We start from the raw sequence: 69995 nt of genomic DNA, 5'->3' as shown, positions 1-69995 counted from the left end.
TGCTTGGACATGTCTGCAACGGGCCCTAGTATGTGTTATTTTAGTAGTATTTTGTTGGTTATGTCTGTTTTCGTTTTTGTTACAGTGCACTGAGATAAAAACATCTTAGAGGTGTGATCCACCGGTGGTGATATGTTGATATTTTGTGAGTTCATGATTTAACAATCAGCTCTTTAAACCAGGCCTGAAAGATTGAGATTTAAAGCGCTATAAAATATTATTACTGTAAACAGTTGCAAAGTGTGCTTCTCCATGATTGTAATTGGCTTGAGAGAAATTCACTTATATGGGACACTGATCACATGAGAAGTCCTGAGTCTAAAAGGATTGCAGCAAGTCAATCCAGAACAAAAGAACAAAGAATTGTTTCCTTTTAAAATGATGACGTCATCTTGCTGGTGATGGAGGCTCGAATAGGTCGCGCGTGAGACTCCATTATCAGCAACATCTGGTATGAATGTGTGTGAATGAATGCATGTGACTGGACTGGGATGGACTGACGACTAAAAGTTTTAACTGACTTGAGACTGAGACAAAGACTGCACCAACTTTAGGATTAGTAAATGCCGACAAACAATTCACCCAGCCGGCAAGAGAAGGGTGGATGTTTCGCTTTGTTTTGTTTTTGCAGGAGGATAAGAGAGACTGGAGGAGGAGACTGTAGCTTCACATGAGTGTTGGCAAGGCTGGAGCAACGCTCCGATGAATTGACACATGGGAGTGTGTCAAAAAGGGGGAAGTTGAGTCTGAACATCAAACAATGGTTTTATGAACATTTTATGACTTTATTTGTGTGTTTAATAATTTAGCTATGGTAAAACTTAAGCTTATAATGTGTTAGACTTAGAAATGGTTCATTAATTTTTGATTTCTTTCACACACACATAGATTATGATTAGAATAGGTCCTGAACATAATATTTTGAACCAAATTTGAATCATTAGAAGAACAATGGATAACAATATTAGATTATCAAGGCTAGGGAGAGAGGTGTTTTGGTTTTCTGCTTTGCAGAGAAAGGAACAGACACCAGACGAGGTCACGGAGAGATGAGGATCCTTCACAGCAGAGACAGATGTAGGGACTGCCGAGACAGCAACTGGGGTCAAGTGTCATGACGTTTGGGCTCCTTGAGAAGATGGATCCCATAAACACAGCAATAACCATGAAGGGGTTGGCGAAAACCAGGAACACCAGACCAACGAGGTTCGAGAGGCTCTTGGTAAAAAGGGGGACACGGCGGTGACCCCAAAATACACAGATCTTTGTTTGAAATTGGGGCAGAATAAACCCCTGATCTGTGCAACGATTAAAGGGTGGTCTAACCCCGGAGGTCGAAGAAAGAAGCTGAGAATCACCCAACTGGAAGACACTGGTAGCTGCAGCAATAAAAATAAAGGTTAAAAGCTCCTTAGACAGAGGTTCTAGTCTAAGTACATTTGAAAGGTATAAGGGGGCATCAAAATGGGGGTGGGAAACTGGAGCACCAAAATAAAGCTGTGGGAGAACTGGGGAGTGATGGAAGTGTCACCTGTACTTTGTTGTTGTAATCATAGTTTTTCTTGAATCTGAACTGCACAAACACAGAGGTCATCCCACATATGGTCCACCCGTTAAAGGGGGACGGAGGGCCTGAGGACCAAGGAGACGTGGACATTGCAACACTAGAGTGTATGTTGTAAGTGATCTCTTTGAGAAAAGAGATCAAAGGGGGAATTGTGAGATTATTCTGTTATCGTATGTTACCTTATATATGTAATCAAAGTAGTTGAATTATGATAACAGCTGTAGGACATATATTATCCTTTAGTTTAGATGGTGTGCTGTGTATGTAGCTTAGTTTCCATCATACTTTTGGGTTAAAAGAACATAATCATTTTTGTAGTTCATTAGATAAGTGTGCATCACTCTGTATCCTTGATCTGCTGTAAATGCGTTACACTGTTTTCTTGACATGCTTTATAGTTGAATCATAAAAAGAAGGTTGTAGGCAGGAGACTTGGTGTCTAGGGCAGAAGAGATAAACCACATTCCATACCCCCACCTTACAGAGAGCAGAGAAACAACTGCCGAGGTCATAACTTAGGCGCCGTAACAGAGAAAGAATGTGAATGTTTAGGCTTTTACGACTAGGTGGGGGCCGCTAGGAGCTATAAGAGGCTGTGTAACCCGTCACCATTTTGAGACTCGCTGTGACCCTCTTCAGGCAGGTCTCCCCATCATGATGGTTCTAATGCTCATAAGTGTTGAATTGTATGGAAATAAATGATTATTGATTGAGCATTTATACACCGAGTATTGTCCTTCCTTCAGCCCAAAGATTAAAAGAACTGGAAGATTTCAACACTTGTTAATGTTGGTTTATGTTGGTTTATAATGGAGCACTGTAACAAAAAATAATTTCCCCCAGGGATCAATAAAGTATTCTGATTCTGATTCTGATTCCACACTGTCATCCCCACTTTTCCCAGGGCAACCACTAAAGTCTGTCAGTTTGCGGTCTCGGTGGACATAGATTGCTGTTGGGACCTTTAAAGCTTGGGCCTGTTGATCGATAACTGCCTTTGCAAGGGAAAGAGCCTCCCTCTGCTCTTCCCGTGCCTGCTGTAAGGCACCTGCCTGCTCTGCAAGCCTAGCCTGTAGTTCATCAAAGCTCTTTTTCAAATCTTCTAGTTCAGACATCTTTACCTTAGCCTTCTTCAACTCTATTCTTTATCACAGTGTAACAATCCCAAGCCAATAAGTTGATCCTGTTCGTGACGCCACTTATGAGGGGCTACTAGCCCCGCTATGTAGGGGTGAAGAGGCGCACAAGTTGCCCTGAATGACTAAAGGGTGGTGGGATCTGAGTCCGTGACCCCCCCTAGTACAGTTGACCCTGATACTTACTTCTGTAAGAATGGTTTTTAGCTGTCTGGCTGCTACAGGCACAGAAGAGGGGCTCCAGGATTCAATCTTGAGAAACGATGCCTGCCTGGAGTATACTATACTATCAGACATAAACACAGCTTAGTCTACCTTCCCTCCGATTTTCTGTACCCCAACCAGATAGCTAGGGTGCCCCTACTCCAAGGCAACTTGGGTTAGACAAAAACATGAAACGGTCTCTTCTAAGCAATGTTAAACTTTAATTTGCTCAGATGGCCCTTTGAACTTTACCATCCATCAGTTATGATGGGCCCTGAAATCATGGATGGCAAGAAACAAAAATGCAAAAGAAATAAAAAGAAATCAGGTTCAACGAATGAAACAGGCAATTGTGACCCCACTGTTGTAAAACCCTGGGTTTACACTAGCCACAGACGGGGATAAAAAAAAATCACGAAACAAATAAAATAATGAAACAAAGAAATTCTCTTCTCCAGAATGATTAACACTGTATCACAAACATAACACAATTTACAATGTTCACAGGGTAATAGTCCCAGTTCCTACGAGTCAGTCCCAACAAAATGTCCTTTGAACATGCAACCATATACAGTCTTTTTTGAGGTGTAACTGTAGTGAACAGGAGCTGACTGCAGGGTCCCAGTCCGTTAAGCTGACCAAAGCTACAGCAGCCGGAGTGAGCAGTCCAGTCTCAAGTTCACGAAAGCAAGGAGAATAGAAACCATACCTTTGTCTCTCGGCGACAGTGCGTGGGAAAAGCACTGGGCTTCGAAAGGCGACACTTTCACATACAGCGTAACCAGGAGGATGAACAACCAGGACGTCGTCTGGATGGCAGGGTAACCTATTCCTCGGTGACCCACTTTGTCCTCGATGTCGGGTCCGTAGAATACATCCAACCTCAGGCTAGCAACGGGCAACATTAAGTGTCGTGGCTAAAGTCTTCCCATCGGCTCGTCAGCTCCCAGCGAGACGGCTAACTATGCTCCCTCGCTCCGAACGTTCACTTAACGGCCAAACCCAGACTAATCCAGCAGGAAACGGTGGAGGGTCTTAACCCTTTAAAACCGGTCAGAGCGGGCACGCTCCGTTTTGCGCAACTACTTTTAAATCCTTGTAGAACTGCAACCACGTAAGCTAGCGCAATAATTTTTTTTGCATATGAAACCGGAGAAGTTGTACTTACATCTTATGCCATCAGCTTGTCCTAGGTCACGGTTTCCTTCCACATATAGCTTTGCAAAAACTGCATAAAAAGCGCTTGCAGCAACAAAAACATAATATTCCAGAAACATGCTTTGCCGATCCGATCAGCTGTTCGTAACACTTCCTACATTAGAATAGACGTCAGCGTGAACTATCGCATGTCCGCCATTACCTGCCCGAAACTGGAAGTGACGTCATTTTCGCAGAAATGTAGTTTTTTACCATCAGGGCCTCATGAGCCTATACTGGAGTTTTTAAAAGTTATGTTTGACTTTATGACTTTCTGTGTCGTTTCTGGAATGCTTAGAACTCATATTGCACTGCTGGAAATATTTTATTTTGATGCATATGCTGCTTTTTTGCAAATTTGCACAATAATATTTATTTTCGTTTTTCCTGCAGTATATAAAAATTGGTGTATTTCAAAAATAAAACTATGAAGACACTCAAAATGAATTTCCTGTGGTGGGAAAGTATTTTGTGCAACTTTTTTGTATTTACAGTTTTGAGGGATAAGCCTCTTAAATTTCTCCAACTAGAAATATATGTTAAAAAAACAAAAACGATTTTCAATTTTTTTGGAGTTTATTGCACTTTCTTGCAATTTATGTAATTTCTATGCACTTAATGCATACATATTATTATAATTTGGGCTATAATGGTTGTATTGATGTATAGCAACTTGAAATGCTCCCAAAAATGGCACTACAGCATGTAAAAATATAATATAAGCTCTGGCGGACTTGGTTCTATGGTAGGTCTTAAAGGGTTAAAGAAAAGCACAGCTGGAGTTAGCTCTCGCTCCAACTCCCCAGTCCCAACGCTATCTACCTCGGCGGTGGCCTGCAGCAACACCAGTTGCGGCTCACGGCTACACAAGCCAAGCTTCGCACACAGAGCGAAACTCCGTCTAAGCTTGCTGCAGTCGCGACTTCTGCTTCACTGACCTCAGGGATACCCCTTTTGGGCTCAGTCGAACCGTGAGGCTTTCTTAATGTGGCTAGCCATGGCAACACGCGGGAGACGGCTACTTCTCCTCTCCTCGGCTCCACACATCCACACCAGAGCGCGTGCACGGGTTCTCTGACTTCTATTTGATTTGATTTCCTCTCGCCTTACCCAGACAGGCCACTTCAGGCACTAGATGGCAGCTACGACCATCTGCATGCATGTGCCCTTACATTTGCCACGTTGACTTTTTTTGAGAGCTACAAATGTGGAATTTTCAATATATCTTCTAAAAAGAGTTTTACATTGTTTCTAAAACCTTTTTTCATTATTAAAAATTAGAAATAAAAACACAAAACAAAAAAGACACCCTTTTTTCCATAAATGAGGTTAAAGTTCTACATCCAAGCTTCTACTGCAAAGTGAAAAGTCTTGTGCCTTTCACTTCTCTCTTTTTTTAATTCATGGCTGTCAGTACAAATTTTGCAAATATATTCCTTTAAGAAACATGTCTCTATGTCAAATGTTGCACGCCCTATTTGTATTACTTCCATTCCCACATACACATCCATGAATACTTTCCCTATTCAGGCAACACTAACTGGATAGGTCCCAACGTTGATTTGTTTAGTAGTTAAATATGAAGGCTCACGATCTAGGTTCAGGATTGTGGGAGATACTGAAAGGCACTACCCAACTCTCTTCTCATGAACAGTGAATTTTGCAAGTCAAAACATTCTTAGTAGACAAGGTTTTTAAGTCACAAGCTATGTGCCCTTGTATCTTCTCATTTGCATTGTGGCCATTACCACACAGGAAAAGGCCACAATAGACACTTTCTATAGCTTTCACTGAAAATGTGATAAACCTGCTTTAACATAAAGGTTAGTCATTTAACCTCCTGTGTTGATTAACAAGGAATTATCTAGAAAGGAACAGATCCCTCAGAGCAGACGAGTGGTTCTGGATGTCTGGACAGTCCATGGATTTCTTAAATTGGCCACAGGATTTTGTTCCTGACAGCTACTCCAGTACCTGTGGAGGCATGGCCAGCACAGAGAACTTGCTCTGGCAGGACTAGCCCTGTGAGGAGAACCTCAACTTCATCTGCCAATCAGGTTTTGCCTGCACTAAAATGATGCATGTGTGCATATGTTTTACAATACCTTAATCAGTTTACCGCATATTCCGTCAGCTGCTGAGGATGGTGTGCTGAGGGTGTATTTTTGTTCCCCCAAGCATGCCTCAAGTCCAAAGTTACTTTACTCTTTACACTTAAATGTTTATTTTTTTAGCTAAGCTCCTAGACAGCAGTGGGGAAATCTTTCATCATTATACATTTAGACTTCATGCTCACAGTAATAGTGGGTATACAAATATGTGAACTTGCAGTCCTTGATAATATATCTCATATTTTTTCAGATTCTTTAGAAGATGTATATATGACGTACATATTTAGTTATAAAGTTCTTTTTTTATTATTTTAAAGACCCCAGTGATGAATTGTTGATTAGGATTGGGACAATTCAGAACTGAACAAACAAAACAGTAATACAAAATAATATATACAAGGAGTGTTTTTGTTTTTGCAGGCATATTAACCTTCTCTTATTAGTGTTTGGTGAAATCCTCAAAATTATAAATATAGCCTAACAGTGTGAATAAGGCACAATTATTGCACAGTTTAACAGAGGAAGGAATTGCAAGTTTAGCACACAAGGGATCAAGTCTCAGTGTTACGTAGCATTGGGTATGGCAAAATCCTCTAGTTTCAGGGAAACTGAAGGCGCTGTGTTTGATTAGCAACTATTAACACACCCAAACGGTTAGGTGAGGCTCAGTGGCGATTCACCTGGTTGCACTTGTCCTTCTTGCCTGACGTGAGACTGTTGTTCAACATGGGTTTTAAAGTGACAAATTAAGAGGTTCATTGGAAGATGTGTATGGAGGATAAATGACAAGTAAAAGACATCTTGATAAGACAGTTCTATAAATACAATGAGAGCTATCTGAGATAATGAAAAGAGTGACACACAGGTGAAAAAAAATGACAGCTGAAGACAATAAGGGCAGAGCAGACAATCACAATGGAAACAAAGGAACAGAAAGTAAAACGAGTCATACACACCAAAAAAAAAGAGAAAATGAAAAGGAGACAAAACAACACTGAGTACTTCAGGACCAGAGGTAGGAAAAGTACAGTCTGTACTTAAGTAGAAGTACAGGTACTTGTTTTAAAATATACGATTGGTAAAAGTTGAAGTATTGAATCAACTTCTTTACTAAATTAAAAGTGAGAAAGTACAGGCTCTTAAATATATTTAAAGTTAAAAAAGTAGCTCTTGATGGCGTTTCTATCAGCTATTTTTTGCAAAAGTAACTGAAACTTGTGTTATATTAATGTAATACAATTATATTCATGAGAATATAAAATATTTTAAAAGTCTAGGTTGTAGTTGTAATGAATGAATTTACCTTGAATCAGTAAAATGAGAGAAAAAAGTGATTTTTCAGTTGTCTCAGTTGATTTCCATCCTCTACACTGACTGTATATGGGTCATATTATTGTTATACTAGACCGTATAATGCTGGCGTGAAGGTGGAATTCAGTGTATGAACCTAAACATCATTAGCTAAAAGTCATATTAATCTTTACTACTGTTAATATAACCTACCACTGACCATGAGCATCAAAACCATGACATCAGTCCAACACACCTTTCTTTATTTTAAATCCATCACAGTACAGAAAAGGGATTTGTTTATCCTGCACTAAACAGCGAGGTTTTTCATGCAAACGTTAAATAAGACAAAGTCACTATACCTTTGTTTGTTTTGCAGGATGTTTCAAAATATTTAAAAATAGCTTTGGGTTTCCAGTTTATCAAACACCACTGAGCAGTCCTTACGTTAAATAAAAACTCTAATCGCCCTCTCCTGGCCTGTTGACAGGGGAATTCTAAGAATCACCCCACAATTCTTCAGCTGAGACACCTGAGTTAGAAAACACAAACACTGCAGTTGTCTTTACTCGCGAGGACGGTCATAGAGCGCTCGAACTGCAGACTCGCGCTGTATCACTGTCTGCGTTCTTTATTTATACAAGCTTGTGTCTGTGTGTGTGTGTGTGTGTACAAAGATAACAGAGTTATTCTAAGAACTCAGAGCTGAGGTTCCCCTTTTCTAAGTCTGCATGTTCTTACAGAAAGAGGAAGCTGTTAGTTGTTTATCACACAAGAGTTCATCTCAAAAGTCACGTAGACATTTGCTTAGTGATCAATAAAAGAACACATTTCATGAAGCTGATCACACTATATACAATTTTCTTCTGACACCTGTCTTTCCTATCGTTCTCCCTCTCTGAGTGAAGTTGGCTTTCATTCTTTAATCTCCCTGTGAAATACAGCAGCTGTACAATTAACTAGCGACACACTGTGCAACAAAATGCACATACAGTAAAGTCTGCCGATATTTGTAGAGTTGTAAAAACATTGCACTTGAAATTACCTACCACTTTAAAAACGTTCATCCCCTTATCCTAATTGTCCTTTATGGGGTTCTGTATGGTAAAAGGTAGAGAACACTTCATCTGGCAGGACCAATTCTGTGGAAAGTACCTCAACATCATCTGCCGGTCTGGCTGGGCTTACAGTACATCATGTTAATGCATGTGTGCAAGTATTGTACAAACATTGCCTACCTAATTCCTTTACCTCTTTTTCCCTTCAGATGCTGTGGATGACGTGCAAAGAGTATACTTCTACAGCACCAAGAATGCATCAAGTAAATAGTAAAGGAGAATGACATACTAACAATGGAATGCTTAGTTTATTTAGAAGAACTTTTTTGCACTCCTATAATTATGTAAACTCTTCTGCACAAAAAACATGTTTGTCTGGTTCATAACTCTTGCTCATAGTAATTTTACTTGTACTAAATATGTGTGCTTATTACTAAGTTAAATATCCCTCCACAGCAAATGTAATACATTGCTATATTCAGCAATATATCACATTATTAACGGGTATCTCTTGTTGTGTTAGAGGCTTTAACATTAAAATGTAGATTACACTTGAGAAATGCAACAACACAAATGGATGTTTTTAAAAGGTAATAAAGTTTGCATTTAAACAGCAGCGGATATGGTTGTGTGTAGGGATGCACGATATTAGGAAAACCTGCAATGTGCGATTACTGTGATCAATATTGTGATAACAATATGACTTGCGATAAAATAAATAGCAAAAAAACAAACAAAAAAACAAACAAATATATAATTTCCGTTTTACTGCAACAGTTTTATTTAAAGAAAGCTGCTGTATTAGCAGTGTAACAACAAAGTACACTTTAGCATTGAAACATTGCCCCCATAAAAAATTTTCTGAGGCTTGGATTCTGAAAGACATACTTTCCAGTGTCTATAATTAGTTTTAAATAAACATAACTTAAATTATACTGCAAATTATCTCAATGTAGTTGTTCATCATTTTACCACTCACCAAGTAGTTATGATGTAAGTCAAAACTGGAGAGGAAACTTTACTAGATTAAACTATAGGTAAGAACTTGTTTGCTGTGGAAACACACCAAAGAACAATTGTCTACCTTTGTGGTAGTACTGGCCAAGACTAATATTATCAACAATTAAGAACAATGTAGGTAGTGTATGTTTGCACTTTTTTGAAAAAAAAAATGGTTTCTTTATCTTGCATTCATCCTTCCTGAGTGGATGTTTTTTTATGGCAAGTTCTTGGTAAGAAAAACCAACATGTTAACTTTCCAAGGTTTTAAACATGTGCGCTGACATGTTACTATGTTTCCTGATGTACTAAAAAAGTCTCTCTGAAGGTGAGCTACTTGCAGGTATGCAGAGATACTTCCTTGCAAGCTTGGTTAGCTGTGGGAATGTAATTTGGTGGAGTTTCCACCATGCCAAGAGGTCTTCCTTACTGTCTATGGCCGTTGATAGCAAGTGGCTGCTAAGCTCAGCTTCAACAGCTTGTGAAACATGCATAAAAGAGGAGGTAGGGATTGGAGATGCCTTGAAGAAACTGCCCAGTGACTTTTTTGCCTTCTTCAGGGGAGGATTGGGTGGATCATTTGTCTGGGCCTCAGGTTCAGCGGAGCTTCTCTCCTGGAACAGAGAGCAGAATACAGGAAAAGTAAACATTTTGGACTAAATATGAATTGAAAGGTTTTATATATAAGCATGCATGAATACCTTCTCTGCCACTGCTTCCATTTCTGACATCACTCTGGTCTTGATGTCTGAGAGTCGATCAGTGCTGATGTAGCTGACTTTAAATCTGGGATCCATGAAGCACGCCATGTCCAGAAGTTCCTGGGTTTCTGGATTTTCATATTTAGTAATCAGGTAGTCAAGGATTTTCTCTTAATTCATTTTGTCAAATCACTGTCTTCTTACTTCTCTGCAAGCACCGACGTCTTCATCAGATGAAGGACCGGTTTTACATATGAAACACTAACGTAACTCTCACCAGACAGGGCATCTGTAAAGTCTTGAAGGGGGTGTAATGCCTGGTTGACAGACTCCAGTACCTCAAGATCCTGCCAAGTAGGAATCAAGTGTCTTGATTTCTTGTCTGCTGAGATGACATCAGAAATGGCCCGCTGCTGCTCCAGGACTCTCTCGATCATCTTCTGCCTGGAACCCCACCTGGTTGCGAATTCTGTGATGAGTGTGTGCTCTGGCAGGTTAAGCTTCTGCTGTGCTTTTTTCAGAGCCATCTTTGCTTTCCAGCTGTGGCAAAAACTAACTAACGTTTTTCAAAGTCCAATGGCTCGGGCATTGCGGGCATCATCTTTGACAGAATTTTCTGGAGAAAGAAGAGGAAACAAAAAAAACAGTCCTGTTTAAAACCTGTTTGTAAAAACTAATTGAAATGTATAACTAAAGTTGTCTAAAAAAAAGTAACATTATCCTTATCAATATTGTCATTACATAAGTTGAAGCTAATAAAAATAATTTGATAGTAACGTACAGCAAATTTTTATAGTTAAAAAAAGTTTTGCCTTGAATAAAACTTACTGATTGCTAGGTGCAGCCTGTGTCCAAAACACTGAAGTCTGACTCAGTTGTTTAGCTCCGGGGCTCTCGCAACATTGGCACCGTTGTCTGTGGTGATGCACACTTGTCGGACTTCTTTAAGATCCCAGCTGGCTAGCACCTCACGTAATACATGGGCTATATTTTCACTAGTGTGAGAGTCTGGAAAATACACAGTGTCTAGACACCGTGTTTTCAGTTCAAAGTCTTCGGTGAGGAAGTGCACTGTGAAACTCATATATGGTTCCGTTGTACGACTTGACCATAGGTCTTAGTGCTTGCGTAGTTTTCAGCTTGGCTCAGTTCAAACATGACTTGCGACATGTTTCGCACATTTGTGGAATGGCGACATGGGAAAAGTAGTTTCGTGAGGGGATGCGTTATCTCCGGTCCACTTTATGTATCAGACTGGTGAGGCCCTCTCTGCTAACTGTATTTATAGGCATGATGTCTTTAGCCAAAAAATGTGTAATGGCCTCTGTTATTTCTTTGTACTACTTCGACGTTTTCTCATAAGGAGTTCCACTTGAAAAACTCTGATACAGAGACAGCTGTTGGACTGCTGTGCTCTTTGTCTTAACATTAGCAACCTTTGTTTGGCTAGCCCTGTCTTTCTGGAACTATTCAAACAGTTCTCTCTGGTTGTATTGAAGATGATGGTGGAGATTAGTCGTGTTTCCTCTGGTGGTTGCCACGAGTGTTTGGCAAGTTTTGCAGAGTACCTGTGTTTGGAGAAAGTTGTCTTTATCAAATTCAAAGTACCTCCAAATAAGCGAGGTACTATTTTTTTTAGACACAAGTTCATAGTCAGTAGTGTTCTCATCATGCGTCTCGCTCTCAGCCATTACAACTCTGACTCGTTGCTGCAGTGTTGTTCGCTCCCCACCTACGTTGGAGACGGGCCTCTAATCCATTTGATTGGTAAATTCTTTAAAGCACATGTGTAAACATTTTGAGGTACCCAATTATTGCAGTTTATGCCATCTTTTGCGATGGGCCCATCGCACAGGCTGATATCGCACTGACAATAGATTTTCGATTTATTATGCAGGCCTAGTTGTGTGTGAAATTAGTGGATTGACCTTGAAATTCTGTAGCCAGTCTAGCTAACCTTTGCAGAACAGAAGAAGCAGCAGATATCAATCTGGGTGTGTTTTGTTCATGCAAACTTTAGTGACTAAAATTTGCATTTTTTTTAATCTCAACAAATAAGGGTGTGATTATGAGAGCTTAGTAGAAAGCTACAGAGCCACTAAGTCAATCTAGCTACCAGCTGGAGTGTACTATTAATTAGTATATGTAATGTCAGAATTAATTTGACTTGGATACTTTCCATAACCATGAGGGGCAGTCATATATGGAGCTTCACTGGTAAGTTAAATTTTCTTAAACTGTCTATAAAAAAGGTAAAATGACAATAGATGGCATTTAATGCACACATCACTAAAACAATTCAAAATAATAATTCAGTTTTTTTAAATATTTTCAATCTCTATATGTTAACAGGCATTTCCATCATGTTAACATTAACATCTGGAGCACTGGCAGGTAACACTTTTTAGTAATTACAAACTTAGCATATGGTGGGAACTGGAAAAAAAAGAATATTAAAAAGCTGATTTCAATGACAACCAATGGATTGTACCAAGAGAATCAGAAATCAAATCAAAATACAACGCACAGCCAAGTGCTGGAGCAAGTTACTTTCAAACCAACATGAAACTGTCTCGGTGCATGGCAGTTGAGATCAATAAGATGAAGCTGAATGAAAATCCATATTTATTTATTTATTTTTAATAAAAGGGCAACTAAATCCTGATAAATGTGACAGCTCAGAACGAATGCATGGTTCTAGAAAAGGCCTACAAACCATTCCACTGTTGGAGTCAGACTGATATCAATGATGATACTTTGTTTGATCTTTTAGCCTGCTTCACTTTGTCAGACAGCTTCTTTTTAAGTGATTTCTTGATTCAGCAGGTCTGGCAGTGCTCAGGTCTGAGTGTGTCCACTGATACTGAACTCAAGTTTCTACAGTGTGTAGTTAATTAAAGTTAATTCATGACTGTCAAAGGAAGAGCCATTACTTTTCACACAGAGAGTGTTCTCTTAATACAGAGGTGTCAAACTCAATTGCACAAGGGGCCAAACCTCAAGGCACACTTTAGGTCGCAGGCCAGACAAGATAAACATTTGCTGAACACACTAAAACAATGTTTTTGTAAACATAAATATGAATACAGACAGGAATATAATTCCAGAATAAATAAACTTAAAAAAATAAACTTTAACTTTAAATATTTTGCTCTCCATAAAAAATATATCCTGTCAAAATTATGCAAGTTAGAAATATGAACATGCTGCCAAAAACCCCAGAAAAAAATAAATGAAAACATACACAAGGTTCGAGCCGGGGGCATTGCTTCAGGAATATAACTAATGAAGTCTGCGGGCCATTCAGTGTCATACTTTCCCTTGAGTGTCCCATTAGAATGCAGCTCAATCTGAATTTGCACAGGTACAGTTTCCACATCAACTGTAAATGGTTTGTAATGCAGCTCGAAATTCTCTTTTTTTTTTTGCTTCAAAGTCACCAAAGCGCCGCAAACTCAGTGCGCTCAGTTTATCAGCAAAGTGCGCATTTGGGAGCACTGTTGCACTGACTTGGTTCAACATTACTTGGCAACAGGGAAAGTGAGGCAAGTTGCACTGGTGCATTTGTGGCAGCTTCACTTGAAATGCCTTCACCACATCATACATGCCATGTCCATGAACTGACAGATTTCCTTGCTGAGCTCAAAAACTCGATTGAGAACGTTTCCCCAACTCAGCCAACAGACGTATGCATGTATGATAAGGAATGTCGGCAATCCTTTTTACACATACAAATCTTTTTTACGCACACACAAATTCTTTTTACACATACAAATCCTGATTTACAAGTACAAAATATTTATGACCACATTTTGAGCCCATATTCTTTTGATAGTGTTTTCAGTATAAATTGTGCAAAAATAAACCTCTTGAACTTTTAATAAGAGTGTGTTACATGTTAGGAAGACAAGAAGTACAAAAACATTTGTAAACAGCAGCAGTTGCAAAAATCTTTATGTTTTGAAAGTAAACATTTACTCAAGTACCTACTCTATGCTTCATCAAATATTATCAGTGATTTAGAATAGGTGGATCATTAAATAAAAAACATGTTATTTAAAGAAGGATTTTGTTTTACTTTCTAATTATGTGCCACAATACATATATTTGCTTAGTTAATTATTTATTCCCAAATATTAGGATTCGTCCCCTATGGATCGGTTGAACAATTGACAATATAAACATCCCTTCCTTGCATTTTCCTTATTCATTTTCACACATACCTTCATTTGTAGAACTCAATGACAATGATGACTGCTGCTCAGTCCACCTTTCCCTGACATTGCTCTCTGCTTCTGGTTGTATTTTAGCCTTCTTCAGTAAGAAATTCTCAATATTTTGAGATCTTTTCATTCTTCCTATTCTTTTATCTCTACTGGTTGGCCCTAAAGTAATAAAGCAAAAACTTGCAGAATCAGTTGACTCTGTCAAGACAATATTAAATGTTAACAGGTTGAAAACAATAGTCATAGAGAAAGTATATACAGGTTCTCAGAATAACTAGCCACGCACTTTATACACTTTTTCCCCACACACATGAACATTAGTCACAGTTCTCACAGTTCTCACAAGTTGATTCAAGTTGATTCTGTCACACACACTCACACACACACACACACACTCTGACTTCACTCACTGGCCTGCACCAGTTACCAGTCACTTTGTGGAGCGTTGGACTGCCAGTACCTCATAAGACTTTGTTGTCATACCATCTCTTACCGTATATTACTAATCTCCATTTGCACTATTTGCTTATTTGCACTACTCTGCCTGGTTTACACTCATGGTCATTTATCCTTACTTGAATATTGTATATTGTATATTGCATAGCTTTCTTGTTATATGTAAAATTGTATTGTATTTATTTAAATTTTTATTTTTAATTATTTTATTTGCATTTTTTAATCTAGGGTTTGAGAGTAACGAAATTTCTATTCTCTGTATGTCCTGTACATGTGGCAGAATTGACAAATAAAGTTGACTTGACTTGACTTGACTTGAAAGTGCAAACCTTTGTAGATTTTAAAACGTAAAAGTATTATTATGCAGCGTTTTGTCTTCGTCTGCCTGCCACTTTCATGCGCCTTTTTCCCTCCCGGTGCAGGTGTGTATTTCCGAATGAGGGTCATAGTTATGAGTGTTTTTGTGCTGTTTTTTCTATTGGACGTGATGGTTATCAAAACCAAACATGATAAATTTGGCAAGCACAGGAGCCACGACATGGAGGAGATTTGACAATCAGGCTGCAGAATGCAATGCTGTACTGTGCAAAAAAAAATCAGCGAAAAAGCGAGGCAGTGATGGATGAACAGCGGGACCACTGTGTGCTGTTTATTAATAAACAATAACATATATTCCTATATGACAACACAAAAGCAGAAAGGTATTTGTACATCAGTGGGAAAATAGCGGGACAGTAGGCGGGCTTGCTAGCTTTTGTGCGGCTTCCCCTGGTCAGTCAAAAATTTAAAAAGAGAAATGAATGAACTTACCAGGTTGCCCGATCTCTTCACATATCTTCCTCCAAGCTCGGTCCTTTTTATTCCTGTCTCGGTACAGAAAGCAGCTGGTGTCGTACAGCTCCGGGTGGTTTGCTACGGCGTTGATTAACCATTCCTCCATACTGAATGAAGAATGAAGGGCTTTGGCTGGACCTGCCCCTTTGACCTAGGTCAGGGCCACGTCACCAGGCTCCTGATTGGTTGTCGCGGCGCGGATTGACGCTGAAGTTCAGATTTTTCCAACTCGAGCAGTAGACGCGATACGCGTGAATGCACAAAATGCAACACAAAAACTGCCGCACGTATTTTTATTCGCGAGTCAAACGCGCCAGACGCGCTGCTTTGACGCGCTGCTTTGACGCGCGTTTGATGCGTTTTCGCGACGCAAATCTGCTTCTGAATTTTCGCGGGATCCGTAATCGCACATCATCGCGCTTCTACATTGACTTTCCATGTAAACCTGACGCTCTGGTCTCATCTATCGCGTTCGGTGTGAACACACCGTAATTAACGCTCCTAGAAGAAATGATCACAAACACACAGAGGTGTGGACTCAAGTCACATGACTTGGACTCGAGTCAGACTCGAGTCATTAATTTTATGACTTTAGACTTGACTTGAAAAAATGTTCTAAGACTTGTGACTTGACTTGGACTTTTACACCAATGACCTGGGACTTGAATTGGACTTTGTTGAGAGATTTTGAGTTTTGTGTTATGTTTATTTGTAGCTTCATTTAAAGGAAGAAGAGCTTGTGAATTGAACAATTGCAGGAAAAGGGAGTGAGACATTGTGTGCAGAAAAAAATGTGCTGTGACAGCCAAAAAGCTACCTCCTGTCTCAACAGATAAGATAACGGTCTCTCCTTTTAAGGAGATGTTATTGAGTTCTATACATACCAAGCTACCTCCTGTTTCAACAGATAAGCTAACGGTCTCTCCTTTTAAGGAGATGTTATTTGAGTTCTGTACATGCCACACCTATTGCTGTGAAAGCTTGTTTGAGTATAAATAAAGAACGTACTGGGAGCCCCGGCGCGATTCCTCTGTGACACACACACAGTGCACATGTTGGTGCAGTGTCGGGGCATCGCCCATGTACATGTAAAATCTTTGAGTCTGTGTTTCTTTGCCTCCTAATAGTTTTCTCCTCACAGACTTGAACCGGTTTACTTGAAAAGAATTGATATTTCACCCCAAATATAAAATTTAACATACATATTATATAGAAAGTGTGCACCATTAATTCAATTCATTGATTCATTTATTCAAACCACACTCCGTACTATGTGTGCGTGAGCTGTAGCACAGCCAATCAAATTAACCAGATTAAAAAAAAAAAAAAAAACGTTCAAAAATGCTGCAAGGAGTTATTTTTTTCAGGTACATGAACTATGAAGTAGTCAACAAAAAACCGAAATGCAATATGCAAAACATGCAAGAAGAGAATCACAGACAGAGATGGAACAACTTCCAACTTTGTCCGACAGTTGAAGTTCCATAAAGAACGGTAGGTTCTCTTTTGCTACGATGAGATAGCTGACTTCATCTAACTAGCAAATCTTGTCCAGGCTCCGTTGGTGATACAGTTTTTTTTAATGTGTATGATATTTTTGTCATGCGATTTTAAAGCCGGCCCTACAAGCGCATCCAAGAATAACATGCAGCTTATCTCAGAACTGTCGGTGAAAATTATTCTTGGAGCTAAGTTTAATTGAGCTGCATTTTATAGAGGTGCAATTTCACAATTTGTGTATATTTTCTAAGTTCATTATTTCATCATGTGTTGAGAAAAACACAGATTTTAAAATTACATGGTCTAATATTTACATTTAGCATATAACTGCAACATTCTTTTTTTGTGGTTTTTTTTTTTTAAAGACTCGAAAGGACTTGAAATTCAAAGTTTCAGACTTGTGACTTTACTCGGACTTTTACACCAGTGACTTGAGACTCGACTCTGACTTGCCTGACATTACTTGAGACTTGATTTGTGACTTGAGGTTAAAGACTTGAGACTTACTTGAGACTTGCAAAACAATGACTTGGTCCCACCTCTGCAAACACATCAGGTCAAACTACGAGCTGCTATTGTGACTGTACATTCAGTGCAATATGCAGTAAATTGCCTATTGCAAACCTCCACAAATACAAATATAAGAACTTCTAATTTGACACTCGACATGGATATATATTTTATTTTATGCTCAATTCCAGAAGAAAATAACAATAATGCCCTCTGTTTTGATTAATAGTTATTTTTTTCATTTAGGTCAACTTCTTTACAACCTGGCACTGAAAAAAACAGCTGTCCAATCTTCAACCGGTGGCCCCTTGGGTACTGCTGGTAGAGCAGTTGATGGAAACAGAGACGCAAGCTATCAAAGAGGGTCTTGCACACTTACCAGTGGACAATCTAATCCCTGGTGGAGAGTAGACCTGGTAAATGTGTATACAATTGGAGCTGTAATGATAATCAATAGAGATGAAATGGAAAACAGGCTGGATGGTGCTGAAATCTGGATTGGAAATTCAACATCAATCAGTAACTCTAAAAGCATCAGGTGAAAGAGCTTGATTTATAACCATAAGTCAGTAATCATCATATCAGTAGGGCTTTTTTATATTCATTCTTATACTTTTTCTATTTGACTGTTTCGTACACAGGTGTGCCGTCATCTCTCACATTCCCAAGGGACAAGCGTTTTACTTTCCATGTAACTCTGTGAAGGGACGCTACGTCACTGTGTTCCTACCAGGAAGTGCAAAGGTCCTAAATCTCTGCGAGGTTGAAGTGTACTACGGTAAACACCTTTAATTCTGATTAGTGGTGCAACGGATCACGGTTGATCCGAAATCCGAACTGATCCCACTCCACGGTTCGGTACGCACGTGATCCGAAGATTCGAAAAAGAAAAAAAAAGTATGTGTATGGTGCGCGTGGTGGGTCTGTCAAGCGGTAGTTATGGTCAGCGCTAGCGGTCCAAGTAGCGGAGTAGAGGAGTTTGCGGTATTTAAGCAGCCTTTTGCTGCCCAATCCGACCGGGCTAAAGCTATTACAAAAGCTACTGGGGTGTTTAGCTGCAGACGGGAGGCCGTATTCCGTTGTGCAAAACAAGGGGTTTAAACTGTGATGAATGTGCTTGAGCCACGCTATATATCGTCCACTTCAGTGTGACAAGATCGTTCCAAGCATGAATGAGCAGGAGAAGTTTAAAGTTATGGCTGAACTGTCCCAGGCATCTTCTGTTGCTCTAACTACAAATGGGTGGACCTCCAGGGCACCTCCAGGGCAACGGAAAGCCACGTGACCGTGACCGCTCGTTATATCACAGTGGAGTGGTAGATACAAAGCCCTGTACTGCCCTATAGATTACATTAGATTAGATGAAACTTTATTTATCCCTCGGGTGGGTTCCTCTGGGAAATTCAGTTTCCAGTTGCACAGCATACAGAAGTTGCAGAATGTGAGCAGTAATATACTGTGGCGAGCTCAGACAAGGAGGAGACAGAATTCCGTTCGGTCTTGCTCCCCCGCCCTCTTAGCCATGTGAGTGAAGTTGGCCCCCCCACCTTCTTCAAATCCAACAAAAGTGGTATCAAACGTTTGTGCTACGTTTGTGCTGGTTTGTGCTGCAAAAATTTTCGTTTGTGCTACTATCATTTTAAAGATATTCAAGAAAATTTGTAGAGGTCATCAGAGGTCAACCAGCCCCCCCACATTAATGGAATCAAACAAAACTGGTGTCAATCAACTGTGCTACGTTTATGCTGGTTTGTGCTGCTAAAATTGTCGTTTGTGCTGCCTCTGTTTTAAAGATATTAATGAAAATGTAAAGGTCAACCAGCCCCCCCACATTAATGGAATCGAACAAAATTGATGTCAAACGTTTGTGCTACGTTTGTGCTGGTTTGTGCTGCAAAAATTTTCGTTTGTGCTGCTATCATTTTAAAGATATTCAAGAAAATTTCTAGAGGTCATCAGAGGTCAACCAGCCCCCCCACATTAATGGAATCAAACAAAACTGGTGTCAATCGTTTGTGCCACGTTTGTGCTGGTTTGTGCTGCTAAAATTGTCGTTTGTGCTGCCTCTGTTTTAAAGATATTGATGAAAATGCAAACGTCAAAAGGTCAACCAGCCCCCCACATCACCCAAATCAAACAAAAGTTGATGTCACAGGTTTGTGCTATGTTTGTGCTGCTAAAATTGTCGTTTGTGCCGCTTTCATTTTAAAGATATTACCAAAAGTTTCTAAAGCTCAACCAGCCACTTTCTTTACTGTAAAGAAATTGAGAGATATTAACCAGCATTGGATATTTTTTTCTTCTGATCACACTCTTAAACCTAGTAATCAAACTGCTATAACTTATTTAGAAACTAGGTTAAATATAGCATTTAAAATAATTAATGCATTCGGTTGGAGAAAAAACTTTATTTGCTGGTAACAAAATACAAAACTACGAGAACAATGTAGTATATATGTTTCCTGTTAGAAAAGGTAAATACATGGAACTGTCTGAGCCTCACAAGTCTAATACAATAACTGAAAAATAACAGCTATTTCCATCATCTAACTCACAAACTAGAAAAGGACTTTCTTTCATGAGATCTTGCCATCATTCCTTTGTGTAGAGCACAGCGTGCGGACATACGCTGGTGTTTTCAGATGCTATGGTTACATCCTTTCTTAGGTCATCATTCATCTCCCAGATGTACGGGGTCCTGTTACAGAATGTCATATAATGCCCGAGTGTTTCTGGTGTTGGGCCCTCCTGAAATGTAATGACTGCTTTCAGTGTGAATTTCTCTCCTTGAAGTAGCAGAGTGGATGGGAATTCAGTAAGCAAAAACCTTTTTGGACTGTGAAAACTGTGCTCCAGAGTTTCTGTAGAGCATTTTCCAAGGTCTGTGTCAATCCATACAAGCTCTCTCAGGGTGAAACTGTGACAAACAGTCCCTGTGCAAAGTTGCTTTCCTGATGAATCTGTTTTAAATGCTGTTGGAGATGCATCAGGACTTTCGATTGGTCTTAGGCATGGCGATGCTGGAAGGTTGAGCCCTTGTTCAACAGCAGACTGAAGGTGAGCTATGCCAGAAGCTGAGAGGACTGACAGATCAATGGAAACAAAAGGTATTTGCCTTGTGTTTGGTGTGTAAAGTTTGCAGTACTGGGAGGAACACTGTCTTGTGAAGTGAACACTTGGATTTTCCGTCATTGTTTTTTGAATTACTGTGGACACATGGCACTGTGCATCAACATGATGAACACCAGTCTTCAACTGAACAGGGCAGAATATTGAACTCAGCACCTCTGCCCTCAATGAATAGGCATGTTGAGTGACACCCTTTGAAGCAAGGGATTTCACAAGCTGGAATACTTTATTCTCCTCTGAACTATTCAACATGTTTTGAGCAGTACGACTGTCACAGTAAGCGCAGCACAGACTTTGACAGAAGGCATCAAAGGCACAGGTGTTCATGACACAGTATTGTCCTTTGCCAAGTTTTACTGGTTGTTGATTATTTCCATTTTTTAACAGCCCTAGCTTTACTTTTTTCTTTTTCACAGCTGGATCTGAGTGGAGCCATTCAGGACAAGGGGAGAGGTATGAGGTCAATTTCCTCTTCTTTGGTGGAACTGCAAGGCCTCTCCAGTTTTCCAAAGCTGCTGTTTCTTCAATGTCCATGTCTGTGTCAATTTTGGGCTCCTGAGAGGGGTTATCATCCACTTCCTGCTCCACAAAGGCTTTGTGTGGATCCTGACGCTTCACTGTACCATCCTGTCTGGCAACCTCTGCTTCTTTTCGTATTTGTTTTGCAGAACAGATCCGCATGTTCCCTTCAATAAAACCAAGATGACGTGCAATGAATTTATCTATCCTTATAGGGAGATTTTCATGCTTGAACAGACCATGTTTAATGTTCTTGAACTCTGCTTCAACATTAGCTGAAGTTGCAGTGAGCTTTTCGCTCTGAAATAGGGGAACCATTACTCCAGTCCAGAGTGGTAGGTATCCTCCCAATCTAATTAGGTGTGGGACGAGCTCAGGTAGATAGTGCATATTGTCTCGATCACCATGAACTTCAGCATGGCACCTGCTCCCCTCACAAATATCTGCCACCCACTGCCTTAAGTCAGTGTTTATTTCTGTGCATGGATCCAATCTAATGTCTTCTTCTTCCTTGTCATCAGAAACAGACATAGTCTCATCTGCAATTTTTCTTTTCAGATTTGATTTGAACACTTCTGACATAATGGGGTTTCCAAAACTGTCACAGCCTTCTGTCTCACTTAATGCCACAATAGCAATGCTGCGTATTAGGACCTTTGCTTCTTCCAAGGATTGGGACTTGACAAGTTGTGCCATTGATCGCACGTAGAAATCCCTCACCCGATGAGGCTTTTTTCTCAAACAGTCCCACTGGCAAATCATTTTGATTAAGTGTGCCACATCCACTCTGATGAAACATGGTGGTAGTTTGTAGGATTTTTTCAGAAGCAAGACACCAAAGCATTCATTAATGTAGCTCTTCAAATCTGAATGATGTGTTAAAGCCTTAACTAAAGCACCAAGTAAAGCTAAGGAGAAATCACAGATGGCCTCCTTTGGGATTGGTGCTCCAGCACGAATCCATTCCGATAACCATCTTGTGATTGCCTGGACATCATGTCTCTCTGACAACATTTGCACCACTGGAACGTGAGAGTTGTCCCTTCCTGTTAACACACCTTGATACAGGAAGATATTTCCAGACAAACCATTAGGCCTGAGAAGCTTTTTTACAACTGAGCCAGTCGCATCAAAGGCGACTATGGTGTGCTTTTCAGTCTTGTACATCAGCATTTGAGTTTGACTCCAGTAGTGACAGAAGAACTTGTCTAATCCAATGTCCCAAATACTTCCACTGTGAGGGGAACTGTATTTTAATGAGTGGAGAGACAGTATTGGGTTTTTATGAGCAACTTCTAGTTGATTTTGTTCGTGTTTGGCTTTGCGCAGAGTTGTCAAATTTGGTAGATGGCTTGGCTCTGGATCACCAAAGTCCATCAGCTTTGCTGCCTCTGATGCTCTCCACACATGGGGCTGCAGTCTGCCTTCACAAAGTTCTTTTGTTACTTGTGCCCTCAGACTTCCGGACATGGCTCTCTTAGAAAAGCCAGTGTGCATGGATTCATCCGTGTTTGCCATTACACACTTCAGCACCATTGGGCAGTGATTTTCAGGTTCCTTTTCACATGTAATGTACAGCTGGCCACTACACTCTTTGCAAAAGCCTCTGATTTTAATAAAACAAGATACAGTTCTGGGGTACACCTTGGCTCGTTTAAAAGTAATGGTGCATGTACTTTTAACCTCTTTCCAGATTCCCTGGTTTACAACATGAGTCCATGTACCTGGCTTCAAAATTGTGTATTCCCTTTTCTTGAAAGTATTCTTTTTGTATGTGACTTTATGTGGAATCATATGTATCCACTGTTCAAATGGGAGCTCCACATTGAAAGTCTTGCAGTCTTTGTTTTGAAAAGGAGAGCTGCTTTGTTCAAAATCATTATCATTGTCACTGCTGTCTGTGTCAGTCAGTCTCTCTTCATCACTGTAATCCAGAGCAGCCCATACATTGTGTCTGTTTAATTTAACAAAAGTGTAAAGAGCTTTTGGTGTCATCTTTTCACCAAGTTGTTTGCATAGATTTTGCCATATGTCATCACTTGGAGTTGAAACTTTTCCATTTTTTATGACTGCTTCTTTAGAAGCACGAAGGACTTCAAATACTGCAATTTTGTCCACCACTGATTTCTTTGGCATCTGTCAAGCAAAAATTAAAAATGTGATCTATTACTGCTATAATTTGGTTATAACTTTAATTCTACATCTTTAAGTGGACATAAAATTACTTACTTTGATACACTGTTTTGACGTAGTAAATTGAAGTGTTGATGATTGCTGTTGCTCATGGGATCTAGCTTAAAAATGCAAATAAGATAGCTAGCACATGTTTTCTTCAACTCTTGTTTTTTTCTCTCAGAAGAAGAATGTGTATGATAGCACCCCCTGGTGATCACAAACCAATCACAGGTCGCTATGTTTGTTTTTTTTGGCAGAGTTTATCAGTTTATCCTTAACACGATCTAGTTCAAAATTCATTTGATCGGTATAAAAATGAATTTAGTCAATGTTCAAAGCTCATCATTAAAATACTTGTAGATAAATCCAGACTCTGTTGAGATAAATCTGTGTCTGTGTCAATCCCACACGTGTTTAATAGCCCACTCATTTAATAGCCCTTTGTGACCATGGCTACAGAAGTTTGACTCTTGCAAAAAATATGGGTCGGCCCTTCCTGGTAACATTGACAGTTACCTAAGATTCACAGTTCTGCAGGCTGTTTGGAGCCTTTGAGTTCAGATTTGCTGAATCACTGAAGTGCACTCCTGTGTATGTTAATTTTATACAACTTGCTCATGACAGCCCACATACAAATGACAGCACTTTTGTTAATATTAGCATTTGACTTAAAAGCTACAGTTCACATATTATTAGGTTAATGTTTTAACAACCATTAGCATTTTAGCATATACCCTGCTGGTAGCACACTAGATGGAGTAAGGTAATGTTAAGAAACATGGTAGTCAGTGATCCACAACCAGCTTATTGGCTCAAAACACCTTATCTAATTATAAACTGATACGCACCTACTGGCATGCCCCTTTAAATTTCTTCATAAATGTTATTTAATGTTATTATTACGGCAGCACGGTGGTTAGCACTGTTGCCGCACAGCAAGAAGCTCCTGAGTTCAATTCCACCATCACGCCAGGGTCTTTCTGTGTGGAGTTTGCAGGTTCTCTTCCCGTGTTTGCGTGGGTTCTCTCCGGGCTCTCTCCAAAGACATGCAGCTTGTGGTGATAGGTTAATTGGTTAATCCGAATTGCCCATAGGTGTGAATGTGAGTGCGAATGGTTGTCTGTCCCTGTGTGTTGGCCCTGTGACAGACTGGCAACCTGTCCAGGGTGTACCCTGCCTCTTGCCTTATGACAGCTGGGATAGATTCCAGCACCCCCTGCGACCCTTAAAAGGATAAGCAAATAGATGGATGGATGGATGGAATTTTATTAATATCTTTAAAATAATAGCACCACAAACAAAATTTTTTGCAGCACAAACCTGTGACATCAACTTTTGTTTGATTTGGGTGATGTGGGGGGCTGGTTGACCTTTTGACGTTTGCATTTTCATCAATATCTTTAAAACAGAGGCAGCACAAACGACAATTTTAGCAGCACAAACCAGCACAAACGTAGCACAAACGTTTGACACCAGTTTTGTTCGATTCCATTAATGTGGGGGGGCTGGTTGACCTCTGATGACCTCTAGAAATTTTTATCAAATATCTTTAAAATGAAAGCAGCACAAACGACAATTTTAGCAGCACAAACAAGCACAAACGTAGCACAAACGTTTGATACCACTTTTGTTGGATTTGGGTAATGTGGGGGGGCTGGTTGACCTTTGATGACCTCTAGAAATTTTCTTGAATATCTTTAAAATGATAGCAGCACAAACGAAAATTTTTGCAGCACAAACCAGCACAAACGTAGCACAAACATTTGACATCAATTTTGTTCGATTCCATTAATGTGGGGGGGCTGGTTGACCTCTGATGACCTCTAGAAATTTTTATCAAATATCTTTAAAATGAAAGCGGCACAAACGACAATTTTAGCAGCACAAACCAGCACAAACGTAGCACGGTTCATTGACACCAGTTTTGTTTGATTCCATTAATGTGGGGGGCTGGTTGACCTCTGATGACCTCTACAAATTTTCTTGAATATCTTTAAAATGATAGTAGCACAAACGAAAATTTTTGCAGCACAAACCAGCACAAACGTAGCACAAACATTTGATACCACTTTTGTTGGATTTGAAGAAGGTGGGGGGGCCAACTTCACTCACATCTCTTATGTTTAGCCAGGGAGCACCGCCATTTATTTACATCTGCCAGAAGAACACTGCCGCTAGCTCACTGCTCAGCGCGGCAACAGCACAGCAACAACAACAACACACAGGGCGCCCTCTGACCCCGGAAGGACACACCATCGCAGCGAGAGGGCGTCACCCGTCACTATGGTAACATAAACAAAACATAACTGTAAAAACAGAACCCCGAACAGCCCTGACCCGCTACAATACCATATATACACATATATAAATACAGAGAATACAAAAGGGATAAATAGAATAAATAGGAATAAGAATACAAGGGAACGGCACATTTCAAGTGAGTCTATTGTACATATATTTATTACTCTCAGATTTAGCCATTCTTATATTTTGCTTGTTTTATGTTATTGTATTTTTTGCACAACTCTGTTGCTTGTGAAGCTTGCACACAAGAATTTCACTCGCATGTACTGTACCAGTGTACCTGCACACGTGATGTGACAATAAAAGTGATTTGATTTATTACACCGTTGGTTATTAACAAAAACTATTGCACAGTGAAAAGGCACTACAGCTTACTTGTTCCCCCCTCCTTTGTCCCCGTCTCCCCTCCCTCTCCCCTCCAGCGAGGAGTTAAACAGTTTAATGTCGTGTGGGACAAAGGACTTTTTAAGTCTGCTGGTCCTTGACTTTGGGAGAAGCAACCTGTCACTGAACAGAATCCTCTGGTTGTTTATGGCCGTGTGCAGAGGATGCAGAGGCTGCCCAGCATGGTCCATAATGTCCATATGCACCTTAATTTGTTTTTGTATAAGTGAGTGAAATGAGTCTTCAGTTGAATGTTTTTTAATAGGCAAAAAATACTTAAATAAATAAATGGCGAGTCGAATTTTTGTCTTTTTTTTTCTATTTTTGCTGATCCGAAAATTGATCCTATCTGTGACTTAAAACCGTGATCCGATCCGAACCGTGAGATTTTTGATCCGTTGCACCACTAATTCTGATGCTGATAAGGAAGACTATAAGTGACTGAGTAAAAGTACAAATGAAGGCTTTCGTGTCAGGGTGTTTTTGATTACTGAAAAAATATAATGATGCTTTAATCCTTATTTATTTTGGGGGGGTTTTGTTTTTTTTTACCAGTAAGGGTTGTCAGAGCCCAACCAAAAGAAATTATTGTCCTCTTGGTTTTCCTTCAAGGATACCCATTACCCAATGTGGCACTCAAAGGAGAAGCTACCCAGTCATCTACACTCTCTTTTGCCACTGCGTCCAAAGCCATCGATGGCAGACGGAACTCGTTCTATAGCAATGGCTTCTGTAGCCACACAGCTGAAGACGAGACCAACCCCTGGTGGAGGGTGGACCTGCAGCGAAGCTTTACAATCACTGCTGTAAAAGTCACCAACAGAGGAGACTGCTGTGCTGAAAGACTGGATGGAGCTGAGATCAGAATAGGAAACTCACTGGAGAACAATGGAAACAATAATCCCAGGTAATTTTATATCAGTCAATGTTCATTATGATTTTTTTCTTTGTTTGTTTTATTTTAGAATAACTTGAACAGCAATGTTTCAGCAATTACAATATACATATTATCGACCACAGGACTAGTTAATTACTTGATGTTACTTTCTCCTTAACTGGAAGTCCATAATACTAACATAATGCTGCCCCCACACTCTCTGCTGTCAGGTGTGCTTCCATCTCACATATCAAAGCGGGTAAAACCTACACATACCGGTGTGATGGAGGCAGCATGGAGGGTCGCTTTGTGAACGTGTTTCTTCCTGGACAGAAGAAGACTCTCACCCTGTGTGAAGTGGAGGTGTATGCTGCCCCAGCAGGTAGAGCTTTAAGTGACTGGATCTGATCTACTGAAAGACGTCTGCCTTTTACTGATTCATGTCCATTTTTTCCTTTCAACAATTTAGTGGAGCTGCTTCAAAATGTGGCCTTAAACAGAGAAACAGTACAGTCATCCGTTAGTGCAGCATATGGGCCTTCAAAAGGTGTCGATGGATGCAGAAATGGAAACTTGTTGGCAGAATGCTGTACACGTACTTTAGAAGATCTGACACAGTATAAACTGTGATGCATAGTTATTTTGTTAGAAATAGTTTATATTTGAATTTGTTTTGCACAGTAACTGCATAGAACACTGTTTATCTTTTTCATATCGCCAATCCTGATGACAACACATCAAGTTGAAGTCATGTGTAAATAATTTCTGTCTAAATTTTTTCTGTTTGGTTTGTACTATTGCTCATGGGAATTATTATAATTATATAAAAAGCAGGTGAGCTTATTCCTTTGCATTATATATAACAATAAATGCCTGCAAAAATTAGGTCTACGTTATAGTATAGTACACTATAGTATCTGTAGTATGGACCAAAGTGATGAACTTACTCTTGTTTTCTCTTCTATGATCACCTGGGTTGGAAAAATTTTAAGGAGCTGGTGTTATGTGTGATAGTTTGTGAAGATTTGTTTGTGACAAATTGTAATGTGAATGTGTTTTGTTTAACATTGATAAGATGGATTTAATGGATTGATGGATATATATAACATTAGGGGTGCAACGATACATAAAATCCACGGTTCGGTTCGGTTCGATACTTTGGTGACACGGTTCGATATTTTTTTTGATACAAAAAAAATGTTCATGCCTTTTTAATTTATCATTTATTAAAATTATAAATATATATATTTACAGGTTTTAAATTTAATGTTGCTGAAACAACAAAATAAAAAAAAATAAAATGACATTAACGCCAAATCTCCGTTAACAAGTTACTGCGGATCGCCCCGTGCGTGGGGCTGGACTGCGTCAACACGTTAACAAGCTAACTGCGCTAACGCACTAGTTCCCACAAATTGAGCATTGCGTGGCACATCCGACATATTGTTTTACTTTTGTCCATGACGTGCTTACCATCACGGTCATGCTTCACATGAAAAACAAGATAGTTCCAAACGCTAGATCTGAATGAGGGTGGGGGAGGTTCAATTTCAGGTAGCGTTGAGGTAGTTGCCATGTTGCAACGAGCTTAGCTTCTGTCTTGCTAGCTTGCGCTGCGCTCAGTGGCTCTGCACTCGACAGTGCAGCCTAGGCAGAGTAGTCGAACGCAGATCCACTGAGCGCTCAACACAGACAGCATCGTCAGAAGAAAAGTTGATAAAATAAACAAAAAATGTTGTATTGTTCGATACATATGCGTACCAAACCGAAAGCACTGTATCGAACCGTTCAATATCGATACGAGTATCGTTGCACCCCTAATATATATATATATATATATATATATATATATATATATATATACACACACACATCAAAATAAGGACAAATAATTACAATAAATCAAATCAATTTACAGTACTAACACAATGGTGAAAGGTTTGAATAAATAACATCAACTTGCATCACTAATGTATCCCCCATCTTGGTTCTTGTCTGCAGCGCTAACAATACAGTGAAAAAAAAAGTTAATTGAAGTCTTCCAAATGCAGAAGTCTTAGACTGATGGTAAGAAGGTAAAGAGCCTTCCAGGCCTAAAGGTGTATAGACTTCTGGGTGAGTCCGACAGATACAGGATATGATGTATGCTGGTGGTAGAAAGGTTTTAAAACTATTGATCTGAACCTTTTTGTTTGTTTGTGGAAGCAATCTGCTTAAACATACATGTGTCATGAATGTGAGTGTGCTCATGAATCAAAACAAATAAAGGAGTCCAGTATGTGATTGGTAATCCTCATAAGAAAACTACAGAAGTAACAAGAAAGTCTGCCTGTCATTTAAAGTGTATCACTAATCGCTGTGTTTAATTTAATATAATAAATATTGCACTAGCTTGGCCCATGTCCTCATTTTAGCTTTGACAGCGTTTTTTAGTAGATAAAGGCAAATGGCTTATACATGGACTGAGCTGTGGTTTGGGGAAGGTATCGGAGGGCACAGACACGAGAACAAACAGCTTGTGTAACCTGGGGGGTCATATGATTGGAGGCAATGTTTGGAGGCAAATATGAGTATGGGGCACTTCAGTGGTATGTGAAAAATATCTTAAAATGTATTTAATAATGTAATTTTTATAGCAATAATATGAATAAATGTCATCCTAGTAATAGTATGGCTCAGTGGATAGCACTGCTGGATCACAGCAGTAGTGCTAGCACTGATCCCGATCCCGATCTGTGCCCCAAGAATCGTTTCTATGTCTGTTGATAGCACTGATGAGGTTTCTGGGTTGTAAACCTTGGTGGAGCCCGTCTTTGTGGAGTTTGCATGTTCTTTATTCGCCCGTTCTTTCACAGTTTTCTTTCAGGAGTTCCAGTTTCTCCTGGTGCTGAAAACATGCTTGATTGCTGCCTATGTCAGCCTAGCACACTATTACCAAGGAGAATCTCAATCTAAAGAGTTCACTCCCTCATTAAATAAATGCAAAATAAAGGAATAATAAAATTGATGCAGAACAGAGTGAATTCTACACCAGGCCCGATGTTGCTGGAATCTCAGCTGGAAATTCACCAGTGATAAGTGATACTGAAAGTAAAGAAGAAAATCATGAGATCTTTTTATTTACTGTAACACATGTGCCAAATACTGATTCGTGCCTTTTCAAACCTTTCTACAATCTTGTGGAACTGCTTTAGAATGTGCCTTTAAACAGTGCTATAGGCCATTCTATGGGCTCTCCACAGAGAGGACACTATACTCATACTGCCGAAGATCTGGCTCCCTGGTGGAGAACAGACTTGTTAGCTGTCTATAAAGTCAGTGTTGTCACCGTCATCAACATACCAGATGGTTTAATGGAAATTATTTTGGGGTCACAGATCCTAATCAGGAACTCACTTGAGCAAAAATGGCAACCAAAACCCACTGTGAGATATAATTTCTGACATTTATGGATAGAATATATATTTTATAAACATTGGCCTAAATATTTATCACTTATTTAAACAGAAACAAATAGCTTTGATTTTTTTTTTTTAATTTGAGTTTTGAATATGAATAAGAAAAACCAGAATTGCATAATTTTCTTTGATGTTTCTCTAAATCCATCTGGTGTGCCATTATTGAATCATTAGAAGGTACTGTCCATCTGGTGGGAACTGGGCCCCAATATAGTAAGTCTGGACCAGCTCTCTGTTTAAAAAGTCCTAATCCCTGATCCTATGAGTGTTACCTAGCAGGCAATACAAAGTTCAGATGGAACTAGTGATGTGCGATACCACTGATTTCCTTTCCAATCTGATACCAAGTAAAATTCAGGGTGGTATCGACAATACTGATCCTATACCGATACTTTGTACAAAAACCTTTTTTTTTTACTCTATCTTTTATTGTATCTCAAATTATAGTTTCATAACATGATTACAGGACATCAGATTACTTGTTCTTATCACTTAATAATGCAGAATTATCATATAGAAAAAAAAAAAAAAACTGAAGCCATTTGAGCATGTTGCCTGGCTGCAGCACTAAAGGACTAAACGATCTGTGAGAGACATCTGTATCGCCCTAGCAGCACCTACCCCTCTCCTCTCCTCTTCTTCAGTTCACCTCAACATAAGCTCATCATATTCTGTTACATGATTTAATGTGAGGTGTTTGACGAGGTTAGTGGTGTTGCCACAACACCTCACTGTCTTGCCACATGTATCGCAAACCGTGTCTTGGTGTTTGTGGATGTAAAATACGTCTGCACATGACTCCATTTATACAGCCCTATTTCACACATGACTATGAAAGGCAGAAGAGGAAGTAGTTCCTTCCAATGTAGACAATCCGAATGTTATAGTTTCTTTCCACTCTGTTCCTGTTAATGATAAACTACAAATTTACCCCAAATTACTAAAATATCAATATTTTAATATGAGAATCGATTCTAGAACATAAATGACTGGTATCGGAGGAATCGATATTTCAGTATCAATCTGCACATCACTAGATGGAACCAGTTGGGTTAGGGGCTTATTCAAACTAAAATGGTGTCATGTCTAGAGCAGGTGAGCAGGACTCAGAAGTGGGACTCGCATCTAAGAATTAGAGGGTTTATTCACAGATAAAAAGAAGAGTACCTACTGGGGAAACTGGGACCATGTCAGATGGATTTTTCGTCATGTTTTTACCTTTACAGTTTTTCTCAAATGCTAAAACACATGTCACAAACGTTACCACCAGGTCCCCCAATGTCCAAACACAACACCCTTCTCTAAAGCTACATAAACACAACCACACCTTCCCACTGCAAAACTCAAACTCCCACACCAAGAGAGCAGCTCGAAGCTGTCAAAACTGTAAACACTATACACAGCATTACACACTACAGCAAAACAATTGAAAACACAATGCTCAATTTGTGAGAAGGTTCTTTGGTTCATAACTGCCAATGCATATTTTTATAAACTGTACAGTAACGGATCGTCATAGAACCCTGCAGAGGATTAGGCATTTAGATTTGTGAGTTTCACATGAAGACTATAAATCTATAAAAACATCCTGCATGTACGTACACTACTGTAACACAACTCAATGCAAAAACAGAATCTATCGCACACAACAGTACTCTCGGAAACATGATCAGGGTGTGAAGTCTTTTTTATTGTCTACACGGTCTTTTTACAGTATTACACACAGTCACTGTGCGGCATCATGTCGCCGAGCTGCATTGGGCCACATCACCTCATCCACATCACAGGCTATATTGTCCCTTGCTAGGCACCGCGGGAAAAACGCCCTGGAATGGCGAATCCATCCCTGGAAGGCCTCCACTGGGATGTCAGCACAGGCCAGCTCCATTGCCCGTACGAGGTTCTCTCTTGTGTATGGCTGTCTGTCATACACCTTCCATCTCCATGATGAGAAGAACTCCTCTATAGGGTTCAGGAAAGGGGAGTAGGGTGGCAGACAGACGTTTAAAAAGTGGTCACTGTTGGTGGTGAACCACTCTCTGATTTGGTGTGTTTTGTGGAAGCGGACGTTGTCCCAAATGATCACATACATGTGATGTGCTAGCCTAGGATGGTGTTGTTGACGGTCCAGGAGGATGTCTTTTAGCTCCTCTAGGAAGGTGAGGAGACGTTGGGTGTTGTAAGACCCAAGGACAGCATGCCGGTGGACAAGCCCCTCCGTACCCATAGCTGCACAAAGAGTAACCCCCCCCCGTTGGCCAGGAACCTCAGTGATGGCTCTTTGGCCAATGATGTTACGGCCTCTTCGCCTTCGTTTCTGGAGGTTGAAGCCAGCCTCATCCAGGAAGAGGTACTCATGGGGTCTGGCCATCGCGTCCAACTGCATTATCCTCTGTGAACATGGAAAAGCATACAGGTGTTCAGAACGGTCAATCAGGTAGCACAGTATTGTCCAGAAGTAATGTAGGCCACTAAGCAACACAGTATGTCCACTAACTGTACTGTGGACATGGATGTATACGTACTTGCACATACTCGTAACGTTGTTCTATGTGTCGCGCAGAGTTGCGCTCAAAGGGAACCCTGTAGACCTGTTTCATCCTCATCTGTTGGCGCCGGAGAACTCGGTCTATTGTGGACACGCTGACAGCATCAATGTTCTCAAAGTTTACATTATCTGCAATGACTTTGTCTCTGATCTCTCGGAGTCTAATGCAGTTGTTCTCACGGACCATATCTGCAATGAGGGTTTCTTGTGCCGCTGTGAATATGGCAACCCTCCCACCTCTATGTGGCATCCTTTCAGCTCTAAAGAAAGAAACATGTGTTGTCAATTGACTGATTTATATGTAAAACTACATGTAAAGTAACAGACCACTTTCACAGGCCTGTAAAACTGTAGTGTGACAAAGAAAGCAATAGCGTACTATACCTGTTGTGTTGTCTAAATGCCTTGATAATGGTGGCCACGGTGAACCTACTCAGGTTTGGATGTACTCTTCGTCCCGCTTCAGCCATTGTCATGCCATGGCCAATGACATGATCAATTACTGTTGCTCGCATATCATCTGTTATGATGGTGCGAGGTTGTCTTCTTCTCCCACCTGGACCTTCTCCTCTCTCTTGTTGGCCTCCTTCTCTTCCTCCTCTACTCCGAACTCCTCTTCTTCTTAGGCCTTCACCTCTTCCTCCTCTGATCTCAACCCCTCTTCCTCTTTGGCCTGCAGCTCTTCTCCTTCCGCACGCTCGAATGCCTTCATCCATTGTGATTGTTTGGCATCTTCACCAAACTATGCTTTTATAGGTGGGGTCACATCATTAGCAACAGGTGTCTTCAATTTTGAGTCGTTGTGTGTAGTGACTGACGCCAGGTGTGTTCCCTGTGTTCAAAGATTGGTGACTGTGGCAAGCATTTTGCATCACATGGGCTTTCATTTGAGAATATGAGCAGAGTTGTTTTGCAACATGTGTTTTAGCAAGGAAAAATGTGTTTAGATTTATGAGTACAGAGGGTTGTGTTTTGTGAATTGTGTCTTCATGTGACATGTGTTTATGGTACTGGAATATGGTGGCTACATTTAGTAAATGTGTTTAGACTACTGGTCATTTGGGTTACAGGATTGGCTTTTGTGTTTTAACATTTGAGAAAAACTGTAATGTCCCACAAACGGTTCAGAAGAGAATGTCCACAATTTAACCTTTAATTACAGGAGTAGTCTGAGCTGATGGTAGTTTTGTTCTAATAATTAAGAGAGGGGTTAGGAAGAGAATGAGCACACCTTGGCCATCAACTTTCTTATCTCTCCTGTGCATGTATAATTCAATAGGAGAGAAGCCAGGTCCAGTAGATTTTTAGCTTATGTGTCTTTGAAAGTAGTGATCGATGAAAGCAATTAAAATGTTAAATAAGGCAAGTGGAAAAATATAACAAATAAAATAAAATATTTAAACATTAAATCGTAGAAACATGCAGTGGAAGGATTTGGTCTGAAGAAGAAGATGTCAGTTTGGGTGTGTTGTCATTCATGCAAACATTACTGACTAAAAATTTGCATATTCTTGGTGATCAAAACAAGTAATATGAGGCTGGTAGTGAGCCAGTTTACCTGCCAGTTGGTGTATCAGTAATTACTGTGTTGTAATTAATGCCATAATACATTTGACTTGGATACTTTCTAAAGCCATGAGTGGGACTCATATTTGGAGCTTCATTGGTAAGTTAAAATATCTTAAATTTTCTTAAAAAAAAGAAACAAAGTTAAAATAAAGATGATGGCATTTATGTACACATCAGTGAGATCATTTAAAAATAATTCAGTTATTTAAATGTTTTTAATGTCTATATGTCAACAGGCATTTTCATCATGTTAACGTTAACATCTGGAACACTGGCAGGTAAACTTTTCTTCTACGATCAGAACATTCTGGTACATATTTACTAAGTTCAAACTACCACATGTCAGTGACTGAACAAAGAAAATAAAAATAAATAAATAAATAAATTTGATTTTGAAAAGCACAGCTAATGATGGAGCAAAGTTACACTCGTAATAAAATGAAGCCGTCTCACCGACAGGGATGAATAAGATGCAGCTGAATAAAAATCTGTATTTTTTAATCTGTTGGAAATTGCTGGAGACTCTTTGAGTTCCTGTTGACTGACAAATCTGTTCTCTTGATAAATTTGACAGCTCAGAAGAAATGCATGCTTCATTCATATAAGGCCTAATAAAATAAAATAAAATAAAAAATGATTTTACAATCAGATCATGGCCAAAACACATAAGTTACTCTGTCACATATGTAACTGTGTGCATTACTTTTTACATGCTTTACAATGCTACAGGGATTTATTAAAGTCAATATGACCTATTGGAGGAGTCACTCTTTAATACAAACTTTTATTATGTTATGTATTAGCTTAAAGCACTAATTTCTGGCAGACAATCAGCTTTTTGGCACAACAAACAATCGGGGAAAACAATCGCATGAGTGCTGCTGTTTGACGGAAGAAGAATAAAGTAGTCGTGGTAAGCCAGTCGCATGACCACTTTAAGATGACAAAGCAACAAAGTGATATATACCAGTTTTTAAATTGTGTTGATTGGCCACGTAAAACCAGAGTCATGATAAACAATATATACGCAGCGTTTTTTCCTGAATAGTTTCATCACGTTTAATGTCTAAGGACCGCGCTAGCAAGATCTCACTGCTTATGACCAAAAAATAAAAACACAAAACAAAAATCAGGCCTTTCGTGTTAGTAAAAATGCACCATGTCGACCAATCAAAAAAGTATATGGCAACGTGACATTTGGTTGTTTAGGAATAGGGGGAAGTTTTAGGAGTGACGGCGAGAGAGAGTGTGAGAGAGAGAGCAGAAAAAGAGAGAGAGAGAGAGTTTTGAGATGTGTGTTTGGAGTGTGTTATTTAATGTGTTGTCTTGTGTAGTTAGTGTGTAGTGTTGTGGATAGTTTTGTGTTGTGTGTTAGAACAATGAGGTGACTGCTGTCTCCAGGTAGAAAACAGGAGTGATACACCTGCTGTCAGACCTGCAGGTATCAGGCTGTGATGTTCTCCTTTATAATGGACAGAAATTCTTTTTTCCCGAACGGCACAAATAATTTGTGTGGCATCTTATTGAATGCAGAACACCCGATTGTTCTGTAAATAGTTTGAAATGGTTATAAAAACAGAGGTAAAAGGTAAATGGCTGCAAATAACTTTATTGTTTGCAAAAGTTGTCCATATTACAGGGAGTGCAGAATTTTTAGGCAAGTTGTATTTTTGAGGAATAATTTTATTATTGAACAACAACCATGTTCTCAATGAACCCAAAAAACTCATTAATATCAAAGCTGAATGTTTTTGGAAGTAGTTTTTAGTTTGTTTTTAGTTTTAGCTATTTTAGGGGGATATCTGTGTGTGCAGGTGACTATTACTGTGCATAATTATTAGGCAACTTAACAAAACACAAATATATACCCATTTCAATTATTTATTTTTACCAGTGAAACCAATATAACATCTCCACATTCACAAATATACATTTCTGACATTCAAAAACAAATCAGCGACCAATATAGCCACCTTTCTTTGCAAGGACACTCAAAAGCCTGCCATCCATGGATTCTGTCAGTGTTTTGATCTGTTCACCATCAACATTGCGTGCAGCAGCAACCACAGCCTCCCAGACACTGTTCAGAGAGGTGTACTGTTTTCCCTCCTTGTAAATCTCACATTTGATGATGGACCACAGGTTCTCAATGGGGTTCAGATCAGGTGAACAAGGAGGCCATGTCATTAGTTTTTCTTCTTTTATACCCTTTCTTGCCAGCCACGCTGTGGAGTAGTTGGACGCGTGTGATGGAGCATTGTCCTGCATGAAAATCATGTTTTTCTTGAAGGATGCAGACTTCTTCCTGTACCACTGCTTGAAGAAGGTGTCTTCCAGAAACTGGCAGTAGGACTGGGAGTTGAGCTTGACTCCATCCTCAACCCGAAAAGGCCCCACAAGCTCATCTTTGATGATACCAGCCCAAACCAGTACTCCACCTCCACCTTGCTGGCGTCTGAGTCGGACTGGAGCTCTCTGCCCTTTACCAATCCAGCCACGGGCCCATCCATCTGGCCCATCAAGACTCACTCTCATTTCATCAGTCCATAAAACCTTAGAAAAATCAGTCTTGAGATATTTCTTGGCCCAGTCTTGACGTTTCAGCTTGTGTGTCTTGTTCAGTGGTGGTCGTCTTTCAGCCTTTCTTACCTTGGCCATGTCTCTGAGTATTGCACACCTTGTGCTTTTGGGCACTCCAGTGATGTTGCAGCTCTGAAATATGGCCAAACTGGTGGCAAGTGGCATCTTGGCAGCTGCATGCTTGACTTTTCTCAGTTCATGGGCAGTTATTTTGCGCCTTGGTTTTTCCACACACTTCTTGTGACCCTGTTGACTATTTTGAATGAAACGCTTGATTGTTCGATGATCACGCTTCAGAAGCTTTGCAATTTTGAGACTGCTGCATCCCTCTGCAAGATATCTCACTATTTTTGACTTTTCTGAGCCTGTCAAGTCCTTCTTTTGACCCATTTTGCCAAAGGAAAGGACGTTGCCTAATAATTATGCACACCTGATATAGGGTGTTGATGTCATTAGACCACACCCCTTCTCATTACAGAGATGCACATCACCTAATATGCTTAATTGGTAGTAGGCTTTCGAGCCTATACAGCTTGGAGTAAGACAACATGCATGAAGAGGATGATGTGGACAAAATACTCATTTGCCTAATAATTCTGCACTCCCTGTATTGTATAATTGACAATTTATATTTGCCTTTAAAGTTATGAAATATAATTCAGTAAACATGTTTGTGCTTGTTACAGTAAAAAATATAACTTTCTACTTGGATTTTATGTTTTTTGTCTGATTTTAGATCAATTGTGTTAACACAGTATGTCAAAATGGAAACATAACTATAATTTCAGACACATGAGGTTGTGCTGAAAAGGATGATACCAAACAAGACAAAGTAAATAATATGTAAATGTGAAATTTAGAGAAAAAATCAAAAGTAGTAAAAAATGAACAATTATACCCTGGACCCCATTTTTTTTTAAAGTAACGCAATAGTTACTTTTCAAGTTAATAATTACTTTTAGAATCTTGTAACTCAGTTACTTAGTCAGTTACTTTTTTGAAGAAGTAACTAGTAACTATAATTAATTACTTTTAAGTAACTTGCCCAACACTGCTTATAATACATAAAATAAGAAATTGTGTCTTATACTGTGACACTACCTGTCCCTACTCACTGGACACTGATTTTAGTTGTAACTGAGAAACACAAATATTTCATTAGCTTTTCTTATATTTTTGCACATATTCACACATTTTTTAAATCCTCAAACAAATTTTTATATTAGGCAAAAATAAACATAGTAAACATAAATTGCAGTTTTGAACATTTTAAATTTATAAAGAAAAAAAAGCTATCCAAAACTTCCTGAAAATATGTGATTGACCATTCACACAACGGTGAGATTGATAACAACTCTTCTTGAAATACATTATTTTGATTTCTACTGTACTATTTAAGTTTTTTCTTTTCATCGGAGTTAGCAGTTACAAGTAACATGGGTGACAGACTCACAGGCTGCTGAGTCAACTGGAGGCAAGGAGAAGGCACATTATCACATGAAAGAGCAAAACTGAAGTGGCCTGTTTACTGGCAAATGTGAGAGGAGACTTTGTGTTATTTTTGGTCAGCAGTGGTTTTCTCCTTGCAGTCTCACATAGATGGCATTTTTTTCAGTCTTTTTTCTTATTGATGAATCACAAAATCTGACCTTAACTGAAACAAGTGAAACCTGCAGTTCTTTGTATGTCGTTCTTTTTTGACATGCAGATGAATGCATATGTACTCTTGGAGTATTTTCTGTTGGCTAGCCAACAGAAACTGCTCTGAAGACTAGAAAAGCTTTATATAAGAACCATTCCATTGACATTAAACTCAGCTTAGTACAGTTTATAGTTGATCGAAGTTAACTCATGACTGAACAAGGAAGAGCCATGACTTTTAGGCACAAGGCCAAGTAGATTTAGTTAGCTTCTTTTCTCCTAATGAAATAATTCTTAGCTAAATAAACAGTTTCTTGTATTTACTCATTATTTTTGTCTATTGTTACATTTTATTTGATGGCACAAAACATATAACTGAAATCAGAAAGGGCAGAAATACTTTTCGGGCTGACATAACATGCAAGGTCTATACTGTACACACATATTTGAGCCATTAACTCAAATTAATTAGTCAACTGTTCTAATAAAATCTCCACTTTTCATTTAAAAATAAATTAACACTCCTAGAAGAAACTTTTGCAAACACTTCAGGGGTGAACTAGGAGCTGCTATTGTGACTCTACATTCAGTGCAATATGTAGTAAATTGCCTGTTGCAAACCTCCACAAATACAAATATAGGAACTCCTAATTTAACACTTGACCTGGATTTATATTTCATTTCTTGCTCAATCCAAAAAGAAAATTTAAATATGCATCTCTTTGTTTTTATTAATAACCACTTTTTAAAAATCATTTAGGTCAACTTCTTTACAACGTGGCACTGAAACAAAAAGCTGTCCAATCTTCAACCAGTGGCACTGTGGGTATTGCTGGTAAGGCAGTAGATGGAAACAGAGACGCAAACTATCAAAGTGGGTCTTGCACACTTACCAATGTAGAATCTGATCCCTGGTGGAGGGTAGACCTGGTAAATGTGTATACAATTGGGACTGTAATGATAACCAATAGACAGGAATTGGAAAATGGGCTGGATGGTGCCGAAATCTGGATCGGAAATTCTACAGCAATCAGTGACCCTGAAAGCATCAGGTGAAAGAGCTTGATTTATAACCATAAGTCATTATTTATCATATCAATAGGACTTATTTATATTTATTCTTTACTTTTTCTTTAAATGTTTCATACATAGGTGTGCTGTCATCTCTCACATTCCCAAGGGACAAGCGTTTTATTTTCCATGTAACTCTGTGAAGGGACGCTACGTCACTGTGTTTTTACCAGGAAGTGCAAAGGTCCTAAGTCTCTGCGAGGTTGAAGTGTACTATGGTAAATACCTTCAATTCTTTATTTAATTCTTTATTTTTTATTTATATCAGTAAGGGGTGTGACCAGGGGCGGTCCTGACCCGTTTTGTGCCCTGGGCGAACCCTCCCTCTACCGCCCCCCTTTGAGAAAAGCAGACAAATCAACAATACACCTTTTCCAATTAATATGTAATTAATGTTATATTGAACACAGTCCAAAAGATTCAATAAACCACATCTGTGTCTACTGTCTGTCTACTGTTTACTATCATAGCCAAATTGCTAACAAACGAACCCCCCCAGAAGTTGATTCTGTTCATCTGGACATAACATTTTCAGTGGGAGAAACATTTCGTCACTCATCCAAGTAACTTGTTCAGTCTCAGCTGACTGCAGGTTTCCCCAATCTTATAAACAGTACATTTGCACAATGACTGAAACTAGCACCACTGAAGGAACAATGGCCTGGGAGATCAGTTCCTTGATCATTAATATGCAAATTCTCATGACCATTGATAAAAAAACCCAATGATCAAAGCTCATTGGTCAAAGACCACTGATCAATGGCCATGAGTACCATTCAGAGAGAGTTGGGGAATCGCTGCAATCACAGCATTGTAAGATGGTGAAAGAGATGGCGCTCGGGCCAGCCAGAGAATCCCCATCGCCCCGCCCCTCTCCTCCATGTGCAGCAAGCAGCAGGCACACCAGGCTCACCACGCCAAAATGCAATGGCATGATATCGGGGAAGCATGCGTACGAGCAACTTTTTTGTTGTTGTTGATGCCATGATGCCACCCCCACCACAATACTGCTCAGGGCTCCCACCGATGTCGCCCATATCAATAACTGCCACAGGTGGAAAACTCTGCAACTGCACAAAAAACATGTTTGTCTTTTTTAAAAACTCCGTTCTGATAATGCACTGACTTGGACTCATATACAACTGTACCTCTGATTTCTGTTTAAAATACTGCTGGCTGGTTCATAACCATTGCTCATAGTAATATTACTTGTACTAAATATGTCGGATTATTAATTTTTGCATTTGACAACCGCCCATGTTGCCCATTTCAAAAACTGCCACTGGGTGTGAGAGCCCAACCAAAAGAAATTATTGTCTTCTTGGTTTTCCTTCAAGGATACCCATTACCCAATGTGGCACTCAAAGGAGAAGCTACCCAGTCATCTACACTCTCTTTTGCCACTGCGTCCAAAGCCATCGATGGCAGACGGAACTCGTTCTATAGCAATGGCTTCTGTAGCCACACGGCTGAAGACGAGACCAACCCCTGGTGGAGGGTGGACCTGCAGCGAAGCTTTACAATCACTGCTGTAAAAGTCACCAACAGAGGAGACTGCTGTGCTGAAAGACTGGATGGAGCTGAGATCAGAATAGGAAACTCACTGGAGAACAATGGAAACAATAATCCCAGGTAATGATGAATTTATATCAGTCAATGGTCATTATGATTTTTGTTTATTTATTTTTTTTATTTTACATTAATTTGAACAGAAATATTTCAGAGATTACAACATAAATATTATCCACCACATGCTGCTCTAGTTCAGGACTCCATGCAATTCATGATCAGGGATTGTAACATCTATTCCTTTTACTGAATCAAAAATAAAACAAATACACAAATATTTCAGAGATTAGAGTCTACATATTATCCACCACATGCTGATTATTGCTTTTCTAGTTCAGGACTCCGTGCTACCTCCTTAACATGAAGTCCACAATACTAACATAATGCTGCCCCCACACTCTCTGTTGTCAGGTGTGCCTCCATCTCACATATCAAAGCGGGTAAAACCTACACATACCGGTGTGATGGAGGCAGCATGGAGGGTCGCTTTGTGAACGTGTTTCTTCCTGGACAGAAGAAGACTCTCACCCTGTGTGAAGTGGAGGTGTTTGCTGCCCCAGCAGGTAGAGCTTTAAGCGACTGGATCTGATCTACTGAAACACACCTCCCAAGTACTCATTCATACTTGTTTCTTCTTTTCCACAATTTAGTGGAACCGCTTCCAAACGTGGCCTTAAACAAACAAACAGTACAGTCATCAACTTGGTATGGGCCAGTGTTTGGGCCCTCAAAGGGTGCTGATGGGTGCAAAAATGGAAACTTGGACTCAGGATGCTGTACACACAATAATCAAGATCTGGGTCCCTGGTGGAGAGTAGACTTGTTGGCTGTCTATAAAGTCAGTGCTGTCACCATCATCAACAGACAGGATGGTTATATTCCTAGGATTCTTGGGGCACAGATCCTGATCGGGAACTCGCTGGAACAAAATGGAAACCAAAACCCCAGGTGAGATCTGATTTCCGACTAATACAACATTTCTCCATAAACATCAAGTTAATTCTTTTTCCTAATTAGGAAACATATATATGCTACAAACATTTCTAGTTATTTGTTTCAATTCAAGTTGTTTAAGTCCAATAAATACCTTGAAATTGTACGAAGGTAAGTGATGAACTGCCAGAGGTTAAAAAAAGTTATGAAAACGCAAAACTGAAAAATAATCATACAGAATCATACAAAAAGGCCTTTTTCAGGGAACACAAAATATGCTACCAATTTAAAACTGTTCTGCAGAAATGGAGGTTGATCAAGCCTTGACTGGTGATACTAATTCCTACAGGTTTTCCAACTTTTCTGGATTACTTACAACTCTCTTTGTCTGCATAAAAGCAGTGTTGGGACATGCTGTGGTACCTTGTGAGGATCAGTTAAACAGTATTATTGTGCAGAAAGTAGTGTGTGGCTACAAAAATGGCGAGAAAAAGACACTTAACAATAAAAGAGAGACAAACCATCATAATATTTAATAATGTAGGTCTTACCTACAGAGAATGTCAAGGTGGCATTGAGTACAGTTTCCTTCACTATCAAAAGACACTCAGAAGCCGGGGCAAACTCTGACAGGAAGATGTCTGGCAGACCCACAGAGGACAAGTTTCTGACAGTTAACAGCTCGCGTGATGGGCAGCTCACAGGACAACAGCGTCAAGCAAAGCTTAATAGTGGTTTTAGCAAGCAAGTCTCAGTTTCAACTGTGAAAAGAAGACTTTGATTTAAAGGTTTGACAGGACAAGTTACTAAGATGTCAGAATAAGACAAAGAGGCTTGCCCAGGCCATGGAACACCACCACTGGACTACCGAAGACTGGAAGAAGATATTATGGACTGAAGAATCAAAATTTGAAATATTTGCTTCATCAAGCAGGATTTTTGAAGAAAAAACGGTAATTGGATTACCGTTACTTTCCCGTAAGCATGCTGCGTTACTGCGTTACTAAAACCGTGATTTTTTTTTGTGAGAGTGTCTCATGACAGTGACGTAAGCGAGTGCCACGTTCGTGGCAACAGCTGTGTGCAGATCAACAAAGGATAATATATCGAGTGCGGTAGAGAGTATGACCGTGCAGCGTGGAAGTACTGACCTTACTTTGAGTTTGATACCGTAAAAAGTAACAAAAACATTAACGTCCGTTGTTCACTACGTGGAAAGAAAACTTATTTTTACAGCGAAAAAAAACCCCCCAAACTTCCGAGCAAGCACCAAGTGCGCTACCACGTAATGGGAAATTCACAGACAAACTTGTGGATTCTTCCACTGACCGCTGCGGCACACCTGCACCAGGGCAAACATCCGTCTGCTATACAGGTGAAAATAGAGCAACGGGACCGCTGAGTCTTTGATTTTATTTATTTTCTGCTGTGTTTTACTTGCATCTATTTTGAAACTGAGTGTAAACAAAAAAAACCTATTTTACTTTTTGTGCAGGAATGTGCAGAAAATAGGTTTAAATGTTAAACAAATTTCTTCCAGTCAGAGAATGTTGCATATAATTTAATTTTTGCTTGATGCATAAAGTTAAAAGATTAAAACTAATAAAACAAAATTCCTCCTCCATGGAGGAGGAAAAAAATAACTCTAATTCTGTTGTTCCAACTTAATATACTTGAGTTGGACCAACTTAAATAATAATGATGAATCAACTTACTTACAGCAGTTGAGTCCAACTTAATTCAACCGAACTGATCCAACCCATGCAAATTACGTTAACCCGACAAAGCAACTCATTACTAAAAGAAAGTCATGTTTTAATGTGGAAATCCTTTCCATAATTATTTTAAGTTTATTCTAAAAGTCTTTTATTTTGGCTTGTTTGAAAAGGCTAGAGTCATACAACACATAAATTGTATGGCTTTATAAGAATTTCCACTCTATACATCCATTTATTTTAATCATGGTTGTGGTGGGCTGAGGCCTATCCCAGATGAGATAAGGCCAGAGGTACACCCTGGACAGGTGGCCAGTCTATCACATTGCTAACACAAACAGATTTATTTATGGATAATTTGGAATCACCAATTAACCTAACTCCAATAACTGCATGACTTTTATTTGTGGGTGGAAAGCAGAGTGTCCAAACAAAACCCACTGCAAACTCTGTCATATTGTGGATTTCAACTCTGGACCTTCTTGCTGTGAGGCAACAGTGCTAACCATTGCACCGCTTACCTGTCATTCCAGACTTTTTTGAGGTCTGGAATGACAGCAAAGTGGTGCCATGGCTTTAATTTTCTTTATGTTTTTGTCCTTGAAAGGTTTAACCACAATAAATAGCAACAGCATACACATGGTGTGATATATATTGTGTGTGTGTGTGTGTGTGTGTGTGTGTGTGTGTGTGTGTGTGTGTGTGTGTGTATACAAATTCATTAATTAAAGAAAGCCACCATTTTTCATCTTCTTTTTTTCTCTCAATCCATCAGTTGTGGCATGATCAAATCATTAGATGGTACACCAACATACACATTCCAGTGTAATGAAATGGAAGGTCGCTACATCATTGTGATCATACCAGGAAAAAAGACTTACACAACCCTGTGTGAAGTGGAGGTGTTTGCTTCTCTATCTGGTAGGGTTTGGGGTGTTAGTTCTAGAAGTTCTTAGTTCTTAGGTAGTAGTGTGTGCTAAAATTATCATTGTAAAATTTTCTATTGTTTTGCCTTTTTCTCATATTTGCTATTGTAAATAGGACCAGATTAATTTAATGCACTTTGCTCTTTAGCTTTCAGTGTCTAATTTCACTACAGACTATTGTAATTTAACATATTAAAATAAAAGGAAAACAATAACCACCAAATATGGCTTAAACAAACCGAATACTAAATTTCTTCACTACAGTGCCAGACGTTATTATGACTCCTCCACCTCCTCCCACCCCTCCTCCCACTGTGAGCCTGCAGCTTGGTGGCAGCAACGTGACGGTGGTGGGAGAGAGGCTCTGCTGGTCCGATGCTCTGATGTACTGTAGACGTTATTACTGGGACCTGCTCAGCCTTCACAGCCAACAGGAGCAAAGCGAGTTGGAGCAGCTGCTGGGCCTCGTTCCTTTCTCCCTCACAGACCACGTCTGGCTGGGACTGCGCAGGTACTGATAGCTATGGATACATTTAGTTGATGTACATCACAGATTAAATAATGAGCAGAACATAATATAAATGAGATGGTGCTTCTCTCCAATCACAAGTGAAATGTAAAAATCTATTAAAGAACTAGACATAAATATCAAATGAGAACAAAGAAACAGAAGAAACAACCAAATAAATGGAGAAAGAAAAAACAGGAAAAGCCAGAAAGAAATGCAAACAACGTACGAAGTGGATGAAAATCTCTACAAGTGGTTCAAAGAAGAAACCCTTTCTGACAAATGGACTGATTCTTATACAGCACTTTTTTATTCTCCTGAAGTATTAACGTGCTTTACACAGCATGCTACACTCACCCAAGCACTTTCTTCTATGATTGTAAGTGCTTACTAACTCACATCCATAATCTGCTGGGTGTATCAAAGGGCAATTTAGGATTAATATCTTGCCCAAGGATATTCGGCATGCAGACCAGAGGGAGCCAGGGATCAAACCACCGACTGTACGATAAGTAGATGCCCTGCTCTACCCCAAAATGCCTGCAAAAAAGAAAAATATTTACCCATTTTGTGATCATATTTTTAATTGATGATCATAGAGGCTATCTTTTTACTGTCAGTAAAGCTGACATATGACTTAATTTTACACTGCTGCAAAATACCAAGAGGTCAGATGGCAAACCTTAATGATTTGAATTTAGGAAATATTCTTAGAGAATGAAGATCTTTAAATCAAATGCTTTGTGTTCTTGTGTTTTCTCATTTGCATTGCTGCCTGTCCCAGACACCAACACAGCTGCTGTAACACAAGAAGGGCAGTTTATTTATTCTGTATTATTTAATCCACAAACAAGACTTTTGAAAATTTTGAAAATTACACTGGAAAGGCCAACATTCAGCTTAAAAAAAGTTTTGTGTCTTTGTGTCTTTCTGACTAGATTATTTAAAAAATATTAATATAAATTGTTATTTTAAAGATAAATATCAATCATGTAGCTTTTGTCAAACTCAGTGTAAACAAGTGCTCCCTATTCTACAGAAGCATTTCCAGTCAGTTTACATCTGTCCATTACTTTCTCTTCAACAGATCCCTCAGAGCAGACGAGTGGTTCTGGATGTCTGGATATTCCATGAATTTCTTGAATTGGCCACAAGATTTTGCTCCTGACAGCTACTCCAGCACCTGTGGAGGCGTGGCCAGCATGGATAACTTCCTCTGGCAGGACCAGCCCTGTGAGGAGAACCTCAACTTCATCTGCCAATCAGGTTTTACTTGCACCATGTTAAGGCTTGTATGCAATTATTGTGCATTACTTTGATTTAACTGTAACTCATGTTCTTTCAGGTGCTGACGATGCTGTGCAGAGAGTTCATTTCTACAGCACCAAGGATCCAACAAGTCCATAGGAACCAAGATGACACAGTATAAACTGTGATACATAGTTTTTGTTAGAAATAGTTATGACTTAAAACCTGTTTTGTACTCCTTTAAAACAATTTTGCCAAAAATTCAGTAAGTGCACAACACACCATGTTTTCTTTTTCATATCGCCAATCCTGATGAAACACTAAGTTGAAGTCATATATAAATAATTTCTTTGTAGATTTTTCCTTTCTGATTCATAGTAACGCTCATAGCATTTGTAGTAATTGTATCTATGCAAAGCAAGTGAGCTTACTCCTTTACATTATATATGGAAATATGTGCCTATAATAACTAGCTCTAAAGTTATGACTGTAGTGATGAAATGTCTTGATAAAGCCAGAACTGAAGTACAAATTCTCTGAATTATGAAATATTCTAATATCAAACAGTTTACATGTAGAAAAGAGCACACATTTTTAAGCACTTTTTAACACTATGCACACATTCCCACATAACAAGCAGGTCTGGCCCGGATCTGGTATCAAGCCGGCACTGCTGGCTGACTTCTGGCATGATAAGACGTATGTCATCCAGATATGGGCCAGGCCTGGCATAGATGCCACTGTCTATGCATGATGGCATGTCATATCTGGCCCAATTATGGTTTGGTTTATGTGGCCCAGCCCCATACAAAGCAGGCCTGGCCGGGATCTTGCATCAAGCTGGCACTTCTGACAGACTGGTGTCATGGCAGACTGCATGTCAACCAGATGTGGGCCAGGTCTGGCAATGAGGCACTGTTTATGTTCCTATTTTCCTATTTTAGTTAGAAAACCCAAATGCCATGTTGCAATACTATACTGCTATGGTAGCCAATGTTTCAAATGCAGGTTTGACAGGTTTGTGAGTTTACACTTTATCCAAAACCTAGTGACGGTTTACTCATTTTTTCCACCGGGTAGCTGTAGCTCAGGAGGTAGAGCAGGTCACCTAGTGATTGGAAGGTTAGTGGTTCGATTCCTGGCTCCTCCAGTCTAGAAAAAGTGTGTGATTAGGAAAGCATTTGCTGTAATCAGGCCATTCACTGTCCGGACAGAGTATCATCTTGTTACGTTTGCACTATTATGTTCTGGCACATGTTTCTATTACATAGCTTGATTAAGGTACACATTAGGCTGACATCTGGGCAAAAGCTGAAACTGTTCTCGGCCAGCAGTGTGTCAGCAACTGGCCCGTGGCTGCACACAACTTGCACATGGCCCACATACCATAAAGAATGACGGCCCTTTGATGGCCCAGATCAGGTTTGCCAGAGGTCCACACATGGGCCAGCACAGGACCACCAGTGTGTCTGCAACTGGCCTTGTGCTTGCGCACCTCTGGCAAACCAGATCTGGGCCACCAAAGGGCCGTCATTCTTTGCGGTATGTGGGCCATGTGTGAGCACATTGTGTGGGCCAGATCCAGACCATACCAATTTTGCTATGTGGGAATTGGTTTGAGCCACCAGTGCTTATTGCATACGAAGAGAAGAAAGAGGCACAACCATGTAACTTCTGAATAATTTATAGTACCATAGTCATACAGGGGTGAAAATGGGCCGGTGGGGTTTGGGTTGTTTTTTGTTGTTGTTGTTGTTGTTGTTGTTGTTTGCTTGTTCTGTTTTGTTTTATTTTTGATTTTTATGGCACAACACCAGAACAACCGCAGATGTCTATTCGTTGTGCTACTTCAGAATCTAGCTAGCCCTATAGAAGAGGAGTGAGAATAAAGGGAGTAATGTTTTTTTAAGTGGCGGGTAATTTTGAGTTCAATTCTGTTCAACTCTACAAACATCAACAAAAACACAAACTGTTTGTGTGCATTTGTCACACAACTGGAAAGTGGAAATTTAAAGCCTACATTTAACTCCTCAATTTTAAGTCAGGTATTGTAAAATGTCCAGCAAAACAAACCATACTAACAATGTACTAACGTATTGTGTTATTTAAAGGTTGCATGAAAATACTCTGCAGTTTAGTGCAGAATAAACAGGTTAGTTTGCTGTACTGTGATGGATTTAATATTAATTTTAGCTGACAATGATTAGACTCATTCACTGAATTCCACCTTTACATCAACTTTAAACAGTCTAGTATGAATGTACTGTGAGTATACAGGATGGATATTAGCCAAGACATCAGGTTGCATCTTGTTGAATTTAGTTTTATAAATTAACAAAGAGCATTAAATGTCAGAGCACAGCACAGGTCATTTGATCACAGCCTGTACACTAAGAAAATCTACTGGAATTTATAATAGTTTTGTTTTGTTGTTGTTTTTTAAAGTCTCCTTCTTTTTCTTTGATCGTGTTTCAAGCCAAACATATTCATTAGAATTAAAATTTAGGCTGAAATAAAGTTTGTGTTCCCATGTACTACTTCATAAAGAAGGCTCATTTACTCAGTTTATGTTTATGCAAAATAGAAAGAGGCCCTTCCCTGCTCTCATTTCACACACAGTGATGATTTGAATTTTGCAAATGAAAATTTTCTCAAAAGATATAGTCTTTAAGTCACAGGCTGTGTCCTTGTTTTTTCTTTCATTTGCATTGCTAGCATTTCCAGACAGGCATGACTAGACGTGATGCAAACAGTTTTTCTTATGTATACTGAGGTGACTCCGGGGGTAAAACTGTAAAATCTTTCAAAATATTTAAATAAAACTTATATTATTATTATTAATATATTAATTTAAAGTCAGTGTAAAAGGCAAATTGATTTTGACGTAATTTTGAACAGATGCAAAATACTGAGAGGTCAGATGCCTCTTAATGATTTGAATTTAGCAAATATTCTCAGAAGATGCAGATCTTAAGTCAGGTGTTGTTGTGTTTTCTCATTTGCATTGCTGCCTTCTCCAGACAGGCGTGTTTGTTTTTTAGTTTTGACTGAAAACACAACAAACTTGCTGTGACATTAGCGGGGCAGGTATTTTATCTACATCATTTAATCCACAAAGATGAACGTGAAAGAAATTTCATTCAGATTTTTGTTCAAATAAGCAAAAATGATAAAATCCCATTTTTTGTAGTGAAATTTTTCTTTTCTTTTCTTTTTTTTTTTAACTCAGTTTGGACTGAACGATTCATTTGGAAAAGCCAACCTTCAGCTTTCAGAGTTAGAAAGATGTCTTTTCAGTGTCTTTCTGAGCAAATTATTAAAAAACAGTAACATCTAATATTATTTTAAAGCTAATTATTAACCATGTAGCATATATGAAACTCAGTAAAGCCAGTAGTACATCAATGGCAACATTTTCATTCAGTTTAAATCTATTTTGATGTTTTTATTTTAAATTCTTAAATAGGCCACAAGATTGTGTTCCCTGTGAAGTGAACCTAAACATCCTCTTGTGATCTGACTGGGCTTATATAATGTTAAACGCATGTATATTATTATTATACATATTTAAATATTGTAAAAATGCAATTTCAACAGCACATTTCAGTTTTTCTACATGACAAGTGTGTAAAAGTACAGAAAAATCTCTTGTAGCTCACTGCCCAGATCTCCTGTATGTATGAAACCTTATATCTTTATTTGACTGATGAAAACTTTCATTTTTTTACTGGAATTTCTGTTGTACACAGTAAAAGGGTTTTTCTGTCATGTTACTTTTTATCTAATACCTAACTACTTTGGTGTAGTATAAATGGCTCTTGAGGAGCTTTTTATCAGCAGGAAAACACCTATAAGAAGTCCACAAATGTATGCCATGCACACTTTCCAAAACCATCCAGCAGACCAGATTGGAGTCTCTGTCGGGTCAGTTCTGGCCCCCAGGACTTATGTTTGACACCCCTGATGTAAACGATGCTGTGGAAAACTGTAACTGCAGAAAAAAACAGGTTGTCACTTTTTAAAACCCCTGTTCTGATTATACACTGAGTTGGACTCATATACAGCTGTACTTCTGATCCCTGTTTAAAATGCTGCTGATTGGTTCATTACTCATGGTCATAGTAACTTAAGTTTTATACACTATGTGTGCTTATTACTTTATTATATATCCCTCCACATTTTTTTTTGTTGTAAATTCAGCAATATATTAAATGTATAAAAGGTATCTCTGTTTGTGTCAGAGCCCTTAGTGTTGAAATTAAATATTACACTTGAGAAATGTAAGTGTCATCATCTTCAGTCTGGCTGATTGATTTTGAGGTAAGCTTATGTGCCTTTGAATGTAATGATCAGTGAAATGAATAAAAATGTGTAATAAGGCAAGTGAAAATGTAGAAAAATAAAATGTTTAAACATTAAATTGTAGAAACATGCAGTGGAAAGGTTTGGTCTGAAGATTAAGATATGAGTTTGAGTGTGTGGTCATTCATGCAAACATTACTGACTAAAAATTTATATATTCTTGGATACTGAAACAAATGTAAAAGTATGAGACTGGTAGTGATTAGAAGAAAACTACTGAGACAGTAAGTCAGTCTACCTGCAAATTACTGTGTTTTATTAATGCCACAATACATTTGACTTGGATACTTTCTTAAGCCATGAGTGGGACTCATAGTTGGAGCTTCATTGGTAAGTTAAAGTATCTTAAACTTTCTTTAAGAAAAAATAAAGTTAAAATGAAGATGATGGAATTTAATGTACACATCAGTGAGATCATTGAAAAAAATAACTCCTTTTTTAAAAAAAAAAAAAATCTTTCAAATGTCGGTATGTTAACAGGCATTTCCATCATGTTAACATTAACATCTGGAACACTGGCAGGTAAACTTTTCTTCTGCAATCAGAACATTCTCGTCCACATTTATTAAGTGCAAACTATCACAAGTTTGCAAAAATTAAAAAAATAAAGATTTTTATTTAGAAAGCACAGCCAATAATTGAGCAAAGTTTCATTCTTAATAAAATGAATCCGTCTCAGTGCAGGCAAATACAAATATAATAACTACTAATTTGACACTGGACCTTGATTCATCTGTATCTATATCTTTATATGCATATTGCTTATTCCGAGCAAAAATGTAAAAATAGCCCTCTATGTTTTCATTGATAATATTTTTTTAATCATTTAGGTCAACTCCTGTACAACCTGGCACTGAAAAAAACAGCTGTCCAATCTTCAACCAGTGGCACTGTGGGTATTGCTGGTAAGGCAGTTGATGGAAACAGAGATGCAAATGATCAAAGTGGGTCTTGCACACTTACCAATGTAGAATCTGATCCCTGGTGGAGGGTAGACCTGGTAAATGTGTATACAATTGGGACTGTAATGATAACCAATAGACAGGAATTGGAAAATGGGCTGGATGGTGCCGAAATCTGGATCGGAAATTCAATAAAAATCAGTGACCCTGAAAGTAACAGGTGACAGAGCTTGATTTATAACCGTAAGTCATTATTTATCATATCAATAGGACTTATTTATATTTATTCTTTACTTTTTCTTTTTGAATGTTTCATACACAGGTGTGCCGTCATCTCTCACATTCCCAAGGGACAAGCGTTTTATTTTCCATGTAACTCTGTGAAGGGACGCTACGTCACTGTGTTTCTAACAGGAAGTGCAAAGGTCCTAAGTCTCTGTGAAGTTGAAGTGTATTACGGTAAATACCTTTAATTCTGATGCTGATACATAAAACTGCAATTTACTGACTCAAAAAACAAATGACAGCTTTCATGTCAGGGTGTTTTTAATTTCTAACAACATTACAATGTCACGTCTGCCATGGCAGATGAGTGGAGGTTGAAAGTTAGGACGCAAGACGCAGGCAGTTTCAGATGCAGGTGAGCTTTATTAAACTAGTAAGTGAAACAAACAAAAACTTAGCAGGCGAGAAACAGAAGCAAAGAAATTTATACTGGGAGAAACAAACAAAACACTGAACTGAAACCGGGATGCAGGGAGACGCGGGAAGATGACACAGAATGAGGCAGGGAAAAAACACAGACGAACCAGCAACGAGGACGAGATGACACACAATGGCTGTGTCCCAATTCAGGGTCTGCACGCTTGAAGTACGTGCACTACGCGTACTACGTACGGTGCGTACTATAAGTACGAGAAGTGCGGAAGTGAGAGGCTTGTGAAATGGGACGGTCTAGCCTTCGTCGCGCTGTTCAGGTTGCCTAGCAACCATGATACTAACCGCGAGAAATGTTTCATACAGCTTTGTTTGACATAAATGAAGGAGAAAAAAAATGTTTTTTTGGTCATTCATTTTTGTCATGACATCACTTTGATTAGTTGAGTATCTGAGGCTGAGACCACAGGACTGTAAAACATGATTGTTGGGCTTCACTTCTGTACTGAACAGTCATTTCAAGATTAGTTAGTAAATAACAATTAGCTAATGTTGTTCATGAGACTAAAATCATCTCACTGTGGTAATGTAAATATAATATGGCCAATATTATAGTATTGTCAGATTATTATGAGATATATCTCTATCTATCTATCTATCTATCTATCGATATATATATGCTTTAAAACCAAGTTAATGCTGAAAGTACAAACATCACTAATGTCACACAACTTTGCCGACATGTGGCCAACAGTAATGTTTTAATGTTCTTCGTTATTAAACATTCGCACATAAATAAGTGACATCATATTCAGTACTTACTTTTGACAGTTCACTCTTCGGCCGCTCCCTTCTGCCGTGTTTTGCGGCAAAATTATCCACACCCACCGCAGCGCTATGAATTGTGGGATATATGGGACCACGAAGCATGCACCGGACCACACTTGATATTTGGGGAAATCGACGGCGCATTTGGAGTATGCATTTGAAGTACACTTCGAATTGGGACAGCCGTCGTCGCGTGGCGGTGACGTAATCGCACTTAAAATGCGTACTTCAAGCGTGCAGACCCTGAATTGGGACACAGCCAATATAAATACACAGACAGGAACTTGAGGGAACAAGGAACAGGTGGCAACCCCGGTGGAACTGATTGGGCACAACGAGACAAGGAAGCAAAACAGAATAGACTAACATGAGACACAGACCTTCAGAGTAAAACAGGAAATATACAGAGATGCAGACTGGAGGGAACACTGAGAAACACAAGGGAGTGTGCAGACATGACACGCTGGGTAAACATGGAAAACATAACAGAATGAAACACGAACCACAGCACGAGAACTCACACAACAATATAACACAGACACATGGGGAGACAGAGGGCAGAGACACAAGGCAGAATCCAGTAAAATAAAATAAACAACCTAGGAACCATGGAATAAATCATGAACTAAAAAAGTAGAAAAACACAAGAAACCTAAGAACGCTGGGTCAAAATGACCCAGGACTGTGACATGCAATTATTCTTTGTGTTTTTATTATATAAATCAGTAAGGGTTGTGAGAGCCCAAACAAAAGAAATTGTTTTCTTGGTTTTCCTTCAAGGATACCCATTACCCAATGTGGCACTCAAAGGAGAAGCTGCCCAGTCATCTACACTCTCCTTTGCCACTGCGTCCAAAGCCATCGATGGCAGACGGAACTCGTTCTATAGCAATGGCTTCTGTAGCCACACGGCTGAAGACGAGACCAACCCCTGGTGGAGGGTGGACCTGCAGCGAAGCTTTACAATCACTGCTGTAAAAGTCACCAACAGAGGAGACTGCTGTGCTGAAAGACTGGATGGAGCTGAGATCAGAATAGGAAACTCACTGGAGAACAATGGAAACAATAATCCCAGGTAATGACGAATTTATATCAGTCAACGTTCATTATGATTTTTTTCTTTGTTTGTTTTATTTTAGAATAACTTGAACAGCAATGTTTCAGCAATTACAATATACATATTATCGACCACAGGACTAGTTAATTACTTGATGTTACTTTCTCCTTGACTGGAAGTCCATAATAATAACATAATACTGCCCCCACACTCTCTGCTGTCAGGTGTGCTTCCATCTCACATATCAATGCGGGTAAAACCTACACATACCAGTGTGATGGAGGCAGCATGGAGGGTCGCTTTGTGAACGTGTTTCTTCCTGGACAGAAGACTCTCACCCTGTGTGAAGTGGAGGTGTATGCTGCCCCAGCAGGTAGACCTGTAAGTGACTGGATCTGATCTACTGAAACACATCTGCCTGATACTGATTGGTGCCTGTTTGTTCTTTTTAACAATTTAGTTGAACCGCTTCCAAACGTGGCCTTAAACAAACAAACAGTACAGTCATCAAACAAACGCTGACAGCATCAATGTTCTCAAAGTTTACATTATCTGCAATGACTTTGTCTCTGATCTCTCGGAGTCTAATGCAGTTGTTCTTACGGACCATATCTGCAATGAGGGTTTCTTGTGCCGCTGTGAATATGGCAACCCTCCCACCTCTATGTGGCATCCTTTCAGCTCTAAAGAAAGAAACATGTGTTGTCAATTGACTGATTTATATGTAAAACTACATGTAAAGTAACAGACCACTTTCACAGGCCTGTAAAACTGTAGTGTGACAAAGAAAGCAATAGCGTACTATACCTGTTGTGTTGTCTAAATGCCTTGATAATGGTGGCCACGGTGAACCTACTCAGGTTTGGATGTACTCTTCGTCCCGCTTCAGCCATTGTCATGCCATGGCCAATGACATGATCAATTACTGTTGCTCGCATATCATCTGTTATGATGGTGCGAGGTTGTCTTCTTCTCCCACCTGGACCTTCTCCTCTCTCTTGTTGGCCTCCTTCTCTTCCTCCTCTACTCCGAACTCCTCTTCTTCTTAGGCCTTCACTTCTTCCTCCTCTGATCTCAACCCCTCTTCCTCTTTGGCCTGCAGCTCTTCTCCTTCCGCACGCTCGAATGCCTTCATCCATTGTGATTGTTTGGCATCTTCACCAAACTATGCTTTTATAGGTGGGGTCACATCATTAGCAACAGGTGTCTTCAATTTTGAGTCGTTGTGTGTAGTGACTGACGCCAGGTGTGTTCCCTGTGTTCAAAGATTGGTGACTGTGGCAAGCATTTTGCATCACATGGGCTTTCATTTGAGAATATGAGCAGAGTTGTTTTGCAACATGTGTTTTAGCAAGGAAAAATGTGTTTAGATTTATGAGTACAGAGGGTTGTGTTTTGTGAATTGTGTCTTCATGTGACATGTGTTTATGGTACTGGAATATGGTGGCTACATTTAGTAAATGTGTTTAGACTACTGGTCATTTGGGTTACAGGATTGGCTTTTGTGTTTTAACATTTGAGAAAAACTGTAATGTCCCACAAACGGTTCAGAAGAGAATGTCCACAATTTAACCTTTAATTACAGGAGTAGTCTGAGCTGATGGTAGTTTTGTTCTAATAATTAAGAGAGGGGTTAGGAAGAGAATGAGCACACCTTGGCCATCAACTTTCTTATCTCTCCTGTGCATGTATAATTCAATAGGAGAGAAGCCAGGTCCAGTAGATTTTTAGCTTATGTGTCTTTGAAAGTAGTGATCGATGAAAGCAATTAAAATGTTAAATAAGGCAAGTGGAAAAATATAACAAATAAAATAAAATATTTAAACATTAAATCGTAGAAACATGCAGTGGAAGGATTTGGTCTGAAGAAGAAGATGTCAGTTTGGGTGTGTTGTCATTCATGCAAACATTACTGACTAAAAATTTGCATATTCTTGGTGATCAAAACAAGTAATATGAGACTGGTAGTGAGCCAGTTTACCTGCCAGTTGGTGTATCAGTAATTACTGTGTTGTAATTAATGCCATAATACATTTGACTTGGATACTTTCTAAAGCCATGAGTGGGACTCATATTTGGAGCTTCATTGGTAAGTTAAAATATCTTAAATTTTCTTAAAAAAAAGAAACAAAGTTAAAATAAAGATGATGGCATTTATGTACACATCAGTGAGATCATTTAAAAATAATTCAGTTATTTAAATGTTTTTAATGTCTATATGTCAACAGGCATTTTCATCATGTTAACGTTAACATCTGGAACACTGGCAGGTAAACTTTTCTTCTACGATCAGAACATTCTGGTACATATTTACTAAGTTCAAACTACCACATGTCAGTGACTGAACAAAGAAAATAAAAATAAATAAATAAATAAATTTGATTTTGAAAAGCACAGCTAATGATGGAGCAAAGTTACACTCGTAATAAAATGAAGCCGTCTCACCGACAGGGATGAATAAGATGCAGCTGAATAAAAATCTGTATTTTTTAATCTGTTGGAAATTGCTGGAGACTCTTTGAGTTCCTGTTGACTGACAAATCTGTTCTCTTGATAAATTTGACAGCTCAGAAGAAATGCATGCTTCATTCATATAAGGCCTAATAAAATAAAATAAAATAAAAAATGATTTTACAATCAGATCATGGCCAAAACACATAAGTTACTCTGTCACATATGTAACTGTGTGCATTACTTTTTACATGCTTTACAATGCTACAGGGATTTATTAAAGTCAATATGACCTATTGGAGGAGTCACTCTTTAATACAAACTTTTATTATGTTATGTATTAGCTTAAAGCACTAATTTCTGGCAGACAATCAGCTTTTTGGCACAACAAACAATCGGGGAAAACAATCGCATGAGTGCTGCTGTTTGACGGAAGAAGAATAAAGTAGTCGTGGTAAGCCAGTCGCATGACCACTTTAAGATGACAAAGCAACAAAGTGATATATACCAGTTTTTAAATTGTGTTGATTGGCCACGTAAAACCAGAGTCATGATAAACAATATATACGCAGCGTTTTTTCCTGAATAGTTTCATCACGTTTAATGTCTAAGGACCGCGCTAGCAAGATCTCACTGCTTATGACCAAAAAATAAAAACACAAAACAAAAATCAGGCCTTTCGTGTTAGTAAAAATGCACCATGTCGACCAATCAAAAAAGTATATGGCAACGTGACATTTGGTTGTTTAGGAATAGGGGGAAGTTTTAGGAGTGACGGCGAGAGAGAGTGTGAGAGAGAGAGCAGAAAAAGAGAGAGAGAGAGAGTTTTGAGATGTGTGTTTGGAGTGTGTTATTTAATGTGTTGTCTTGTGTAGTTAGTGTGTAGTGTTGTGGATAGTTTTGTGTTGTGTGTTAGAACAATGAGGTGACTGCTGTCTCCAGGTAGAAAACAGGAGTGATACACCTGCTGTCAGACCTGCAGGTATCAGGCTGTGATGTTCTCCTTTATAATGGACAGAAATTCTTTTTTCCCGAACGGCACAAATAATTTGTGTGGCATCTTATTGAATGCAGAACACCCGATTGTTCTGTAAATAGTTTGAAATGGTTATAAAAACAGAGGTAAAAGGTAAATGGCTGCAAATAACTTTATTGTTTGCAAAAGTTGTCCATATTACAGGGAGTGCAGAATTTTTAGGCAAGTTGTATTTTTGAGGAATAATTTTATTATTGAACAACAACCATGTTCTCAATGAACCCAAAAAAAACTCATTAATATCAAAGCTGAATGTTTTTGGAAGTAGTTTTTAGTTTGTTTTTAGTTTTAGCTATTTTAGGGGGATATCTGTGTGTGCAGGTGACTATTACTGTGCATAATTATTAGGCAACTTAACAAAACACAAATATATACCCATTTCAATTATTTATTTTTACCAGTGAAACCAATATAACATCTCCACATTCACAAATATACATTTCTGACATTCAAAAACAAATCAGCGACCAATATAGCCACCTTTCTTTGCAAGGACACTCAAAAGCCTGCCATCCATGGATTCTGTCAGTGTTTTGATCTGTTCACCATCAACATTGCGTGCAGCAGCAACCACAGCCTCCCAGACACTGTTCAGAGAGGTGTACTGTTTTCCCTCCTTGTAAATCTCACATTTGATGATGGACCACAGGTTCTCAATGGGGTTCAGATCAGGTGAACAAGGAGGCCATGTCATTAGTTTTTCTTCTTTTATACCCTTTCTTGCCAGCCACGCTGTGGAGTAGTTGGACGCGTGTGATGGAGCATTGTCCTGCATGAAAATCATGTTTTTCTTGAAGGATGCAGACTTCTTCCTGTACCACTGCTTGAAGAAGGTGTCTTCCAGAAACTGGCAGTAGGACTGGGAGTTGAGCTTGACTCCATCCTCAACCCGAAAAGGCCCCACAAGCTCATCTTTGATGATACCAGCCCAAACCAGTACTCCACCTCCACCTTGCTGGCGTCTGAGTCGGACTGGAGCTCTCTGCCCTTTACCAATCCAGCCACGGGCCCATCCATCTGGCCCATCAAGACTCACTCTCATTTCATCAGTCCATAAAACCTTAGAAAAATCAGTCTTGAGATATTTCTTGGCCCAGTCTTGACGTTTCAGCTTGTGTGTCTTGTTCAGTGGTGGTCGTCTTTCAGCCTTTCTTACCTTGGCCATGTCTCTGAGTATTGCACACCTTGTGCTTTTGGGCACTCCAGTGATGTTGCAGCTCTGAAATATGGCCAAACTGGTGGCAAGTGGCATCTTGGCAGCTGCATGCTTGACTTTTCTCAGTTCATGGGCAGTTATTTTGCGCCTTGGTTTTTCCACACACTTCTTGTGACCCTGTTGACTATTTTGAATGAAACGCTTGATTGTTCGATGATCACGCTTCAGAAGCTTTGCAATTTTGAGACTGCTGCATCCCTCTGCAAGATATCTCACTATTTTTGACTTTTCTGAGCCTGTCAAGTCCTTCTTTTGACCCATTTTGCCAAAGGAAAGGACGTTGCCTAATAATTATGCACACCTGATATAGGGTGTTGATGTCATTAGACCACACCCCTTCTCATTACAGAGATGCACATCACCTAATATGCTTAATTGGTAGTAGGCTTTCGAGCCTATACAGCTTGGAGTAAGACAACATGCATGAAGAGGATGATGTGGACAAAATACTCATTTGCCTAATAATTCTGCACTCCCTGTATTGTAAAATTGACAATTTATATTTGCATTTAAAGTTATGAAATATAATTCAGTAAACATGTTTGTGCTTGTTACAGTAAAAAATATAACTTTCTACTTGGATTTTATGTTTTTTGTCTGATTTTAGATCAATTGTGTTAACACAGTATGTCAAAATGGAAACATAACTATAATTTCAGACACATGAGGTTGTGCTGAAAAGGATGATACCAAACAAGACAAAGTAAATAATATGTAAATGTGAAATTTAGAGAAAAAATCAAAAGTAGTAAAAAATGAACAATTATACCCTGGACCCCATTTTTTTTTAAAGTAACGCAATAGTTACTTTTCAAGTTAATAATTACTTTTAGAATCTTGTAACTCAGTTACTTAGTCAGTTACTTTTTTGAAGAAGTAACTAGTAACTATAATTAATTACTTTTAAGTAACTTGCCCAACACTGCTTATAATACATAAAATAAGAAATTGTGTCTTATACTGTGACACTACCTGTCCCTACTCACTGGACACTGATTTTAGTTGTAACTGAGAAACACAAATATTTCATTAGCTTTTCTTATATTTTTGCACATATTCACACATTTTTTAAATCCTCAAACAAATTTTTATATTAGGCAAAAATAAACATAGTAAACATAAATTGCAGTTTTGAACATTTTAAATTTATAAAGAAAAAAAAGCTATCCAAAACTTCCTGAAAATATGTGATTGACCATTCACACAACGGTGAGATTGATAACAACTCTTCTTGAAATACATTATTTTGATTTCTACTGTACTATTTAAGTTTTTTCTTTTCATCGGAGTTAGCAGTTACAAGTAACATGGGTGACAGACTCACAGGCTGCTGAGTCAACTGGAGGCAAGGAGAAGGCACATTATCACATGAAAGAGCAAAACTGAAGTGGCCTGTTTACTGGCAAATGTGAGAGGAGACTTTGTGTTATTTTTGGTCAGCAGTGGTTTTCTCCTTGCAGTCTCACATAGATGGCATTTTTTTCAGTCTTTTTTCTTATTGATGAATCACAAAATCTGACCTTAACTGAAACAAGTGAAACCTGCAGTTCTTTGTATGTCGTTCTTTTTTGACATGCAGATGAATGCATATGTACTCTTGGAGTATTTTCTGTTGGCTAGCCAACAGAAACTGCTCTGAAGACTAGAAAAGCTTTATATAAGAACCATTCCATTGACATTAAACTCAGCTTAGTACAGTTTATAGTTGATCGAAGTTAACTCATGACTGAACAAGGAAGAGCCATGACTTTTAGGCACAAGGCCAAGTAGATTTAGTTAGCTTCTTTTCTCCTAATGAAATAATTCTTAGCTAAATAAACAGTTTCTTGTATTTACTCATTATTTTTGTCTATTGTTACATTTTATTTGATGGCACAAAACATATAACTGAAATCAGAAAGGGCAGAAATACTTTTCGGGCTGACATAACATGCAAGGTCTATACTGTACACACATATTTGAGCCATTAACTCAAATTAATTAGTCAACTGTTCTAATAAAATCTCCACTTTTCATTTAAAAATAAATTAACACTCCTAGAAGAAACTTTTGCAAACACTTCAGGGGTGAACTAGGAGCTGCTATTGTGACTCTACATTCAGTGCAATATGTAGTAAATTGCCTGTTGCAAACCTCCACAAATACAAATATAGGAACTCCTAATTTAACACTTGACCTGGATTTATATTTCATTTCTTGCTCAATCCAAAAAGAAAATTTAAATATGCATCTCTTTGTTTTTATTAATAACCACTTTTTAAAAATCATTTAGGTCAACTTCTTTACAACGTGGCACTGAAACAAAAAGCTGTCCAATCTTCAACCAGTGGCACTGTGGGTATTGCTGGTAAGGCAGTAGATGGAAACAGAGACGCAAACTATCAAAGTGGGTCTTGCACACTTACCAATGTAGAATCTGATCCCTGGTGGAGGGTAGACCTGGTAAATGTGTATACAATTGGGACTGTAATGATAACCAATAGACAGGAATTGGAAAATGGGCTGGATGGTGCCGAAATCTGGATCGGAAATTCTACAGCAATCAGTGACCCTGAAAGCATCAGGTGAAAGAGCTTGATTTATAACCATAAGTCATTATTTATCATATCAATAGGACTTATTTATATTTATTCTTTACTTTTTCTTTAAATGTTTCATACATAGGTGTGCTGTCATCTCTCACATTCCCAAGGGACAAGCGTTTTATTTTCCATGTAACTCTGTGAAGGGACGCTACGTCACTGTGTTTTTACCAGGAAGTGCAAAGGTCCTAAGTCTCTGCGAGGTTGAAGTGTACTATGGTAAATACCTTCAATTCTTTATTTAATTCTTTATTTTTTATTTATATCAGTAAGGGGTGTGACCAGGGGCGGTCCTGACCCGTTTTGTGCCCTGGGCGAACCCTCCCTCTACCGCCCCCCTTTGAGAAAAGCAGACAAATCAACAATACACCTTTTCCAATTAATATGTAATTAATGTTATATTGAACACAGTCCAAAAGATTCAATAAACCACATCTGTGTCTACTGTCTGTCTACTGTTTACTATCATAGCCAAATTGCTAACAAACGAACCCCCCCAGAAGTTGATTCTGTTCATCTGGACATAACATTTTCAGTGGGAGAAACATTTCGTCACTCATCCAAGTAACTTGTTCAGTCTCAGCTGACTGCAGGTTTCCCCAATCTTATAAACAGTACATTTGCACAATGACTGAAACTAGCACCACTGAAGGAACAATGGCCTGGGAGATCAGTTCCTTGATCATTAATATGCAAATTCTCATGACCATTGATAAAAAAACCCAATGATCAAAGCTCATTGGTCAAAGACCACTGATCAATGGCCATGAGTACCATTCAGAGAGAGTTGGGGAATCGCTGCAATCACAGCATTGTAAGATGGTGAAAGAGATGGCGCTCGGGCCAGCCAGAGAATCCCCATCGCCCCGCCCCTCTCCTCCATGTGCAGCAAGCAGCAGGCACACCAGGCTCACCACGCCAAAATGCAATGGCATGATATCGGGGAAGCATGCGTACGAGCAACTTTTTTGTTGTTGTTGATGCCATGATGCCACCCCCACCACAATACTGCTCAGGGCTCCCACCGATGTCGCCCATATCAATAACTGCCACAGGTGGAAAACTCTGCAACTGCACAAAAAACATGTTTGTCTTTTTTAAAAACTCCGTTCTGATAATGCACTGACTTGGACTCATATACAACTGTACCTCTGATTTCTGTTTAAAATACTGCTGGCTGGTTCATAACCATTGCTCATAGTAATATTACTTGTACTAAATATGTCGGATTATTAATTTTTGCATTTGACAACCGCCCATGTTGCCCATTTCAAAAACTGCCACTGGGTGTGAGAGCCCAACCAAAAGAAATTATTGTCTTCTTGGTTTTCCTTCAAGGATACCCATTACCCAATGTGGCACTCAAAGGAGAAGCTACCCAGTCATCTACACTCTCTTTTGCCATTGCGTCCAAAGCCATCGATGGCAGACGGAACTCGTTCTATAGCAATGGCTTCTGTAGCCACACGGCTGAAGACGAGACCAACCCCTGGTGGAGGGTGGACCTGCAGCGAAGCTTTACAATCACTGCTGTAAAAGTCACCAACAGAGGAGACTGCTGTGCTGAAAGACTGGATGGAGCTGAGATCAGAATAGGAAACTCACTGGAGAACAATGGAAACAATAATCCCAGGTAATGATGAATTTATATCAGTCAATGGTCATTATGATTTTTGTTTATTTATTTTTTTTATTTTACATTAATTTGAACAGAAATATTTCAGAGATTACAACATAAATATTATCCACCACATGCTGCTCTAGTTCAGGACTCCATGCAATTCATGATCAGGGATTGTAACATCTATTCCTTTTACTGAATCAAAAATAAAACAAACACACAAATATTTCAGAGATTAGAGTCTACATATTATCCACCACATGCTGATTATTGCTTTTCTAGTTCAGGACTCCGTGCTACCTCCTTAACATGAAGTCCACAATACTAACATAATGCTGCCCCCACACTCTCTGTTGTCAGGTGTGCCTCCATCTCACATATCAAAGCGGGTAAAACCTACACATACCGGTGTGATGGAGGCAGCATGGAGGGTCGCTTTGTGAACGTGTTTCTTCCTGGACAGAAGAAGACTCTCACCCTGTGTGAAGTGGAGGTGTTTGCTGCCCCAGCAGGTAGAGCTTTAAGCGACTGGATCTGATCTACTGAAACACACCTCCCAAGTACTCATTCATACTTGTTTCTTCTTTTCCACAATTTAGTGGAACCGCTTCCAAACGTGGCCTTAAACAAACAAACAGTACAGTCATCAACTTGGTATGGGCCAGTGTTTGGGCCCTCAAAGGGTGCTGATGGGTGCAAAAATGGAAACTTGGACTCAGGATGCTGTACACACAATGATCAAGATCTGGGTCCCTGGTGGAGAGTAGACTTGTTGGCTGTCTATAAAGTCAGTGCTGTCACCATCATCAACAGACAGGATGGTTATATTCCTAGGATTCTTGGGGCACAGATCCTGATCGGGAACTCGCTGGAACAAAATGGAAACCAAAACCCCAGGTGAGATCTGATTTCCGACTAATACAACATTTCTCCATAAACATCAAGTTAATTCTTTTTCCTAATTAGGAAACATATATATGCTACAAACATTTCTAGTTATTTGTTTCAATTCAAGTTGTTTAAGTCCAATAAATACCTTGAAATTGTACGAAGGTAAGTGATGAACTGCCAGAGGTTAAAAAAAGTTATGAAAACGCAAAACTGAAAAATAATCATACAGAATCATACAAAAAGGCCTTTTTCAGGGAACACAAAATATGCTACCAATTTAAAACTGTTCTGCAGAAATGGAGGTTGATCAAGCCTTGACTGGTGATACTAATTCCTACAGGTTTTCCAACTTTTCTGGATTACTTACAACTCTCTTTGTCTGCATAAAAGCAGTGTTGGGACATGCTGTGGTACCTTGTGAGGATCAGTTAAACAGTATTATTGTGCAGAAAGTAGTGTGTGGCTACAAAAATGGCGAGAAAAAGACACTTAACAATAAAAGAGAGACAAACCATCATAATATTTAATAATGTAGGTCTTACCTACAGAGAATGTCAAGGTGGCATTGAGTACAGTTTCCTTCACTATCAAAAGACACTCAGAAGCCGGGGCAAACTCTGACAGGAAGATGTCTGGCAGACCCACAGAGGACAAGTTTCTGACAGTTAACAGCTCGCGTGATGGGCAGCTCACAGGACAACAGCGTCAAGCAAAGCTTAATAGTGGTTTTAGCAAGCAAGTCTCAGTTTCAACTGTGAAAAGAAGACTTTGATTTAAAGGTTTGACAGGACAAGTTACTAAGATGTCAGAATAAGACAAAGAGGCTTGCCCAGGCCATGGAACACCACCACTGGACTACCGAAGACTGGAAGAAGATATTATGGACTGAAGAATCAAAATTTGAAATATTTGCTTCATCAAGCAGGATTTTTGAAGAAAAAACGGTAATTGGATTACCGTTACTTTCCCGTAAGCATGCTGCGTTACTGCGTTACTAAAACCGTGATTTTTTTTTGTGAGAGTGTCTCATGACAGTGACGTAAGCGAGTGCCACGTTCGTGGCAACAGCTGTGTGCAGATCAACAAAGGATAATATATCGAGTGCGGTAGAGAGTATGACCGTGCAGCGTGGAAGTACTGACCTTACTTTGAGTTTGATACCGTAAAAAGTAACAAAAACATTAACGTCCGTTGTTCACTACGTGGAAAGAAAACTTATTTTTACAGCGAAAAAAAACCCCCCAAACTTCCGAGCAAGCACCAAGTGCGCTACCACGTAATGGGAAATTCACAGACAAACTTGTGGATTCTTCCACTGACCGCTGCGGCACACCTGCACCAGGGCAAACATCCGTCTGCTATACAGGTGAAAATAGAGCAACGGGACCGCTGAGTCTTTGATTTTATTTATTTTCTGCTGTGTTTTACTTGCATCTATTTTGAAACTGAGTGTAAACAAAAAAAACCTATTTTACTTTTTGTGCAGGAATGTGCAGAAAATAGGTTTAAATGTTAAACAAATTTCTTCCAGTCAGAGAATGTTGCATATAATTTAATTTTTGCTTGATGCATAAAGTTAAAAGATTAAAACTAATAAAACAAAATTCCTCCTCCATGGAGGAGGAAAAAAATAACTCTAATTCTGTTGTTCCAACTTAATATACTTGAGTTGGACCAACTTAAATAATAATGATGAATCAACTTACTTACAGCAGTTGAGTCCAACTTAATTCAACCGAACTGATCCAACCCATGCAAATTACGTTAACCCGACAAAGCAACTCATTACTAAAAGAAAGTCATGTTTTAATGTGGAAATCCTTTCCATAATTATTTTAAGTTTATTCTAAAAGTCTTTTATTTTGGCTTGTTTGAAAAGGCTAGAGTCATACAACACATAAATTGTATGGCTTTATAAGAATTTCCACTCTATACATCCATTTATTTTAATCATGGTTGTGGTGGGCTGAGGCCTATCCCAGATGAGATAAGGCCAGAGGTACACCCTGGACAGGTGGCCAGTCTATCACATTGCTAACACAAACAGATTTATTTATGGATAATTTGGAATCACCAATTAACCTAACTCCAATAACTGCATGACTTTTATTTGTGGGTGGAAAGCAGAGTGTCCAAACAAAACCCACTGCAAACTCTGTCATATTGTGGATTTCAACTCTGGACCTTCTTGCTGTGAGGCAACAGTGCTAACCATTGCACCGCTTACCTGTCATTCCAGACTTTTTTGAGGTCTGGAATGACAGCAAAGTGGTGCCATGGCTTTAATTTTCTTTATGTTTTTGTCCTTGAAAGGTTTAACCACAATAAATAGCAACAGCATACACATGGTGTGATATATATTGTGTGTGTGTGTGTGTGTGTGTGTGTGTGTGTGTGTGTGTGTGTGTGTGTGTATACAAATTCATTAATTAAAGAAAGCCACCATTTTTCATCTTCTTTTTTTCTCTCAATCCATCAGTTGTGGCATGATCAAATCATTAGATGGTACACCAACATACACATTCCAGTGTAATGAAATGGAAGGTCGCTACATCATTGTGATCATACCAGGAAAAAAGACTTACACAACCCTGTGTGAAGTGGAGGTGTTTGCTTCTCTATCTGGTAGGGTTTGGGGTGTTAGTTCTAGAAGTTCTTAGTTCTTAGGTAGTAGTGTGTGCTAAAATTATCATTGTAAAATTTTCTATTGTTTTGCCTTTTTCTCATATTTGCTATTGTAAATAGGACCAGATTAATTTAATGCACTTTGCTCTTTAGCTTTCAGTGTCTAATTTCACTACAGACTATTGTAATTTAACATATTAAAATAAAAGGAAAACAATAACCACCAAATATGGCTTAAACAAACCGAATACTAAATTTCTTCACTACAGTGCCAGACGTTATTATGACTCCTCCACCTCCTCCCACCCCTCCTCCCACTGTGAGCCTGCAGCTTGGTGGCAGCAACGTGACGGTGGTGGGAGAGAGGCTCTGCTGGTCCGATGCTCTGATGTACTGTAGACGTTATTACTGGGACCTGCTCAGCCTTCACAGCCAACAGGAGCAAAGCGAGTTGGAGCAGCTGCTGGGCCTCGTTCCTTTCTCCCTCACAGACCACGTCTGGCTGGGACTGCGCAGGTACTGATAGCTATAGATACATTTAGTTGATGTACATCACAGATTAAATAATGAGCAGGACATAATATAAATGAGATGGTGCTTCTCTCCAATCACAAGTGAAATGTAAAAATCTATTAAAGAACTAGACATAAATATCAAATGAGAACAAAGAAACAGAAGAAACAACCAAATAAATGGAGAAAGAAAAAACAGGAAAAGCCAGAAAGAAATGCAAACAACGTACGAAGTGGATGAAAATCTCTACAAGTGGTTCAAAGAAGAAACCCTTTCTGACAAATGGACTGATTCTTATACAGCACTTTTTTATTCTCCTGAAGTATTAACGTGCTTTACACAGCATGCTACACTCACCCAAGCACTTTCTTCTATGATTGTAAGTGCTTACTAACTCACATCCATAATCTGCTGGGTGTATCAAAGGGCAATTTAGGATTAATATCTTGCCCAAGGATATTCGGCATGCAGACCAGAGGGAGCCAGGGATCAAACCACCGACTGTACGATAAGTAGATGCCCTGCTCTACCCCAAAATGCCTGCAAAAAAGAAAAATATTTACCCATTTTGTGATCATATTTTTAATTGATGATCATAGAGGCTATCTTTTTACTGTCAGTAAAGCTGACATATGACTTAATTTTACACTGCTGCAAAATACCAAGAGGTCAGATGGCAAACCTTAATGATTTGAATTTAGGAAATATTCTTAGAGAATGAAGATCTTTAAATCAAATGCTTTGTGTTCTTGTGTTTTCTCATTTGCATTGCTGCCTGTCCCAGACACCAACACAGCTGCTGTAACACAAGAAGGGCAGTTTATTTATTCTGTATTATTTAATCCACAAACAAGACTTTTGAAAATTTTGAAAATTACACTGGAAAGGCCAACATTCAGCTTAAAAAAAGTTTTGTGTCTTTGTGTCTTTCTGACTAGATTATTTAAAAAATATTAATATAAATTGTTATTTTAAAGATAAATATCAATCATGTAGCTTTTGTCAAACTCAGTGTAAACAAGTGCTCCCTATTCTACAGAAGCATTTCCAGTCAGTTTACATCTGTCCATTACTTTCTCTTCAACAGATCCCTCAGAGCAGACGAGTGGTTCTGGATGTCTGGATATTCCATGAATTTCTTGAATTGGCCACAAGATTTTGCTCCTGACAGCTACTCCAGCACCTGTGGAGGCGTGGCCAGCATGGATAACTTCCTCTGGCAGGACCAGCCCTGTGAGGAGAACCTCAACTTCATCTGCCAATCAGGTTTTACTTGCACCATGTTAAGGCTTGTATGCAATTATTGTGCATTACTTTGATTTAACTGTAACTCATGTTCTTTCAGGTGCTGACGATGCTGTGCAGAGAGTTCATTTCTACAGCACCAAGGATCCAACAAGTCCATAGGAACCAAGATGACACAGTATAAACTGTGATACATAGTTTTTGTTAGAAATAGTTATGACTTAAAACCTGTTTTGTACTCCTTTAAAACAATTTTGCCAAAAATTCAGTAAGTGCACAACACACCATGTTTTCTTTTTCATATCGCCAATCCTGATGAAACACTAAGTTGAAGTCATATATAAATAATTTCTTTGTAGATTTTTCCTTTCTGATTCATAGTAACGCTCATAGCATTTGTAGTAATTGTATCTATGCAAAGCAAGTGAGCTTACTCCTTTACATTATATATGGAAATATGTGCCTATAATAACTAGCTCTAAAGTTATGACTGTAGTGATGAAATGTCTTGATAAAGCCAGAACTGAAGTACAAATTCTCTGAATTATGAAATATTCTAATATCAAACAGTTTACATGTAGAAAAGAGCACACATTTTTAAGCACTTTTTAACACTATGCACACATTCCCACATAACAAGCAGGTCTGGCCCGGATCTGGTATCAAGCCGGCACTGCTGGCTGACTTCTGGCATGATAAGACGTATGTCATCCAGATATGGGTCAGGCCTGGCATAGATGCCACTGTCTATGCATGATGGCATGTCATATCTGGCCCAATTATGGTTTGGTTTATGTGGCCCAGCCCCATACAAAGCAGGCCTGGCCGGGATCTTGCATCAAGCTGGCACTTCTGACAGACTGGTGTCATGGCAGACTGCATGTCAACCAGATGTGGGCCAGGTCTGGCAATGAGGCACTGTTTATGTTCCTATTTTCCTATTTTAGTTAGAAAACCCAAATGCCATGTTGCAATACTATACTGCTATGGTAGCCAATGTTTCAAATGCAGGTTTGACAGGTTTGTGAGTTTACACTTTATCCAAAACCTAGTGACGGTTTACTCA

General features: G+C 39.1%; 4 protein-coding genes across 4 annotated transcripts; all 4 read left to right on the top strand.

Annotated features, from left to right (window-relative positions):
• Positions 1-11762: 11762 nt before the first annotated feature.
• LOC146390777 (uncharacterized) lies at positions 11763-27585 on the top strand. Its single transcript, XM_084922274.1, has 5 exons — positions 11763-11886; positions 18036-18327; positions 18431-18567; positions 26913-27207; positions 27408-27585. Exons 1-5 carry the CDS (start codon positions 11763-11765, stop codon positions 27583-27585), a joined length of 1026 nt encoding a protein of 341 aa, XP_084778400.1.
• Positions 27586-34798: 7213 nt separating this feature from the next.
• Positions 34799-47242, top strand: LOC146390776 (uncharacterized). Its single transcript, XM_084923763.1, has 11 exons — positions 34799-34849; positions 34989-35030; positions 39734-40025; positions 40126-40262; positions 41382-41676; positions 42025-42176; positions 42264-42561; positions 45037-45182; positions 45452-45698; positions 46783-46961; positions 47041-47242. The coding sequence occupies exons 1-11, from the start codon at positions 34819-34821 to the stop codon at positions 47100-47102; spliced, it is 1881 nt and encodes a 626-aa protein (XP_084779889.1). The 5' UTR covers positions 34799-34818; the 3' UTR covers positions 47103-47242.
• A 4889-nt stretch (positions 47243-52131) lies between these two features.
• On the top strand, positions 52132-55271 carry LOC146390775 (fucolectin-3-like; the record flags this gene model as incomplete). The annotated part of the gene is made up of 5 exons (XM_084922262.1): positions 52132-52427; positions 52530-52666; positions 54473-54767; positions 54974-55122; positions 55210-55271. Coding segments are annotated over 5 exons (939 nt in total), but the record flags the coding sequence as incomplete, so codon positions are not given.
• A 1516-nt stretch (positions 55272-56787) lies between these two features.
• LOC146390774 (uncharacterized) lies at positions 56788-69231 on the top strand. The gene is made up of 11 exons (XM_084923764.1): positions 56788-56838; positions 56978-57019; positions 61725-62016; positions 62117-62253; positions 63373-63667; positions 64016-64167; positions 64255-64552; positions 67026-67171; positions 67441-67687; positions 68772-68950; positions 69030-69231. The coding sequence occupies exons 1-11, from the start codon at positions 56808-56810 to the stop codon at positions 69089-69091; spliced, it is 1881 nt and encodes a 626-aa protein (XP_084779890.1). The 5' UTR covers positions 56788-56807; the 3' UTR covers positions 69092-69231.
• The last annotated feature ends 764 nt before the right edge of the window (positions 69232-69995 follow it).

The sequence above is a fragment of the Perissodus microlepis genome, chromosome 3 (assembly GCF_051167445.1).
Source record: "Perissodus microlepis isolate ML-2025 ecotype Zambia chromosome 3, ASM5116744v1, whole genome shotgun sequence".
Classification (NCBI taxonomy): Eukaryota; Metazoa; Chordata; class Actinopteri; order Cichliformes; family Cichlidae; genus Perissodus; species Perissodus microlepis.
The sequence above is the reverse complement of the archived record's forward strand: the minus strand, read 5'-3'. Positions and strand labels throughout refer to the sequence as shown.

Coding starts and splice junctions, on each gene's coding strand:
- LOC146390777 (XM_084922274.1), top strand. CDS start 11,763: ATGATGGTGGAGATTAGTCGTGTTTCCTCTGGTGGTTGCCACGAGTGT. Junction 18,568..26,912: donor CGAGGTTGAAGTGTACTACG/GTAAACACCTTT, acceptor TTTTCCTTCAAG/GATACCCATTACCCAATGTG. Junction 27,208..27,407: donor AATGGAAACAATAATCCCAG/GTAATTTTATAT, acceptor CTCTGCTGTCAG/GTGTGCTTCCATCTCACATA.
- LOC146390776 (XM_084923763.1), top strand. CDS start 34,819: ATGAGTGGGACTCATATTTGGAGCTTCATTG. Junction 42,177..42,263: donor GGTGTTTGCTGCCCCAGCAG/GTAGAGCTTTAA, acceptor TCCACAATTTAG/TGGAACCGCTTCCAAACGTG. Junction 42,562..45,036: donor AATGGAAACCAAAACCCCAG/GTGAGATCTGAT, acceptor TCAATCCATCAG/TTGTGGCATGATCAAATCAT.
- LOC146390774 (XM_084923764.1), top strand. CDS start 56,808: ATGAGTGGGACTCATATTTGGAGCTTCATTG. Junction 64,168..64,254: donor GGTGTTTGCTGCCCCAGCAG/GTAGAGCTTTAA, acceptor TCCACAATTTAG/TGGAACCGCTTCCAAACGTG. Junction 68,951..69,029: donor CAACTTCATCTGCCAATCAG/GTTTTACTTGCA, acceptor ATGTTCTTTCAG/GTGCTGACGATGCTGTGCAG.